This window comes from Cupressus sempervirens, chromosome 7 (genome assembly GCF_028749045.1).
Source record: "Cupressus sempervirens isolate cs-2001-9-10 chromosome 7, ASM2874904v1, whole genome shotgun sequence".
Lineage (NCBI taxonomy): Eukaryota > Viridiplantae > Streptophyta > Pinopsida > Cupressales > Cupressaceae > Cupressus > Cupressus sempervirens.
In genome coordinates, this window is record NC_143124.1 from 527896552 (window position 1) to 527968640 (window position 72089).

Below are 72089 nucleotides of genomic sequence, written 5' to 3' on the forward strand. Positions count from 1 at the left end.
CATCCTTGGGACATGCCTTGTTAAGATCATGAAAATCAGTGCATATCCGGATGCCCCCAGAGTGTTTTCTTACTGGTACTAGATTAGATATCCACTCTGCATAATCAATGGGTCTTATGAAGCCGGCATCCAATAGTTTCTTCAATTCAGCTTTGACAAGGAGAGCAACTTGAGGATGCATTTTCCTCAACTTTTGCTTTACTGGTTTCATTCCTAGTTTTAGTGGTAAGTGATGAAGGACTAGTTCAAGATCTAATCCGGGCATATTTGCATAAGACTAGGCAAAGTTGATCTTCCTCTCTAGAAAAAATCTAATAAATTCATCCTTCTCTTCTGGTGATAATGAGGCCGCAAAGTGTATGATTTTGAGGTTGTTAGGAGTTCCCAGATTAATCTCTTCTGTCATCTCCACAAGTAATTCTAATTTTTCTTTTAATGGGGGTGTGTCCAATCTTCCATCCTCGGGTGCCTCAGAGAGGTTTTCACCCTCAGATACATCCTTTATTTTTACTTTTTCATGGTCTAATGGCGCCTTTCGGTTTTCACCAAGAGACCTACTTGTGTCTTTTTTGGTTATTTTCTCAATTTTGCGACTGGAAGATGGAGTTGACTCCCCAAAATAGGCCATGATGTTTAGATTAATGGAAAATCCAGACTTGTGATCACCTTCTGGTACATCTTCACGGAGCTCAAAGAATTATGCGATGGCATCGTCATTTTCAAACTGATCAAACATTGGTGGTCCTTGTTGGTCCCAATCAATAAGTTTAGGGAAAACTAAGGAAATGCCATCATTGGTGTTGAATAAGCTTTGGTCCAAGGCATATATATGGATATTTGCTTCAGTGATATCATCAGGATCATGTTTAGAAGCAGGAGGGCTTGGATCCCAGAATGTTTCAATCCAAGGTGAAGAATTGGTTTGAGTGACAGGTGGATTAAAATATTTATCTTCCATGGGCAAGCTATATGGGTCTGCAAACATATGATCAAGACCAAGGGAGGTATCAAGATTGTCAACGTTAGATACAGATTGGGTGGGTTTGGGTTGGTTATTCTCAGATGCCTTGTCATCGTTTGAAGCATTCACCTCCTCAGATGAGGATGACTCGGTATTAGGAAGACCCAAAACAAATGGTTTGAATCCAAGTCCCAAGCTATGAGGTTGTCCTGATGCAGTGATGGGTTGAACAATGCCTTGTTTTTGGATTCCTAGGCCATTACATCCATCATATCCCTTTTTCTGCATGATGGTGAATCCAAGTCCATACCTGTTGGGGGATATAGGAGTAATTTCTTGTTCTGCTTTAGCCTTTTCGATCCATGTAGAGGTATTTTCATAGATGTGTTCTTCATGTAGCCCGCCTCCACTAGTGAATGCCATAGAAGGTCTATTTTGAAGTGCAAACTTCAGCTTGTTTTGTATAAGCTGAGGTTTACCATATGACTTGGGGGATAAAGGAAGTTTCCCAATGTGAAAGGCATGAGACATGGAGTACTCACCACAACCTTGGTCTTGTATTTTAAGCTTTCCCTTGGATGTGGGTGTGAGTGTGGAAGGATCAACATACTTAGAGGACTCTAGTGGATTTACTGCATGGTTTGTTGGGACCTGGTATGCAGTGGTTCCTCTAAGATTGGCACAAAACTGGAAGGGATCTGGATTACCAGGGATGGTTACCTCTACATTATTATAGGAGAACTTTAGGCATTGGTGATATGTAGAAGGAACTGCTTTCATAGCATGGATCCATGGGCGGCCTAATATCATATTGCAATTCATTTCTATATCTAGGACTTGGAATAAAGTGTTCTCAGTAGCTGGACCAACTCTGATAGGTAAGATGATAACCCCTGTAGAGAAATGCTCACCATCATCATAGGCTTTGATTGTGATCCTTCGAGAGGGATCCACATCATTTTCAGAATACCCCAAACCTTTGACTACTTTAAGTGTACATATATTCAGCCCCACTCCTCCATCTATCAAGACACGTCTGACTTTAACATTGTGGACAAAGACTTCAAGGTGGAGGGGATCATTGTGGTTACATTTTTCCTTAGGAATATCTCTGGGTGAAAATGTGATATGTTGTGATGCAGATAGGTTCCCAACCATGGCTTGGAACTGGGCAACATCCATGTTATCTGGGACTATTGACTCTTTAAGGGCTTGCTCCAAGATCTTTTGGTGTTGGGGGGATGCACGCAAGAGGTCCAAAATGGATATTTGTGTAGGGGTTTTGTCGAGTTGTTCAACAAGGCTATAATCAGCTGAAGTAGGAGCAATAGGTCTAGATGGGGGTATAGGTCTAGTAGAAGTAGTAGGTCCAGCTAGGGCTCCAGGTAGGGTAATCTTGCTACGGCATGTAGTGACAGCACAACGAGGGTCTTCAACCTTCAATTTGAATGTGGATATGTGAAAGTCAGACTCATCAAAACAATTAATGGTGTAGTCATAGCCGGTTCATGTGTAATTCACATTACCTTGCGAGTTTGAGTTTGAACTTGAGGGTTTCTCTTTGTCATGATTACCCAAAGGATATTTGAAAATAGTGTGATCAGAGTTGGATGCTAACAGTGATGGATCAACTATGATGACACCATCATCAATAAGGTCTTGTATTGAATGTTTCAGTTGGAAGCATGATGAAGTCTTGTGTCCTTTGGTGCGATGGTAATCACAATACTTTTTGTCATCCCACCAATCGGCTTTAGTCAATGGTTCATCTTTGATTGGGGGTAATTGCAAGAAGTTATTACTCAGTAACTGTTGTAATGCAGTCTCAAGTGGTATTCCCAATGGTGTGAATTTCCTGTCTTTTGTTCTAAGATATCTTCGAGGTTTATCTTGTGTGGGAGTCTCAGTTTTCTGTTGTGGAGCTGATGTTTGATTAGATTTTTGTGAATTTGTATGGTTTACACCTTTCAAAGTCAATTGAGGTTGTGTTGTGCTAATCGTGTGAGCATCCACAATGCCATCATTAGTCACATTCTTGTTTTAGGAGAAAAATTTTGCCTTGTCATTAGACGAGTTGGTGTTTGTGTTTTCTTTGTTTATCTTGAGGATTCCCTTCTGGATAAGAGCATCTTCAATACTAGCCCCTTTTTTCATTAGTTTAGAAATGGTGCTTGGACTCTTGATTTTGAGTTCATACATTAAGTCCCAGACTAAGTTTTCAATGCACAATTTTACTTGTTGTTCTTCAAGAATGTCTAGTGAGCATTGACTAACTAAGCTTCTCCAACGCAGTAAGAATGTGATGAATGATTCTCCTATCTTCTGTTTAGTTGAGCACAAATCAGAAAGTGTCACCTCATTTGTAATGTTAAAGGAAAGTTGGGAGATAAACTTGTCTTCTAGCTCTGACCAAGATTTGATATTACCAGGAAGTTTGGAGTACCATTCAAGTGCAGGCCCACCTAGAGAACGAGGGAACAATCTCATAAGGTAAGTGGGCTCATCACTGATTTCAGTACATGAAGCATAAAATTCTTGGATGTGATCAATAGGGCTTCCTTTTCCTCGGTATTTTTCAAACCTTGGAGCCTCAAAGTGTCTTGGGAATGGAGGCATATATAGACTTTTATCGAATGGGTTAGGACGTAGGTCCCTTTCTGTATATAGAGCCTGTTTCTTTTAGACTCCCAATGCCTCGACTTGTTTGGAAAGTTGTTTGAATTGTTGTAATAGTTCTTCATTGGGTTTTCGCATGATGGTCTTTCCTTCAAATCTTTTGTGTCTATGAGTAGATCATTTTCTGTGGCGAGAACTATGTCTACTTGGTTCTGACATTTCTGTGTCTGATGAGTCTGATGAATTGTCACTAGGTGGTGGAGGTATGTTGGCACCTCGAAGACAGAAAGGTCCTTGTTGTTGGGGAACTTGTTGTGGTATTTGATGTGGCACTTGTTGTGGAATTGACTACAATTGTTGTACCATGTGTTTTTGTTGTGCCGTGTGTTGTGGTTGTTGTTGGGATACCTCTGTTGGTTGTATGTGAGACCATGTGCGTGCTTGTTGTTGTAGAGGTTTTTGTGCCACATGTTGTTGTTTTAACATATGTTTTTGGTATGTGATTTGTTGCTCAAGGAATCTTTGGTATTCCAATTGTTGATTGAGTTGCTCTTGTTGTTTAGCAAACATCATTTGTTGTTGTTGGAATTGCTGCTGAAATTGTTGTTGATAAATTGTGTGTAGTTCAAGTGGGTTCACATGGGACTGCGTATTAGGAATGTTGGATGTTTGCCCCTCTTGAGGTTGTTGTCATTGTGGTTGATGTTGTTGTTGATATGTGGGATGTGTGTCAAGTGGATGTAGACTTGATTGTGCCTTGGAAGTGTTGAGTCCTTGTACCATTGTAGGTTGTTGTTGTCGTGGGGGTTGACTAAGTCCTTGAGAATTGAACGTCATGTTTGTATTGTTGTTTTGGTACCTTTGTGTTTTAGATGTTCCTACTTGCGACATCATATTGACTTGACTATGAGATACATTTCTATTGGGAATGGGTGTAATGTCAATAAGACTTTTCCTTTGTGTGTCCATAGGGATGGTTGCGCTTGATGTTTCACATGTTGTACTTATGAGAGGTTCTATAGTGTTTGATGTCGTAGCACTTGGTAAAGTTAGGAGCAAAGGTGTACTTTGTTGATTTGCCTCCAAAGAAGGTATGTTTGGCATTCCTAGAGCACAAGTCCCTTTAGGTGCATCTTGTTGTTGCATCATGTGACTAAAATCAAGTCTTAATGTCCTTTTCGGGTGTTTAGGAATTGGTGGTATTTCATCAAACAAGGGATTAACATTGATGTGTTCAAATGTACTTTGGAGGATTTCGATAGTTGACTCTTGATGGGACCTTATAGGTGCCATTATTTTGTTTGAAAACTCCAAAGGTTTTTTTCCCTTGTCTAAGTCCAAATTTATCATGGGTTGTATGTTTTCAATAGTTGTGCTGGTTTGATGTTTGGACTTAGGACCTTCCAAGTTTGGGTTAAATTTGACAATTTCTTGGGCTACCAAACGTTTGAAGTTCTTGCAAAAACTTTTGTCTTGACATGCCCTAGCCATTTCTTCATCAGTGATGCCATAATTAGTGTCAGAGTCATCACTTAGGTGTACAGTACCTTGTTGTATGTTTGATGTGTTAGGTTGGCTGAATTCAAAGGAATGTGATTGTTCATCTTCAGGTGAGGTTGGTACACTTCCTCCTCCTGGTGGCATTGGCACGAATATAGGTTCAAATTCAGGACTCCATTGAACCATCCCATGTTTGGGGGAAGTGTTTGGAGGAAATCTCATGGTAGGTTTATTGTTTAAGGTTTGTTGTGCCATAGCTTGATTATGAGGATCTTGCAGAAACATGTTCAAGGGGTCTGCTAGTAATGGTTGTGATGCCTCGATTTGGTCTTCGTCAAAGGTTTGTTGGATTTTCTTGCTCTTTCTTTGTCTTGGATGAGGTTTTGGTCATGCTTGTGCCTCATAAAACAAAGGTTGATAGATTTCCTCGGGTCTCTGAGCTAATTGTGTCCTAGTAAGTGTTAGCATGATACCTAAGAGTGCAAATGCAATGGAATTTTTGAGTGTTTTGGGTGATTTAGAGTGGTGGGTATGAAAGATATGAGTGTTTTTTGGGATTTTTAAGTGTTTAGGAATGTTATGCAATGTGAGAAAATGCTAGATGAATTATGTTTTTGATGTGCAAAGTGCAAATGTCCTAGGGATGTTATGCAAAATACAAATGCAAGGTGATGACTCTAAGGTATGCAAAATGACGATTAGGGTTATGTTTTGGACTTGGTAATGATACTAAAGGTAGGTGTATGAAAGGTAGACTATGCAAAGGATGGTGTTTTAGGGTTCATAATGATGTTTGGGACATGCAAAATGAGGGTAAATGCTCAAGAAGGCAATTTGGTTGATGGACAATTTGATAGGGTTTGGTAGTGAAAATGATGCTAAGGATTTTGATCAATGCAATATGAAGGGGATATACCACTAGGGTAAGTCAAAATGACATTTGGGGATGCTAGGGATGTGATTATGCTATGACAAGGGTATATGGAAAGTTTTGAACTTAGGTAAAACCTTTTATAAAGTATTTTGTCTAGGAGTTTAACCTTGTGATAAAGGACTTTGGATCTTGACCAAAAATTGATAAAAGACGAAAAGATCAAATTGATAAAAGATGAAAAGGTCAAATATATCAAGAAATAAATAGATTTTGACCATATAAAATGATAAGAAAAGATAAAAAGACTAGTCAAGATCCATTATCCGTCAACACTAGGAGATACTCTAAGACTCATACTTTGTTCTAGAATTTTGACTAAATTCAAAGGTTTTTGGGGGTTCAAAATGACGTTTAGAGGACTCAAAATGGTGGTGATGCTGAGAGGATATGTGATATGGACAATTCCTATGATGAAAAAGGGGATTTTGGGTGCAAGATGCGGTTTTGGGTTAAGTGCAGAATGGCGAGGTCTAGAGGCTCCTAGATGCAGTTTTGGGGTCCTAAAGTGCAGTTCGAAGGCCCAAAATGGTCATGCAGGTACCCAAGTGTGCCCTAACAGTGCCAAGTGCACCCTAACAGTACCAACTATGGCATTGACACACTTGGAGCCAGTTTGGGCACAATTGGTAGTTTCTGGGCGCAGTTGGTAAGCTAGGAAGAACGTTTGCTGATTCTGGAGGGTATAGTTACCAAACTGACATGCCAGGAAGCTAAGATGTTGGGGTTGATGTTAGGATGGGTTGGGAGATGCAAAATAGAGGTTATGATCTATATAATGATGTCCTAAGTGAAGGTACTAAAGACTAGGTGATGCAGAATGCAAAGCTAGGCAAGCTGGTGCAAGGGGAGCTAACCAGGTACCTAAGGACACTGTTAAGGCCCCAAAATGTTATCTAGAACCCAAAATTGGATCTCAGGACCACCAAGTGCACCCAAATAGTGCAAACTATGTCAATGACACAGTTGGGGCCCAATTGGTCACAGTTGGTAGTTTCTGGGTGCAGTTGGTAAACTGGGCTGAAACTGAGGCAATTCTGGAAGCTATGGTTTCAGGATTGATGTCACAGAGAGGTACATAGTAGAGGACAGTGTTAGGACCACTAGGAATGCTCAAAATGATGGTTAGGACACTCATAATGATGGATAAAGTGGTCAAAATGATGAATAGGTATGCAAGGATGCAAGGTGGTGAATGCAAAGTGCTGATTTTGAGATGAGAATGCAAAAAACTAAGGAAAGTGAACTGAACCTAAATGGATGCAATACTAAATGAAAACTAAAAGGTGCAATATGAAGTCTATATGATGCATGAATGAAGCCTAGACTAGGGTGAATGTAAGTGAAGTCTATGCAAGTGTGAGATTTACGTTTTGCCAAGCACATTTAGGAGCACAAGTCAACATGTTTTCCAAGATTTGAGTGTGTTGAACCAAAGCTTGCAAAGTTTGATAAAGGTTGAAATGTTTTGGCAATGTGTGATGTTTTGACAAGTTCGAATGATATCCAAGGTGTAAATTTAAAATTTTTGCTTTTATCTTGATTATGTTTTACGCACACGCAAGACACATTAAGACAAGAATAGCTGTTGTAAAAAGTTAACAAACACACTACAACCTAGGCTTTTAGGACTATATCCACTGAATTCCTACTTGACCCGAAGTTCAGCCGCGCTTATCTAGAGTAGAAAACCTAGGATCTTGGCACCACAGGCTCCCCCTTACAACACACTCACTTCTCAGGGCTACCAAGATCTGCTTCCCAAGGGGCATGACTTCCCAAGGGACTGTTGCCTCTACTAAGGACCACGAGAATGTAGGATGTCTTTACGGGCATAGGTGACCCCTTGAGCCAGTGGATAGAAAGGATTTTGGTCACTAAAACATGGTTTTTAGTAAGGGCATTCTGTTCGGCAAGTTAATGATAAACTTCCGCAGAAGGTCTCCCAGCCCCGAGAACTGGGGTTTGACGCACCACAAGGGTACTGGAGGAGAGCTATCACGCAGCAATACCGCTGATACATCTTTCATTATAATAAAATTTTATATAGCAGCTAGAACATTGACCTGGCTTTGGGTCGTTACCGCTCTGAGGTCATCCCCTGGCATACCCAATATCGAGTATCTTGATCCAAGCCAGGCCTCCTATAGAAGTTACATGGATTTCTCTTACACCCAAGATCCACGAATGGCGAGAGGAGAGGATACGTCCAATGCAACTCCTAGGTATTTAACACCGTAGACACGCCAGGCAGAAAAGAAAAAGGTTCTTTTTAAGCACCAAACGAAATGTTATCTAATCTAGGAAATCCATACACATAGTTTTGAAAGACACACAAAGTCTTCGACAACGTCCTGCAAAGCACACATTAGTAGTTTCTTATGATCACGTCTTCACCCAACGATTGCCACATGCTGCAAATAGACCATCAGTAACACAAAATCACTTAATCTATGTGCTAGAGAGTGATAGGAACTTGAAATGCAGATTTTGATTGGTGCATGTGCTTACTATGAACCCAGGTGTGCTCTGATAGTGTAGATTGCTCCTCGGAAGGCTAAAATGGCTTTGAACACCCCCAAGTGCACCTAGACAGTTCCAACTATGTCAATGACACAATTGGGGCCTAGTTGGGTGCAGTTGGTAGTTTTAAAGCACAGTTGGGAAGTCAAGTGCAAAGTGTGGGGAAATGGTGCCTAGACAAGACCCAAAAATTGAAATTTTCAAAGTTAGACTCCCAAGTGCGCCCAAACAGTGTAGACTGTGTCAATGACGCAGTTGGGGCCCATTTGGGCATAGTTGGTAAGTTAGAAACAGCAAAAAGAGGTTTTGGTGGCTTTTGGGCTCCTAAAACTGCTCCTAGGGGTCCCAAGTGCGCCCTGACAGAGCAGAGTGCGCCCTAGGGCAACAAGCTAACAAAATGCATGAAATGAGAGCATATAAGCATTTTAATGGACCCCCTAATTAATCTAGGTGTGAAAAGGAAGAGAAGATAGTCGTTATACCCTTCCAAGTGATCTCCTTCCTTGCACCTACAAGCACAAAACAAGAAAACCCAAGTTAGATATGCATGTTCACATCGGGTTCACCAAATGTAGGACCAGAAAATGGGTTAAATGCATAACATACTATGAGAAAATCACAAAACTCAATCAACATATGTTAGTACCCACTAGTCTACCATGAAAGCCAAACTAATAAAGAAAGCAATAGAAACCCACTTTTTCGTTTGTAGCTCCCATGTCCTTCTTTCTTCTCCAAATGATTGTAGCTCCAATTTGCCTATAGTGCACACAAGATTGAAGAAAAGAGCCTATGATAGGGATAAAGCCATGAGAATACTTGAAGTGTGATTTAGTGTGAGAGAAAGAATGCAAAATGCAAAGAAGTAGAGACTCAAAGACTCAAAGACTCAAAGATTTGGATTTTCAAAACTTAAGCATTCAGATCCAAGGACCCAAAATGAGAGAAAGAGTGTCCAGTTTATAATTGACCTGGAGGATGAGAGCATTGGATTTTTAACTCATAGATATGCGATGTGGCAAGATATTCCTTTGAGAATCCATGACGCATATGACAAAATATGCCAATTGTGAGATTCTATGACACATGCAAGTCAAACTTGGCTAAATGTGGAAGAGAATCTATGACGCGTCATAAGACACCTCAACCCACTTAAAGCCAAGAATGTATGACAAAGAAGCCAAATAGAGACATGCGTAAGAGAATAAGAATATTTGATTATGAGAAGTCTTAACCAAGTGTCGAAGGAGAATCCACAAGGTGGCATATCCAACTGTCATGATGATATAATATTTTATGAAATATTCGAATTAAAAATCCTCTTATTCCACAAAATAAGAATTAGTAGAAAATGGAATTAATGATGGAAAATGGAACTTAGGAAATTGTACATTGCCATGGTTTGTAGATAATGAATCAATTAATTAATAAAATTAATTAATTGAGGATGATAATTAGGAAGAATAATTAGAAAGAATAGGATTAAATTATGGGTTATTTAATCCTATAGAGAAAATTAGTAAATGATTGGCCAAATTGATTAAATGAATGTGACTGTATCCTTTGATGAAAATGTGACAATGATAGATATGGAATAAGATGATGAAAAGTAGATCAAAGCCATGGTCAAATTGATTGATAGATTGAAATTGATAACATGCCAAGGACACATGACATGAATTGGTTGATATGTAACATTTAACGAACATCGTAAATGCTACAGAATTGAAATTGATTGATAAGGTTTGATCATAATAACATTGACGGACATTGTCAATGTTATTAAAATGGTTGATGATGCCATGATCTGACATTGAAAGCCTCAAAAATGTCAAAGATTGGATGACATGAATGATAGTTCGACCTAGCACTGAGAGCCACGACAGTACTAAGGTCAAATTGATAAGATTGATAGGTTGATAGATCTCCAAGGCACTGAAAGCCACAACAATACCTAGGAGTCAGACAAATGATGATTGATTTGGGATGTTTGATATATTTTGGGTTGATTAGGACTAATTTCAAATGATTTCGAGTTGATTTGGGGTGATTCCGAGTTGATTTGATACGATTCCAAGTTGATATGAAATTGATGTGAAAGGGGATACAAATGACGAAATATGGTCAATCTGGCCAAAAGATCAAAGTTAGTAGAATGAGAAAATGGGACAAATTAGTATGAAGAAGTGATGAATTCATAGATGTGAACCATTTTTGAGTGTCTACAAACTGCAAACTAGAACTTTGAGTTTATGCAATTTTCTTTCCACTAATTGTTATCTTTTCATAACTTTCAATTTTCTTTAAGTGAGTCTGATGTTACCATTTTCTGAATACATTTTGATATCAAAATCTCTTTGAAGCTTTGATTTTTCATTTCCTGAGGAGGATGGAAATTATTCCTTTGGTCTTTGTCAATTTTGTAATGCAGCATACAATAGATGAACTTTGTGTAATCTGTTGTTCTCTACTTTTCTTTCTTTTCAATTATTAAATTTACGCATCTACTCTGTGTTTAGGAATAGATTCTTGTAATCCTTTCGTGCTTTCTAGTTAAAAGAATCCATAATTAATTCATTGTATATCTTACACGGGGAGTTGTACACAATAAAATTCAAAGGAAAATTATCAATACAATGATAACCTATCCAACTGTTGGTGATGATTCATCTTCTCACTTGGGCACTCGGGGTTATTTTTGCATGTATTTTCTTAGAGGACAATTTGTTCACTAACAGATTTTTGGTGACTCTACTAGGGATTGAAATGAAGATCATTTCCTAGCATTTGTTTACTCGATTTTGTGATTATCTCTGTATGCAGGAAATTGGCGACTCTACTATAAGCTTTCAAAATTTTTGGTTAAAGAGTCTAGTATTTTCATTTTTAGAATTTGAGGTACCTCCCAAAGAATGGGGGTTGATAGCTCTGTTGAAGAAGAATATCCACTAGCCTTCATTATATATAAAGAAATCTTAAAAGATTGGATTCCAACAACATATGAAGATACCTCTGAAATATTTATCTTTGTCCCATCATTCAAAGATAGTCCTATCAGAGAGGTTACCAAAGAAGTTGCAACGTAAGTAAGCTGGCTGAAATCTTTTTACGATGCCATCCTCATAAAGAAGAAACCCCAAGGGCAAGATCCAGAAAAAGAAGGACATGCATGTTGAAAAGAAGAAACAGCTAAAGTAGAAGACAAGCAAGAGAAAGATCTTGGTAAAGAAGGAATGGGAAGCTGACAAGATGATGAAGATCTAGATGCTTTTCAACGACATGTGATTCCCATCTCCACATCACCTCTAGTAAGTCTTGAAGTTGAGGTAAAGACTTTAGATTTCCCATTATTACTTTCATCTGATAAAATTTTTGAGTGTATTCAGAAAGAGGATGATGCATCTTTTTATTTGGCTTCTATGACTATGGAGACTAGTATCAAGTCTTTGCCTATGATTTCATGCCATGAAGATAGTTCATCTTTTGATGCCCAAGAAGTGAGTAAAAGGTCTGCTTTCCCTCTTATGTGCTAAAATGAAAATGTGGACAACATTGCAGTGGTAGGGAATCAATTAGAGGATGTAAATGATGAAAGTATGCAGGGAAGCAGGAGTATATTATGCTCACCGGTAGATATCATGGAAGATTTCAGCAAGGAACTATGTTCAAAGAATGACAATCCATTAAAATATTTCCTCATAAATGACTCTCAGCTATTCAAGGAGATTGAAGAAATGATGGTTAGTGCTTTCCAAGAGACTACAAAGATACATGATGAAAACCATACTAGCATGGCTAAGGTAAAACATAGTTCCAGCTTAGTACCTTTGATTTTTGCAACTAATGATGTAGATGTCTACTTTGCTAATCCTAAAGTTGGTCATAATATGCTGATTGATAAGTCAGGAACTAAGCTTCATGCATTCTATGAGAAGTATAGGATAGAAGTTCCTATGCAAGTATCATACACTCACTCTGATAGTTTTGAAGTATTTATGTTTGATGATGGAAATGAGTTGATTAAAAGTAATCCTATGTTGGACGAGGCATCTCTTTTCTTACAAGTTGACTGTGATATCAAATGCCATACACAAATGGTGAGCCTTTATGATAGCATTTCTAGATATTGTGCATCTTTTCTTAAAAAGGTTTCTTCTTTTCAAAAAGTTTAGTCTGAAGTGAAACCTAGTCGGATGCATGTTGAGTATCATTTCTCGAATGAAGCAGAATGCTATGATGAGATGTGGTTGTTTGGGATAGAATGTTGGATTGCCAAAATTTCGCATATTATGAGCTTGAGTTTCAGCATTAAAAAAGTTGCCATTAGGCAGTGGTTTGGAGCTACTCTGGTAAGGCATGGTTTTTTGTTGCGGAAAGGCTCCTATTTCTCCCAGCCAGTAAATGGTTTTGCGTGATTCTTTTATTTATTCTAGTTCTCATGGTAGGTTCTCCTCCTACCTTTGTAAATATTGTAAATATGTTTTGTTGTGCATAGTGGTAGTTTGAATAATGTGCAAGCTTTGGGCTTACTGGTAGTTTAGGAGTTTTTGGTTAGTTGGGTTTTCCCTGCTCCCCTCCTCCCTCTATACAAGTAGCTACCGATTTTCTTACTGACTCTATCTACCCAATGGATAAGGCACTTGTCTTTTGCTAGAGATTGTTGGAGCTCTCTGATTTTGCATTAAAATCAGTCTCTCAATTAGAGCCCCTATTAGTACCCAATATGGACATAGTTTTAAAACTTGTAATATGTGTTTTCAAACCACTTTGGACCTTAGTTCAAATTAGTTCAAAATGGTTCAGTGGTTCAGATGATCCATCCTATAGATTCAATACAAGCAAAGTTTAGACTCATGGTTCAAAGTACAGAATGGTCGACTTAGAAAAGTTCACAATTCATGATCAGTTTTCATCAGTTCAGTAGTTTCAAAGGTTCAATGAGTTTGATGTTTCAAAGGTTCAACAGTTCAAAGTTCAAGTGCAGATTCTTAAACCACTTCGAACTGAAGTTCAAAGTAGTTCAAACTAGTTCAAAACAATCCAATTTGTTCATGCAGGTTTAATGATTTGTTCTAAAAGGTTCACATGTATGATTCAATGTCTTGGTTTCAACAATTCATTTCCTAGATTAGAATTGCAGTTTGTTATCCCACAAAATTGGTGGCTCCGTGATACAAAGTTCATATTAAGGTCAAGTTCAGAGGTTCAACATTTAGTTCACTGGTTCAGTATGTTCAAAGCACAAGTTCAATCAAAGAGCACTTGAAACAACTATTGGCATCATACATTTAAAATGTATATTGATATTACATCTAATGTACTCAATGAAGGTTCTAAATGCTTTTCTATTGCATGTTAAACAATGAGAACACAACATTAATGAGGCAACAATCAACCATATGCCAATGGGAAAACATGCATGCAAATGAATAGATTGTACCACTCAGAGCTCATGGTTGTAGAATATGAATGCATCTATTTGGAGCCAAGGAATATATATTTAACATAAATGGTCTAACATTTCTATATGTTATCAGATGGGTTGTGTTTTGAATAAAAAAATAGATCAAGATTTGTTGAAATCGGATGCTTGTTGTTCCAGAAAAATAGTCTCAATGCGGGGGGCATAACTCCCAACTCCACCGTTGTATCTTTCTGAAATTGAAATATATTGGTCATAACCAAGATATCTAAATTCTCGCCAAAGTGATCTTAATAATCCAATTTTTTTGTGAGATATAGGTGACTGTGTGCAAGTCTATCAGAATTATCTAGAACAGCCACAAATGTAGATGACAGAAAAATAGTCATATTTCGGGGGCCATATTTCTCAATTCAACTATTCGATCTGGTTCAATTTCAGATATTTCTTAGAAAACTTGATTATCTAAATCTTCTCCAAAGATTTTTATGAGACTCATTGTGGATCAAAAGTTATGGGTTTCTGTTTGCACCTCTATCGGATCAGCAATAACAGTCACAAATGTAGCTGACAAAAAAACGTGTCTCGATCCGAGGGCCATAACTCCCAACTCCACCGTTGGATCTTTGTGAAATTGAGATATGTTGGAGTAATCCTAATTTTCTAAGTTGTCACCAAAGTGATCTTTAAAATGTTTTTGGGTTCATGAGATACATGTGTTTGTTTGCACCTCTATCATATTAGCACTCTGTCACCAGCAAATGCCACCTATTAGCATATTTTAGAGGTCATGTCACCAGGTAAATATTCATTATGCCACATATCATATAATAAAGATAATTTTTAAAGAATATAAAGATCATGAGGATGAGACTAGAAGTCACCAGAGAGAGCCAGTTCCAAGAAACAGTTATTATTATAACTAACCAGCCAACTCGACCAAAAGGAAGATAAATAGGCAGCAACAAGTGAAAAAAGGGATTCAATTTTCCTTTCCATAAGGAGATTTTATACTACTGTAGGGAGAGGATCCTAGTTTTCCATAGAGAGATTTTCCAGTTCTCCGAGGAGAAGAATGCAAACTTTGGAGCTGTAGAAGAACAGAGCTTTACTTTGCTAGACTTTGTGTTAGTGATTAAAGGGAAATTTGATTTTGAAATCTAATGTATGGGAGGGAGTTTTCATTTTCTTCTAGATAGTAAATCTAATGCATCATGTAATAAGATCTGTATAGTCTTTTACATCTTAAAGAAGGGAGATTTGAAAGATAACTACAAACTAGAACTTTGAGTTTAGGCAGTTTTCTTTCCACTGATTGTTATCTTTTCATAACTTTTAGTTTTCTTTAAGTGCGCCTGATGTTGCCATTTTCTGAATACATTTTGATATCAAAATCTCTTTGAAGCTTTGATTTTTCATTTCCTGAGGAGGATGGAAATTATTCTTTTGATCTTTGTCCTTTTTGTAATGCAGCATACAACAGATGAACTTTGTGTAATTTGTTGTTCTCTGCTTTTCTTTCTTTTTGGTTATTAAGTTTACGAATCTACATTTTGTTTACGGATAGATGTTTGTAATCCTTTCGTGCTTTCTAGTTAAAAGCATCCATAATTAATTCATTGTATATCTTACACGGGGAGTTGTACCCGATAAAATTTAGAGGAAGGTTATCAATCTAATGATAACCTATCCAACTATTGGTGTTGATTCGTCTTCTCACTTGAGCACTCAGGGTTATTTTTGCATGTATTTTCTTGCAGGACAATCTGTTCTGTTCACTAACAAATAGTTAAAAATATATAATATTCAAAAAATCTAAATCTTCTAGAATATTTTTTTTACTAATTTATAATTAAAAATATAAATTAAAATAAATCTTATAACAAATGATTTTAACTATTTATCAATTTTTTAAATAAAAAAATCTATAATTAAAAAAACTAATTGATTTAATAAAATAGTCTATATTAAAAGAAATGAAAATCTGCCAAAGCCAAATCATACACTATACAATAAAAACTCAAAATCAAAAGCAAAATCATATACAATACAAAAAAACTCAAAATCAATATCTAAACTGTCACATAACTCCCTTCCACAACTATTAACTTTTATACAATCCCTATCAAGTCTCATTATTGCACCCATGTATATGTAGTTCTGTATGTGGACGGTCTTTTAATTCGTGAAATAATGGCCAGCCCAATCTGCTTTACAATGACAGGTATGTTTTGCTGGGAGAATAAATTTCAATGTGCCAACTCAATGAAGCAAGGGAAACAATATTTAATAACCAACAAATATAATTATTGTGCTGGATCCTCCCGCTGCAGAACCCACATACCACATTACATTCAAATACAGAATAAACAATCATTCCAAATTTATTGATATTGATATTTAATCTGCCCATCCACTTTTAGCTGATACTGAGATTTGAACTGCTCATCGACTTTTCGCCGACCATTGACGTTGCAACCTCACCTAAACGGGCATTGTAAATTGAAATTTAACTATCTGTGGATTTGATTTCAGTCTGAATCGCAACTAACCGACTGGTAATCAAAGCCCTGTATGATCGAGCAACGAATCAGCACTGATTCGGAGTAAAGCCAACGAGAGAATTCTCGGAATCAATGGAGACCCGAAAGTGCTGCTGCTGGATATTCCCCATGATCGACAAGCCACCCGCCGTGGGAGCAAAAGCAAGGCAAAAAGTGCCCTTGGAATCCATAGGAATCAGGTAATTCCCGGCGGGCAGAATCAGAGAGGCTCCGTTCAAAAAATGGAAACCCAGAGTCGGAACGCTGACGGATCGACGGCCGGACAAATCATAGCAAGTGTCGAAAATGGCAATTTCCGACGCCCTGGGAAGATTCGAGGTGCCTGCAACAAAAGCATCCCGTACGGCTTCATACGCCCCTTTCTGCAGCCGCGTGACGGACGTGCCGGAATCCACTATCACGCCGCCCTCGCCCGTCTTGTCGAATTCGAATACCGACTGCGGCAGAGAAACCAGCAACCCGCCGACGCTGATGGCCGTCAAGGAGATGTAGTAAAAGGTCTCCATTTGTGGGTTTCGAAGAAGCTCTGTGAATACGGACCCCTCGGCCGGGGTCGAAACCGGGCCGAAATCCAGCGTTCCGGATGAACCAGACGCCCGGTCGACAAGGCAGTATGAGAAAACCTTGGCGTAATTTCCCAGCTGCGTCGGAAAAGAGAGCCGCCCGGCTCCCAAACCGAGCAACCCGCCGGCTCCGACGAACAGCCCTTCGTTGTCGTGGCCGCAGCCGATGCCCACGTTCTGAACCGTCGTGGTACCGAATGTGAGCGTCTCCGTCGCAAAGCTCCCGACGGAATACGATCCGTCTCCGTATGCGACCTGATAAACGCACCCGCGGCTGTTGCAGTCGGCCACGTCGAGCTCGTTGCAGACCGCCGAGCCGCATGAGATGGATGTGAAGGAGGCCGAGTTGGACGGGTCGAACAATGGGTCGGCCTGGTCGTAGCAATCGTTGCAGGGCTGGCACTGCACCCACACTACGTCGCTGCCCGTGTCCAACACGAAGTATTGTTCTGTTGCCGGCGTTCCCACTCCTATTCGGGTGAAGTACTCCCCGCTGCCCTCCGCCATGCCCGATTTCACCTCGCCGCTGAAACCCTCGGTCTCGTATTTTTCGCCCTCCGTTGTTTCTTTGCCCTTGTTCAATTTTTGGCGTACCCGTTTGTTGAGAGCCTTCACCCGCATGGATTCCCTCTTTAGCCTCTGGCTTAGCCTCTGCTCGTAGGTCTGGTTTCCCGCCATGAGAGCGTCTCTGTGTAAAATTTGTAGCTTCCATGGATGTCTTGGCTTATTATGATTGTGATTTTGCTTCTCCCATTGTTCGTTGGTGTGTGCTGGCGGCGATCTGATTTCGTTCAGCTGAGCTGCAACATTTAGGGAATTATAAGCAGCTTTTCTCTCTGCTGAAAGAGATGGAGTAATGGAAAGGAGGAAACAGGACAAGCAGAGTATAAGCAAATGTTTATATGGGGCAGACAGCTGAGAAGCTTCCATGGCGAGGGGAAAGAAATTGGGCGCCTACAAGATGCAAAAGATGTCCACCACCTTATTGATCAAGGGTAGAAATTTTGTAGTTACTTTCAAGTGCTGCTCATTCAAAACGAGCTCAGACGGGAGTGTCAGTTGAAAGGCTTCTATGGCGTAGAAAATGGTGAGGGAGAAGGAATTGAGCACCTACAAGATAGTAAACAAGCCCACCACCTTATTGATTAAGGGGAGAAAGATTCAGCATACTTTTTTTTGCAGCTCAGACAGGGGTTTCTAAAATCAAAAGGCTGCAGTTGAAAGGCTTCTCTGGTGTAGAATATGGTGAGGGGGGAGAAATCAGGAACCTAAAATACACAAAATATGCACACCACCTTATTGCTTAAAGGGAGAATGTTCATAGGTGATTCCCTTGAGATCATTAAAGATCAGCTCAGACAGGGGTGTCAATTATCAAAAGGCTTCAGCTGAAAGGCTTCCACGGTGTAGAAAATAGCGAGGGAATTGAAATCAGGCACCTACGGGATCCAAAACATGCCCACCACCTTATTGATTAAAGAAGACAGTTTATAGGTTACTTTGTTGCTGCTCATTAAAAATCAACTAAGACGGGTGTCTATAATCAAAAGGCTGCAATCATTTCTACACTTTGTAGGGAAATGATAATGGGATTAGCGTATCAAGTACAAATAACACAGTTCTTGGTACTACAACAGACCCACCACTTTACTGGTCAAGCAAGGAAAATTTGTGGATTTTTTCTTGCATACAGCCACCTTATTGGCTTAAATAAACAAACTTTGTAGATACTTTCTTGCAGACCATTAAAAATTCTCCTCGAACATGGACCTACATAGCTGGAAGGCTTCACGGCTATTGATGGCAAATAGTGAGGAGGAAAACGTAGGCACCTACAAGATACAAATCATGCCTACCAGCTTAATTAGGAATAGGTACTTTCTTTTAGCTGATTAAAAGCCATCTCAGACAGGGGTGTCTATAATCAGAGAGCTGCAATTATAAGAGGGGATAAGTGGAGCAATTACAAATAACACAATTCTTGGGACTTAAACAGATCTATTTGTGGACACTTTTTTGCATAACTATCACCTTATTGGCTAACCCAAGAAAATTTGGAAATGCTTTGTTGCAGCTCATTACAAAATGTCCTCAGACAGTGAACTATATAGCTCTGAAAGGCTTCCATGGGTTCATACACATGAATTGATGGAAAATGGGGAATAAATTACTCACCTACAAGTACAAATCATGGCCACCGCCTTATTGATTAGGAAAAGAAAGTTTGTAGGTACTATCTAGCAGCTCATTAAAATCCAGCTCAGACAGGGGTGTGTCTAATCAAAAGCCTGCATTTACTTCTACACCTATACTGGTGCAAAGTGATGATTGCATAAGTGAGACAATTACAAGTAGCACAGTTCTAAATGGCTAGGGAAATATACTCAGGGATGCAGATATCCTGTATACAAAATATACTGTTGACTAAATTTCAAAAAATCGAAAATACAATACGAAATTTGACATTTGTTTGAACCAGATAACCAAGATAGTCTATTTGAACCAGCTATTGAGGGAAGCAACAAACATCACAGAAACACATTTGCCTTGCCTATACTTCCTAGTTCCTGAGGCCATGACACAATTCTTTTCAGTAAAATCAGCTGAGTTCTCAATTTATATCCCTCTTCATCCACTTTTGGGTATTGTTGTATTTCCATTTCTTTATTCTCCACTATTCTTTTTAAGTGCATTTCTTTATCTTAGTGCCCTTGAATATTGTTGAAGGTGTCTGTCAATATCATGGCTAATTCTTTCCATTTGCTGGCTTCCAATACCCACTAAACACAGTTTCGACTCGCACTAAGCACCTTTAGCAAGTAGTACAGGAACAGCACCATGAATTGTAAAGACTAGTTCTACTGTTCTACTGAAATTGACCAGACGATCTCAATTGACCAGGCCATGTCCTAGTACATATTCGAATAGGAAAAGTTCTATTTAGTGCCGCAATTGTTTATTTTTTAAACCAAATGAGAATTTAACCGCACACTCTGCTCTGCGTAGTCCTTAGAGGCTGGTCATATCTATTTAAGTTAAATATTATCGAGTATTTGTTTTTATGTCTTAAATTTTTTATTTATTTATGCTTTACAATGTACTTTTATCTTGAATGTAAAATAGAATGATTTTAATGACTTTAATATTAATAAATTGTGGTTACAATGTAAAAAATCTTTTAGCTAATTTTTATATTAAACATATTAAATGCGAAAAAATATATTGAAAATTTATAGTACAAGGGATGCAAACCATGATAAACAAATGCTGAAATTTTCATAAAAATCTGTAGTGTTTTCCACATTTTCAAAAAAAAAAAAAATTGTATGGAGGATAGTTGCATACATTACATTTGAAATAAACAAATCAACATGAATAGAATATAAAGAAGAAGAAAATGTTAACTATCAGATTTTCCACCTTTATAAAAACATAACATGTATTTATAGTTAGCATATTTCTCTTCTTATGTCATATTCAAGTTGATTTTTTTATAACAAATGTAATGGCTACTCTACAAGTGTCATATTTCTACATAAATTTTGACAGCTACATGGGACTTTGACTTCCTTCCTATCCACTTCCCACCCCCCTTAAATGTCATCCTACATTAAACAATAGGTAATCCATGTAAGTGGGCATAACTTTGAAATTTCACCCCCATAGGCATCATTCTTCAATTGATAATGCTTCTAAATGATCAAAAGATAAGACAACTCGAGGTCCCTAAAATTGAAGGGGATAAATCATATCTAAGACTAAATTGGATGAAAAATAGTGATACAACTACCAAGCTTTGTTACATAAACATACAAAAGAGAAAATATTCATTATCAAGTGGAAGGTGTTAAAGTGTGAGGTTGATAGTTGTCATTCATGTCAACATCTTTCTCTCAACCTCGTGTGTTGATAACAGTGTACTAGTAGCTTGGTGTTATAAGATTGGTGCATTGGTTGGTTGCATATTGAGTATCTTTCATTGATGGCCTATGTATCAGGTGATGTATGTTACAATTGGTTGAGCATTGATTGTTCAACCATTTTGTGTCTTGGCGATGGTATGCATCATTCTAGTGGATCGTGGTTTTGGGTCAATCCTTTGTGATGTGTGTGGTTGTTCGATTTTGGTCGAGCAACTTTTTCCTAGTATTTTATCATAACCGTTGGTATTAGAGATTGAATTGTGGCATGTTGTTGTGCTCAAGGATTGTTGCATTACTCGAGAAGGTGTGACCTATCTCAAAACTATTTTAGCCAATAGATTTGTTGCATGCATCCAATGTAAATAAAGTATCATTTTTAGAGGGATGGGTACAAGTCTGTGAACTCAAGTTTGTGTACATGATTTGTGTGATCTTGTTGTTTATATGCGAGCTATATATGATGCAAGTGTGAACTTACTCGAGTAGTTGGTTTGAAGAGGTGCAGACAGTAGAGAATAGTAATTGCAAAGGCTCAAAAAGTATATCATGTGGTAGTTCTTCCTTCATTTATCATGTACTAGTTATAAGTTGGTTGATAGCAAGCCTTTCTGTTTCTGGAGTGTGGACTTTCTTGTAGTGAAGGCTACTAACAATACTCTTTCATATTGTAGTGAACATTTTAGGTAGCTAGCCTTGTTGTATAAAATCACCTTAACCAATGTCACCTTAATCGGTATTTTTAATTTCATGAAAATTAGCTTCTTCCTGCATTTTCCCAATTTTGATTTTTTGTAAATCATAGTGTTGATTTTGTTGGTGTTTTTGTGCTTCCATTCTTATCTTTACATTTGTGATTTATAGTACTATAATCAACAAATATTTTGTGGTAATTGTTGGTTGTTAAGTATTAAACGAAAGATCAATTTTCTTTATAAGTGTGTTTATTCACCCCCCTCTCAGTTATTTGGCTTGTTCAATAGAAGGATGAAAAATTAATTACCGAACCAACAAAAACCATGGATATCCTCTATGCACATTTTCAACAACTATTGTTTCACTTATCAAAGATACATCCCCTCTTTGGAATCATGGCTTCAATTGTGGATGAGTGCATTCATAAAAAATGAAAAGGAAAATAGTGAGTACCTTAAAAGTAATTGAATAATGGAAGACATTTCAATGAGGACTTTACTACCATAATTAATGGAAATTCATAAGATCCTTCATTTAGTGAATCATGAAAATATTACCCAAGGGAAAGAAAAATGATTATGTTATCGGATGGAAAAATATTAGTTTGATATATCCTACAAAATTCTATATAAAGACAATGCCTCAAGCACACAAATTTATTCTGCATGTATCTTGTTTGACCTAAAAAAAAAGATATCTTAAAAGTAGATTCATTCCTGACAAGTCTTAGATGTTGATTTGATCTTGATATGGATGCTCAAGTGAATAGGAATTCAATCCAAACAACTAACAGTTCACATTCTTAATTATTTCCATAACAAGATTGTATAACTTTAATGTAAAGTATTAAGTTTCTACATGTCATATGCACACAATAAATAAACACATGAAAAATAGAGAAAAAACATTAATATATATTTTGGTGACTCTGTCTTTATCTACTGCTAAAGTGGTATCTCATGTGGCTAGTCATGAGGACTTGAACAATGGTGAGGTGGATAAAAATGATATGAGTGGGTCTATAACTAACAATATTGGAGAATGTATGGGGAACAATAAGAAGGAAAAGAAACATGATATCAAGGAAACCATCTAGATACTTACCATGCAAATATTGTTGATTAACAAACTTGGTTGGATATTAAACTTAAGGAGATGAATGAAAAAAGGAATGACTTCCATGGCTACAAAAACAATCAGGAAAATAAATATGAACAATTAAATTATACCAATGAAGTTGGTAAAAATAGAAGAGGAAACAAATGATCTAGTAAAAGTGACTAAAAGGATTATGAGAAGATCAATTATGTGGGTTGTCACTATTCAATCAAATTTAACAAACTAAAGAAGCCATAGAATAAAGATGCTGAAAAGTGAATTCCCACTTGATGAAGAAGAACAAAAGAAAATAGTTACTTCTTCCCACTACTAATTGGGATGTAACTCTTGTTACCTTGATTAAGACATAAATCTTCTTTGTTGTGTCTCATTCATTTTTTTCTATCTCTTGGTATATATTTTTTTGTTTTTTTTTTTTGTTTTTTGTGTCCTATATGTTATCCTTTGGACTTTATAAGATGTTGTCTCTATGATTTTTTTTTTCTAATCGTTACTTAATTGCGAGGGTTTTGTAGGAGCTCAATATTGTCCCAAAATCCAAGACCACCTATAAAACATTAAAAAAACCTTCCACAAGAGATCAATATAAAATTAAGGAGATTTCTTGATATTATTTAGATCCGTGAGATATGTTACAAAGTGTATATAAGTCTTTTGTGTGTTGGAAAGGTGAGTAATGGGATTAAAAAAATGTTGACATATGTCTTAGTCCTATGTTATGAGACAATCACTTGAAACCAATATAAAAATGACCTAGGATACAATAAGTAAATGAGATATGTGGCCCTATTAAAACTTTGGAAATTCTAGAAATAACACCTAAGATCTAAGTTAACCATTGAATCTATTGACCCTACCGGTCTCATTATCATTACAGAGGGTAGTTGGTGTTGTAAATACTTTACACACCAAAGTGTTGTCATTTATTCATAACCAGTCAAGAGGAGTATACCATCTTGTATACAGATAGAAACCTACCCCAGTCTGCATTGGAGAGGAAAATGAGACGAAGACTGTTACAGACATCATGAAGAGTCATCACTTTGGCATGATAGAAGAGGACATAGAAAATATTCAAATGGGATTAGCATTCTGATAGAACAGTGAAAAAAAAAGGACAAAGGAGTTGAAGCTAGAGATAGAATAGACTGGAAGAGCTACCAGTCTAGATACTATGATGTAGGTGTCATAGGTTGTTCGTGAACCACTCAGTGGTTGAATGAAAATTTTTGAATTCATTGGAGTGAGAGGGATTATTTTATAGGGTTTCAACAAACATAAATAAAAGACTTCATACATCTATAAAAGTTGGTGTACGTGAAAATTTAGCATGTGCATGGAGATGCCTAGGAATGTGTGAAGAAAAACTTGAAGCATAATATGATGTGTTGAATCAATTTGAAGATAGAAGAGAATGAAGAACAATAGTTGTTGAACATAAGAACAAGATGAAAGGATAAATCAACCTAAAAGCAGCGTTGTGCACTACAGAAAGGGACAAGTGGATAAAGATTAGAGTAGTGATATAGAATCTATCACAACATTCATCCAAGAGGCAAGAGGAGATTAAGTTATCTTCTAAAGTTGTACACTAGAGATCTATCAGATAATGTGTGCTACATATTCTAGTTCATATTTGATTACTCTCTAACCATTATAATCATTTTGTAAGCTCTTAACCGAGCATGCTTCAATATCAAGCATATGATAAATCCTCTAACAAGGTGCCTCTCAGAAAGAGAACTTAAAATCCTTTAACAAGGTAGCCTTGACAAGATAATTGCAATCCTAACATGTTGCAAACATTCTTTATTGGATGTGTTCCCATAAGGAAAAAGTTGTAGCTCTTAACCAAGCAACATTTTATCTTTAGTAAAATGCTAGTGGGTATATTATCCCCACAATGGTTTTCATCCTCTCATTGAGGGTTTCCACATATAAATCCATTGATGAATGTTTTTGTGTGATTTTACATGCTTCTACTTTACTACATTTATAGTTGTATTCGTGTTTAAGTGCTTGTTGTTCAGTGTATTTGAAATGGTTAAGAAGATAATTGATTTTAAAGTCGATACTAATTCACCCCCCTCTCAGTACCAGTTGGGACAAAAAATTGGCATTAGAGCTCAGACCTTGATAGCCATAAGCTTGATAGCTTGAAAGAAGATCAAGTGGAAGCCATGAAGTAGAAAAAGTAGTATAAGGAATCTCTCGATACTTTGATAACCTGAAAGACAAGCTAAGAGAATCATTGGCCAAGAGAAAGGAACTCATGAAGAAACTCAGTGAAAGCCATGAGATTGTTGAGAAAATGGGAGAGAAAAATGACATAGATGGTTCAAAAGAAACAACCTTTGACCTCATGAATGACAACGAGAAGTTAAACAAGTCTGTCATAAAGTTGAAGAAGCAACTCGAAGAAGCATCACATAAGCTAATTCGAGCACAAAAAGAGAAAAATGACACACCACAAACACTAAGAGAAGCATTGGAAGCCAAGAGAATGACCAAAGAGGATACCAGACAAAAGGATGAGAATATTAAAAATATTACTAAGGAACTTAGAAGCACCAATTAAAATAAATGAGAAGCTAAAAATGTTCAATGATAGGTCTGAGAATATAGACAAGAAACTCAAAGCTCATAGGAAGATCAAGAGTTGAACCAACCTTGGCTATGAGGGTGACAACAAGACTAAAAGAGGTGAACCATCTGGAAGTAAGAACCAAACTGAGAAAATACAAGGGAAAATTTTTTTTAAAGGTAAGAAGCCTAAGAAACCATCTTGTCATCTTTTGTGGTAAAGTAGGTCGCACTTCAAATTTATGTTGGCATATAAAGGTTGCACCCACAACATAGAATACCCTCTATGGATATTGCAACACATGCTGTCAATATGATCACTCTTCTCAAGAGTGTAGATCTCATTCACATGAGAAAAGATCTGATTGGTATTGTTACTTTTGTAACACTGAGATCTACAAATCAAGAGAATGATCAATCCAAAAGTCTCAAAGAACCTCTAGTTATGGCTGGAAGAACAAGTTTAGCATACCTATATGTTCAACATTATTGACATTACAGTCATGTTTGTTATTAGTGACATACACTTGTTCAGATTGTAACTATCTACAAAGCATATTGTATAGTTAATAGTGTTAACGAAGCATTTTAAATTTAGACTCTACCAAGTTCTATAGCTGCTATTGAGTCCAAGAAACAATATTTAGTTTGCGCTAAGTAGTTTCTACTATAATGGTGATCGATAGTGTAAACCAAGCTTCATAAGGTTTACCAAGTTCCTCAGTGCAAACAAAGTTGTGCAGTGCTTTCTGAGCTCATAATGATAGCATTTACCGAGCTATGTAATCAAAATCAAGTGACTCAGTTTATATACCAAGTTTCACAGTATTCACTGAGTCACCAGTGCAGACTAAGTTCAAGACTACTTAGAAGTGATTAGTATAGACCAAGCTTCTGCATCTAGTGTGTGCATGAAAATGTCGAGCATTGACAGTGGATGTCAAATATTAGAACCTCACTGAGCTAGTCTTCAGAACCTGAGTTCCTACAGTTGGGCCGACTTTGTGTATTTTGTGTAAACTTGTATTGTAGCCAAATTTATTGATTTGTAAATTGGATTGGTATATATGTAATGTATTGTATCACATCCAATGAGATAGTATGAAGTAATGTAACAAGCAAAGAAAAGAAAAAGAGCGAAATACAAGGCTACAATAGTATAAGGAGCAACAAAGATTTATCTATCACAACATGGTGATCGTTACACTCAAGGAATCCCATTCAACAAACCAAGTTGCAAATAAGAGATCAACTATTGTTTCATCCTAATAGGTGGATTAGTTAAATCCTTTCACAAGGGACCTAACAGTCTTTTATAAATCTATTTATCAGGTACATACTTCATTGTATTTTTGTAAATCCTTTTGCAAGGTGGACCTAGTAGTCCTTATTGCTCCTAATAGGGTAGATCATTAGAAGTGATCATTGTAAGCCTTAACAGGCCAACTTTATACTGCAGTACTAAAGCTTGCGGGTATCATCCCCACCCCAATTTTACTTTCTATTTGGAAGGTTTCTGGGTCACCAAATTGTGTGTGAAAAGTCTTATGAATGCTTTTATGTTTTCAATTTCTCATGCATGCAATTAGATCATAATACTCATGAAGGATTAATTATTAATTAAGGATTAAGTTTTATTGTTTATTGATTTACCCCTCCCCTCTCAGTAACTTAGCATATCCTATATATTTTCAACAATTAGTATCAAAGCTTTCTATTTCTCAGAGAAAATTTGACAACTTGAGCAAAGATCAGAGGCTATGGAGGTATTTAGACTTGATAAGGCTATTGACAGCGAGAAGCTAGATTTGGAATTGGCTACTGGACAACTCAAGAATGAAAAGGAACAACTCTCTCAATCTCTCAAAAGAAGAAAAGATCTTGCAATCCAGATGAATGACCAACTCTAGATTGAAGAAAGAATTGAAGACATCCACTCAAGCAATTCAGATGAAGCTGATGAATAAATCAAAGAACTATTGGAAAAGAATGGTATTCTTCAAGAACAAGTAAGAAAATTGAGAAGAGAGCAAGAAATTCAATCAGTTAGATTATGTGAAGTCGTGGAAGATAAAAATAAGATAAAAGAAGAGATAGAAGGTAAGAACAATAAAATTCAACACCTATCCCTTTAGCAAGTAGACTTCATTTATTAGCTCACCAATGCAAATGAAGAAATGATGAATCTAAGATCAAAGAATGAAAGATTACAGAATGATCTAAACACTGAAAAGAAAACTAATGAAAGGATGATGAAATCTCAAACAGACATGAATAAATTGAAAAAGTCATTATAGACAAAAAGGAAAAACAAGAATTGGATATACAGAAGAAGGTGAATCATCCAAGCAAGGAGCTCAAAAGAATCAAAGACCTACTTGCAGTCATTACGGTAAGATAGTTCATACATCAAACAAATGTTGGAACAATGGGAAAACTAAATTCAATGGAAAATGTTACAATTGTGATCAGCATGGACATAGAGCTAATGAATGCAAAGTCAAACCTAAATTTGAAGGCAAATGTCACAAATGTAAGAAGCATGGGCACAAATCTTCTAAATGTAAAACTAAGATATTGAACCCAATAGAACATATTGTAAAAGCTATATTTGGTTGGGACTATAACACTTGGTGCAAATGTCATTACTATGGAGAATTTGGACACATTGGAATGAATTGTGTAAAACATCACATGAGGACAAGAGGCACTACTAGAAGATGTTTTATTTGTAGAAAACTTGGTCATCTTGCCAAGAACTGTATGAATACTGGAAGCATAGAAGATGAAAAGAAGGCAAAAGCTGATAACATCAAAAAGTAGATGAGACAACAATGGATTCCAAAATCTACTCAGAATGCAAGTCTGAGTAATAATGAAAATGCCACTCAAGATTTGAGTGACTCCAGCATTTCCACTTGATATCTCAAAGGAGAACTAGAACTTGGATTCTAAAGAAGATATCTCACATCAGTTCTAGTCAATAGAACAAAAGATCCATATTAGCATATAGCCATTTAACATCTCCCTTCAAAGATAATAAAATATCTCCTTTTCCTACTATTTCACATGCTTTATTATCACCCAAGTATACTTCACCAAATTTACCTTCTTGATAATTTAAGAAGTATTCCATACACAAAGTGGTATGAAATGATGCGACAGAATCCAAAACCCATGAGGCTGAAGTAGTCCCAATTGTAGATAAAATCAGCACACTATCATCTTTTTCATAGATCGTGTTGGCTTGACTTTCCTGCACTCATTCTTGTGCTCTCTTGTAACCTCTACAATCCTTTTTTACGTGACCACTTCTGCCACAAAACCAGCAGTCTCCTCCTGTCATGCCCAAAATTCAGGGCAAAAACACACTAGCAATTTTTATTTTATTTTTATAGTGATAATATGATTAAATGTAGTGCATACATATTTGAATAAAATTACTTACTACCTCATACTCAGGTATAATTACAAAATTTAGTACAAATAAAATTCAAATTTTCTTAACATATTTTGAAACTTAAATTACATAAATTAATAAATATAAATCACCATGTTATATAATTAACCTCAATCAAAAGAATAGGATTTTGAAATTATAAGAATGTCGCAGTAAGGTGAAACATCATTACATCTGATTTCAAGAAAACATATGCATAAACTGAAATACCAGAAATATAATAAGTAGGAATATTACTCAATTTTTTTTAAAACAAATGCGGTTCAGTCATTTCTTATTCATTTTATTGAACCACCTGATTCAAGGGCTCCGTCGGGAAAGAACTGAGAAGAAAACCCGGCATCGTTGCCATTACAACAAACATTTTAAAACACAATTTACATAGGATTTCAATCCCAAAATTTGAACATCAAATTTAAATTTCCTTCATGGCCATTAACAAGGGACCCATATTTTTTGTAATACATCGCTTAGGTCATGGAGGGAATGAAAATTGATTAGGTGACAAACAAACATAACAAGAAACTAAAATAGACATTCATATCCATACTAGGTTTTCACAACAGGATTCAACATTGAATCAAAACTAGGGAAAGGTGGATTTTTCCAACAGGAGATCTCAGACAAAACACCAAACCAAGTGTCCAATCAGGGCTATAACTCAAGAACTTCCATTCTTCCATACTTTTATGCCAAAACTCATACATGGTTTGTGCCAACAGGTAGGGGCCCATAACACCCTACCCTCTCTCCCTCTTCTCATCTTGAGAAGAGACTCTACACTGTTGGAGTCCAACTGAAGACCTTTCCAAAATTGGCCACTTCTGCCCTATCCGAGGGTGAGTAATGCCAAAACACCCATACAAGAAAACTTCAAAATTCAAGCAAAAATATGAAGGAAAAGCATTCAAGAAAGCATGTTTTCAATCCTTCCCAAACATACCCAACATATATACAAGCATATCAATTAACAACACAATAACATTAGCATGAAGCAAGTATGAACAACATGAACAAAGAAGATGAAGAACACTATGGTAAAATGAACAATTTGAGAAGAGTTTTCTCTCTAAAAGTAGAGATTGGGTAACCACCAAAACTACTCAAAAAAATGCCTCTAAATAAGATCCAAACTCAACCACCTCAAAAGGAAATAACTTCCCCCACTTGCCTAAAAATCTAGAAGTTTCTAACTCAACCAAACCTAAGGTTAACCTCTAAGTGGAGTTGAGGTTATTCAACCCATGGTAACAACTTTCAATTTTCGCACTAAGGCAAAAATAGACTTTTTGAGTAACCTCAAAAGTCAACAAAAGGGGCTAGGGGGGTGGAAAATGCCCCCAACCCATACCCATAAGCTTGGGTATTAAGATTTCATGATTTAAGGCCTTAGGAATTTGATTTGGGACCAAACAAATGCTAAGAATTTTTAAGACTATCTAACAACTCCGAAAAGAAAATTAAGCACTAATCTGGATTAGGGGTAACTAAACTCGATTAAAAAAAAGATTAGTGAAAAGGGAAAAAACTTAGTCCGACTAAGGTCTACAGGTAACTCAGATCACCCTAACAAGCATGTTGGAATGCACATACAATTTACGAGTGTCAAGTGACACTATAAAAATATTGTTACAAATGGTAACATTTACTAAATTACAGAAAGATAAATTCATACATCTCACAATACAATTAACATACGAACAACAAGGTTTCCACGAATGGCACATAGGGATCAGTTCCATTCCTTTGTCAGGTTTCTCGACTAAAATATCCTGCACACTCATTGCACACATCAGTAGCCCCATAAAATCACATGCACATATGTATATACATATCAAGGAATCACATAAATTAAAACATACATCTTTCAATAAATTAGGGGATCTCTCATCCCACTCATATTCTTAATCATTAAAATTTCATAATCAAAGTGTTAATTTTGCATTCACTTACTTCAATACACATGTTCATAAAGCATTAAATGATGAAACCAAATATTTGAAAGTAAACATCACACAACATGAAATAACATAACATAATATGTTTAGTGTATCTGATAGTGTCTTGATATATCGAGTCATAAGTATCAAAATAATAAGGTATCAACTACTATTAATTTCATTGGGACATTCATAACATAAAACATTACTTCACACCTATTCAAATCTCCTACAACAAATTTAATAGAGAAATTCATATTTAATAAGTATGTGTGAGGAGGAACCTTACACCTCCTTTCCTTTCCCTTGACTTTGAGCACCTAGCTGATTTTGATCTTCTATGATGATTGTTCCTTCCTCTAGTTTGGCTTCTTCCTCTATTTTCGGTGCTAACCACTATCAAGGCTTCACCAGATGAGGATTCCTTGTTGCTTCTATGCATATCCTCACTAAGTAGAGTTGCCATAACTTCATCATAGACCAGCTTGCTCTTTGGGGAGGTAGAAGTACTAACTGTTGTAATAATGGGATCCCAACTATCAGGTAGTGAACACAACAAGATGATAGCTTTAGATTCATCATCTTGTTTCATGCCAACCGAGGTTGCTTGACATAGCAAAGTGTTCAAATCATTTATATGATTTGACATCACAGTCCCATCTTTCATTTTCAGCTTGTAGAGCTTCTTCCTAATAAATATTTTATTTGTCGATGAGCTAATTTCGTACATATTTTGAAATTTATCCCAAACTTCCTTGGTCGAAGATTCATTGTGAACATTGAATAAAACATTCTATGATAAGAAGAAGTAAGAAAACTAAGAGAGCAAGAAATTCAATCAGTTAGATTATGTGAAGTCATGGAAGAGAAAAATAAGATAAAAGAAGAGATAGAAGGTAAGAACAATGAAATTCCACACCTATCCCTTCAACAAGTAGACTTCATTTATTAGCTCACCAATGCAAATGAAGAAATCATGAATCTAAGATCAAAGAATGAAAGATTGCAGAATGATCTAAACACTAAAAAGAAAACCAATGAAAGGATGATGAAATCTCAAGTAGACATAAATCAATTGAATAATCAAAGTCATTATAGAAAAAAAGGAAAAACAAGAATTGGATATACACAAGAAGGTGACTCGTCCAAGCAAGGAGCTCAAAAGAATCAAAGACCTACTTGCAGTCATTATGGTAAGATAGGTCATACATCAAACAAATGTTGGAACAATAGGAAAACTAAATTCAATGGAAAATGCTACAATTGCAATTAGCATGGACAACAATGGATTCCAAAATCTACTGAGAATGCAAGTCTAAGCAATAATGAAAATGTCACTCAAGATTTGAGTGACTCCAGCATTTTGACTTGATATCTCAAAGGAGAACTAGAACTTGGATTCTAAAGAAGATATCTCACATCAGTTCTAGTCAATAAAACAAAAGATCCATATCAACATACAAGATGCAAAGGGATCACTGAGTATTCAAATGATGACAGTCATTACTAAGTAAAGTTAGGTTATAGGCCTTATCGAGTGAGGTAGGGTTATAAGACCCTACTAAGCAAGGTTAGGAGCTATTATATCTATTGTCTGGTTACTGAGTCATGGATGACTCTGCTGAGTATTCAATGCAAGAAAAGTGGATGACAATCTATTGTTTGAGTGAACAATCATACCAGGCATTTATGGTGATCAAAAGGAAAAAATTATCAAAAGGATAGAACCAAATTCATTTCTCGCTGTGAATCTTTGAGAGCTATCTGTACAAAATGAATATTAGAGTAATCAAGTGATTCGAGCAAGTTATGGAAGATTTTTGTGTTATCTTGAATCCTACCAAGCAAAGATGGCATCCACTAGCAGTAAATCCAAGAAGGGCTCAGATATGTTAGTTCAAGGCATGGAATGGAAGGCACCAAACTTTAAGCTGAGTCCTGTCATTGCAAAAACCCTAGATCCGAGCAGAGCTCAATCCCAAATTCAACTAAAGGTACTATCAATCAATGATATTCATTCACATTTTAAGTGTGCTCTTCAAGATATTGGAACTTTAGAAATGGATGAATCATTGAGAGAATTATTTTTGAATGGTGTTTTGAAACCAGAACATCAACATCTTGAAGTGAAGGGTTTGACTCACATTTTGTATATGCCACAAGATTTTTAAATCAAATGGATAAGATATATCCTCAACCATGTGCACAATGGTCAGTTATGGTTAGAATAACCTATTTTGATAACCAAGATGATCCATATGATCATTGGTCTTCCTATGTTGGCAAAAAAAAAAATCAACCAAAATCCTAAGTTGTGTCGAGCTTGAGAAGAAAACCCTTGCCAAGTGGGATGGAAGGGGAATGAAGATTAGTTGTGTCACAGACATGGAATTGAAGTTTATGATACATGTCATCATGCACAAAATATATAGTTTGAGTAGAAAAAATAGTGTGTCATGTGAATTAGTGGATCTCGCATACAAGGTATTCAAAAGCAACATATCACTTGACATTGTCGAGTTACTGTTGAACTAGTTCAACAAGAACATGGATAGTATAAGAACTTCCAAGAACAATCCTTGTAAGTTCAGTTCACTTTTGACTTGTCTATTTTTCTATGTGCAAAATGTTTTCCCATCTAAAGGTATAGTAGTATGGAGGAAGGATGTACCTATTCTTTATCAAATTAATGAATATATAGCTGAAATGGGAGAAAACTATGTGAGTATTATGGACAATTACTTTGACGCATTCAAGGATGAGATGAATAACAGATTTCGGATTCCAAAGAAACTAGTTGATGATTACAAAGATGATGTTTGTTTCATGGTTGATAGTGACAAAGTATATATATGGGAAGTTAGACCAAGAAAAGTATGGGTTAAACCTCTAAGTTATGAGGTAAACATAGATGAAACCAAGGACATTATTGAGGCACTGATTAATGAGCCTATTGACCCTAAAGTTGGATACTTTGGCACCTACAATGAAGCAAAGGCTAGAATTGAATTGGAAATCAAAATCCCTTAGGCAGTCAACAAAGGCAAGAAGAGAATTGCTAAACTGAAAACCAACACCACTCTTTCATTGATTGAAGGAAAAGGAGATGATATTGAGGAGGATGAAGAAGAAGATGAAGATGAATAGAAATTAGAGGATGAAGATCCATTAAAGAAGAAAGGAAAAGTTATTATAACCAAGCCTACCAAACCATCTACTATTGTGTTTACAAGGAGATCATCTAGGAAGAAACTGGACAAAGAAGGAGGAGATGTAATCATTAAAAAGCCTCCACCACCTTCTAGGAAAGATTAAAAGATATTGAGTCTAGATCAAACATATTAAACTTCAAACCACTAAATTATGAGATCAGAAAAGATTTATCTATCACAACAAGGTGATCATTACACTCAATGAATCTCATTCAACAAACCAAGTTGTAGAATAGAGATCAGCTACTATTTCATCCTGACAGGTGGATCAGTTAAATCCTTTCACAAGGTAGACCTAATGGTCTTTTGTAAATTCTTTATCGAGTGCATACTTCATTGTATGTTTGTAAATCCTTTTGCAAGGTGGACCTAGCAGTCCTTATTGCTCCTAACAAGGTAGAGCATCATAAGTGATCATTGTAAGCCTTAACAGGCCAACTCTATACTAGAGTACTAAAGCTTATGGGTATCATCTCCACCCTAGTTTTACTTTATATTTGGATGGTTTCTAGGTCACCAAATTGTGTGTCAAAATTTTTATGAATGCTTCTATGTTTTCAATTTCTCATGCATGCAATTAGATCATAATACTCATGAAGGATTAATTGCTAATCAAGGATTAAGTTTTGTTGGTTACTGATTCACCCCTCCCCTCTCAGTAACTTAGCCTATCATATATATTTCCAACACAACCTATGATAAAAAAAAAAGGCATAGGGAATATTAGTGCAAGAAAACAACCAGTCAAAGAAAGTACTCAAGACCATGGAGAGGAACAAGCTTGACCTATTATTGTTGTGGCAAGATAGGTCATCTTGCTAGAGAATGTGGATCAAGAAGAGGAACCCAACTACAAAATTTGGACAATAGAGGAAAGAGTGAGATTGTGGAAAAAGAGGAAGTCAAAAGAGACTTCAACAAAGTATGGGTTGAGAAGGTTGACAAGAGTGAAGTATCCAAGCTCGAAGAAGTTGGAAGCTCTGGTTGAGGGTGATGCTTCTAAGGAAAACTAGGCTAACCCAAGCTTAGAAGAGGTTGTGTGCAAAAAAAAATCATACATTGGTCCACTATTCATAATTAGTAGAAGAATTCTCTATCAAAGCATGAGAAACCTATGAGAAGACAAAAGTGTGTTAGGATTACAACCATTGTTGCATAGGTCATTGGCATTAATTGTGAAATTATTGGTAGGTAAGTTTTTTTATTTATCCTTAGGAATTAATGTCAACATAATGATAATTTTTTGAAGGGTATAAATAGGTTAACAAGGTGAGATTAACCACTTTGCAAACTCAAATTCTTTAGCTGACCAAGAATTTGCCAAAAAAAAAAAAAAGTTGAGCAATTGTGCAACATTCCACCTACAAAAAAATCCCTAACTTGAAGGTGCACAATCAGAAGTAAGAAATGGAAAATCAAAAAAGGACAAAAGTTATCATGACAAAAAAAATTCACAAGTTTGATTTGATTAGAAACAAGGAATTTGATGAGACAAAGTATGTGGTTACCTCGCTAAGGGACAACATAGAGAACTAGACAACAACACTATCCATATGATCTATAGATGACATACAAACCTTAAGATGAGGTTTATTTACATGGAAATTGCATACTGAGTTTAATTTTCTAGCAAGCCAAACAACATTCCCTATGAAGCAGTACTCAAAGCATACCAAATCATTTACAACAATGCCCCACTTCACCTAAGTGTATGGTTATATGAAAAGGTGATGATGAACCTAGAAATGATCAAGCAAAACCACAACATACATCCATTCAATTATGGAACCATGCTAGTATGTATATTCTTTTATTTCAAGAAAGAATCCCCTAGACAAGGTTGAGTTAATTGGTTAAGAAACATTGCCCATTTCTAAATAAATATGGAAAAATGGATATGATGCTAGGTGGAAATAAAGATGATCAATTCAAAAGGTACTTTAATAGATTCAAGGAGTAATACAAAGAAGGGAAAGGATACCCTTTACTCTTGTAAAGGAGTATAAGAATGAACTATATTTTTTAGCTTGGACAAATACCGACATGATACAGATTGTGAATACCATAAGACACTGACTTACGTCATTTCAGTATGAGTTGATAAAGCAAGAGGCTAGAACCTATATCAAACTACTATTGTCAATGCCTATAGACACCAAGATGCAAATACATGACACTAGTACAATGAGGAGAATTATCATCACTAAAATTGAGAAGGAAAAGGATGAAACCAAAAAGGAAGCAAGAAGGGAAAGAAAAATAAAAGATGAAGTAAAACCTCTAACCAGTTCAAGCAAAAAGAAGAAGGTTACTGGTGAGGAGACACCTAGCACAGGAGGTGAGACGATGAAGAGACAATTATTGACTTGGGAAGAGAGACATCCTTGCCTAAACTAGAGATGGGAAAAGAAGACATGACCAAGAAAAAGAGGAGTGATGGTAAAGCAAACAATAAATAATTACCTATTCAAAGAAGACCAAATCCATCTAGAGGTGAATCAATGTCAAGGAAGACAAAACCTATAAAAAGAGGTAGTAATCCAACCCCATCCACTTTCAATGAGGATATTGCAAATACTATTGTTCATAATGGAAATTATAACATGATAAAGTATAGATACTCATGAATGAATGAGAAGGATGAGAATATTGTTATAAGCATTGCATTACTTTGTATGAGATCTTATAACAAATCATCTAAAATGGTGAAAATGAGTTACCAAAGAAGAGTGTCTATCATTTGGAGAAGATGGTATGAGGGAATTGCTATACTCAAATAAATCCTAGATGATGCACTAACCAACATCAAACCATAATATATTGCATTAGAGAAGAAGATGTATGTGGTTGCATACTTTGAAGAGTTTGGAACTCAAGAATATTTTTCACTCATAACTACAGGAGGAGAAAATGAAGTATTTGAGTTTGTAGTCAAAAGATGGAAATCTTTAGTAGAAGAAATATGCTCAAAAGAAAAGTGGGCAAACCAAAGCTCAAACTTTGGTAGATCCAAAAGGAAATGGTGTTCAAATACAAGAAAAGAAGAAAAATAAGCCCATTTGATCCAATAGAGAATCTAAGCTAGAGGGATATGTTAAAGAAATTCTAGAGATCCTTGTTGATTTCAACCCACATACATTACCTACGAGAGTAGAGTATATTGTTTCTCACATTGGAGTTGCTCCAAAAAGTTAGAGAGTTCCAGGAATGATCAATCTACAAGCCACTCCAAAAATATTGGAACAAGATGAGACTCCAAAGAAATGCAAGCCACCATAGGTAGCTGAAATTTAAAAAAATCATACACAACACAATAGAAAGAACTAAAGGATGAAAGTACTACTCAACCAAGTTCAAAAGTAGAAGATAAATAAGAAAAGAAAACTCCCACAATAGAAGCTATAGTAGAAGTAGGAAAGGATGCAACAAATTTGTTGACATCACAAGGAGACAATGTTGGTAAAGAAAAAAAGATTCCAGAAAAGAACATGTCTAAAGATGTACAACATGAACCAGTGAAGGAAAACAAGCAATGTAAAGCTGACCAACTAGTCAAGCAAGCTACTCTAGAGAAGTCTAAAATGTCTATCAGAGACACTCAAAGAATTCAAGAATCAAAAAATCCCAAACCTATAAAGAGTAAATTACAACTAGAAATAAATGAACTAGAAAAAAGAAGGGAGTTAAAAAGGAAAAGGAGAAGACTACCATCCTTCTTCATCATTTTCAAGGTCTGAAGATGAAGGAACATTATTTGAGAAACATGCTCAAGAAGTGAAAGACCCTAAGAAAATTTAGGAAGAACTAGATAGAAATGTAGGAGGAGTAAAAGAGATGAGAAATGAAGAGCTTGATCATTGGTCGGTTAGCTTAGTATCTTAATAACAAAGGATTGAACATCCTTTCATAGTTATTCCATGGTCAGACATCATCATGTGTTTTACTTAAAATAGTAGACTAACTTCATTTAATTTTTCAACCCAGGAGTGTAAAATTGAGAGGATGACTGCAAAGTGTATGCTCTAATTCTCCTTCAAGTCATCATTACTAAAGAGAAGGAAATGTTGAAGGAAACCTATACTAGAAATTGAAACAACAAATTAACCCAAAGCTTTAAAATAATGTTGCAATAGTAAACCTACATATTCATCTATGTTGTAGGAACAATTCATTTATTCTATTATCAATGGTTGTAGGAGCAACAAAATTCTATCTTGCAAGGAAACAAACAAGGAAATGAAACCTATTCTAATGGAACAATTCACTCACCAAGTGGGCCTCTTTGGATGATTGAGTAGAAAAGACAATCAAGATAAAGGAAATAAACTTGAACTATTCATTCTATTAATTCATGGTGAAAGAATTACACTTAAAGATAATATCACACTCTGCTGCTATGAAAATCAACTTCCTATTCTTCTCAAAAATTGTGCTTAAAGCTATAGAAGTCATTATTTAAAGGAAACTACAACTACTCCCTAACTCTAAAATCACTCCATTAATGAGGATCAACTACAGACTCATAAAGTTTGAAACAAAATCAATATTAATCAAGATTAAATCCTCTATGAATGTAGCAAGTTGTGGAAGCTACATCATGCATTGTTCCAATATAAAGCATATAATGACTTGCTCCACTTGTGATGGTTCAGCAATCTGGTTGGCTCTGACTTTTAACGTTGATGTGTTGACCCTTGAATATCCATGACAAGTACCTTAAAAACATTTAATGTGCACACAACTTCCACATACATATATTTATTTCATCATCAATATTAGAAAAGGTGTAAGTTCAAATTACCACTCTTGCAAATCCTATGGGGAAACATTTATCAACATGTAATATTACTTCATTATACCATTTTTATCCATAGATTCAAGTAATTATAGCATATTTGAACTATCCATAATTCTACTTAGTGTCTTAACATATATATAATATATACATAAAAATGTAAGTTCATCTACTTAAAACCATAAAGTCATGACTATTTCTACAAGATAGCTGCTTAAAAACAAGATAAAAAGATCTTAAAACAATGGCCTTTTAGAGGCTCATCATTCCCCCCAACTAAGCTATTTTTGGTCCTCAGCAACCAAGTTAGTTTTTGATTTTGGCCTAAACTCTCCAATCACTAGTTGTCCTCTCGCCTAGCTCATTCTTAACATAGTCAAAGTACCCATAATTTTCCTTGAGTCTTCTCCATCGCCAAATTTTTGTTGTCATATCATGATCCACTACATTTTCATTTATTACTAGTATTGGCTATAGGAGAATAGGGGGCTAACACTTTAATGGAAGCCAATATTTGCACCAATTCCTTCCCAAATCAATATACGATGGAATTATAATAGTAGTAAGGGTTAAATTTTGTGGAGAGTGGGGTCCTCTTATCTTTAGGTCATGTGGCATCCATTTCCACCTTTTTCTTGAAGTAACAATAGTTGTCTCAACAGCTCAAGAGGAGTTGTTCCCAATCTGCAAAGGCTTGTTCTTCAACTAAGTATACTTTACTAGCTCCAGCAAGGATTCCTAGAATATAAATCCAATCTAGCAATGTCTATCTAGACTAATGAACTTCTAGTCTCATAAGAAGAGGAATTGTCATTTCATTGTTCCTGTAAGGGATAGCTTGATGTTCCCTACTTATCTCATTCTACATCCAAGACATCATTGCTCTTAACTACACATCCCCTATATACAAGACTAAGTTCCACTCTGTGTCATTAGGCACTACCAAACTATGGAGATATAATTCGCACAATAAATTCTTCAAAGGCATTGGAAAAAATTGGAATGCATCATAAAACTCATGTGGAGTTGAAATGGAGGGATTAAGTCCTTCCACAATTCTAGTCAATTGGAAATTCAAAAGCTGCTCTTTGAGGAACAATGCATACACCAGTGATGGTGATCTACAATCCATCAATTCAAGAATCAATCCTATAATTTGTTCAATCCACCTTTTTAAAACTTCATTCTAGTCTGACCTCTATTTCAACTGATAGCTCTATTCATTAATAACATGTTTTAATTTTTCTTTTTCTAGCTTCCATTGAGATCTTTCCCATAACAACTATTGAAACAAATTAATTCAAGTAAACAAAGGTGTAGATAGATTGGCTGGTGGCAATGGTTCCTAATTCAAATTGTCTATCCATTCAGAGTTCAAATGAATTTTTTTGACACTTTGTAGTGTGGAGCACTCTCCTTCACTTATGACAATTGTCATCACCACATTCCCTTCCTTACTGGATTCAACTACTATTGTGGTCAGTGTATCTAGTCCATCTTGATTGAGCTTTTCCATTACTTCCTCAAAAATTTCTTGCTTGAATTCTGGGTAGTCCTTAGAAGGAAGGTCTTCTGGATTCTCATCAATATCCTACATAACAAGGATTTCTTCAAATTCCCCAGATGCTTTAGGCTCATCAAACTCCTTGTCACTATCAACAAGCACATAGTTAACAATAAGGTCAACTTCAGGTTGTTGATTCTGGTTACTGCACCCATTATCAATGACTATGTTTTGTTGCAAGTTTCCCTCCAAAGAGGACTCCTTCTCAACCTTAGAAGATTCTAGGTTAATCATTGGAATAAAGGCTTCAATAATCTTACTTCCTTCATAAAGCCTCGCACTTCGCCTCATAGGAGGTCTAGATAGGCATGGAGGATTCTTTTGTTTCCTCTTGTTTGCAAATATTTCAATAGTAGGTGCTTCAGGAGGTTTTTATGAAGCTTCCTCTTCTTGTAAGTGTAGGGTTTCATTAGCATTACTTTCTTCATGAGGTTGTCATTCTAATTTCTCTTCTTTGGGTCCCATAACTTTACCTTTTCCTTCCCTAACAATAAACCTAATCTTAACAAATGATGGGGTCTTGGGGGCACTAACAAATTCTCTATTTTTTCTTTTCTTTTTGCTAGAGATGGAAGCATCAGCTTTATAGATTCTCTTCTTACTTGGTCTAGTGCTGGAGGGAGAGGCTTCAAGAACATTTTTAGTCCTGGGAATAACCTTACAAAAACTAGTAGATGTCTTTTCCCTTTGTCCAACCTCTTGGCCTCTAGGGCTGACCAACCTAGGCTCTAGCTCTTTTAAGTACAAAACCTCTCCCATGTCCCAATTGATTGTTTGTTCAATTCTCTTTCCACAACTAATTTTATCAAGCAATTATGGGAGACAAATTGATCCTTTCCTGATTGCACTAAAGAAGCTTGCTTCTTAAAAATGTTAAACAGGAAATTGGGAAGATTTACCTGTCGATAATCATGTCGTAGATGAGCCAAAATCTTGAAATGTAGGGCATACAAGTATTTGTAATGACCTTCACAAGTAAAGTATTAAATGATGAATGTTACTGGCTGGATAAAATTTAAAGGCAATGATAATTTGGAGGTACCTTGCTTCTTGTCAATGTCTAACAGAGGGTCAAAATGCACACTAAATTGTGCCCTAGCCATTCATAGGTCAAATTCTTTTGCCCAATTTTCTCCTTCTTGGGGTAACCTGGTGACTTCAACTACCACATCTTCTATAAATTTAATTCGGATGCCCTTAACTATTGCAAAGCCATCCTGTAGGGTGCTCATAAATTGAAGAGAAACCTCCTCATCAAATCCCTTAAGACTGAGGCAATAATCTAACCATCCCCTTCTCTGGAACATTTTACAACTAGCTGCATCACCCAACAAAACTTTGTGATCAATTGGCTCATACCTTTGGAGATCTCCACCCATTGTTACTCACAATAGTATTTTAATAAAATGATGGCATTTTCTGGAGTTCAACAATGGAAAGTTAATAAAATTTACAATATTATGGTACCAAATAGAAAAAATGGTGTACTTTCTCTTCATGCTTCATAAAGATTTTTAAGGCACACGATCTCATGATATTCTTCCTTACATCTAGTCTCATAATTTTTCACTCGTGTATAGATTTGTCACCCTGAACAAGTTGCTAATTATCATTAAAATTTAAGCTCAAATTTAATGTCCTTAACTCCCTTAATGTCACAATCATAGAAGGACAAGTTATCAATATGTGAAGACAGTCATATCATAAGGCACTTTTAAAGTTTACATGTGATTTGAAATTTTGAAAAAAATGAATATCTCCCCCCCCCCCCCCCCCCGCCAAACTAAGTATAGGCATGGGTCCCACTAGGCTAGGATATATGCAAGAGTAATAAATTTAGCAACACAAATTTATAATAAAGAGGGAGCAAAATAAAATATATGCAAGAGTATGTGGCACATACCTAGTAGGTGCTCAAGAAAGTGTGCTGAAAAATATCATTAGAAATGATGGAGTGATGGGATGGGGTGGAAGGATGGAAAAGAGGGAGGGTGAGATAAAATGTAAGGTAGAGAAAGTACTTTCAATAAGAAAGTGTTTATTATTAAAATCTTGAATGGAATCAAGAGTTGGCAGCACTCAAGGTAGAAGACTCAGACTGCTTGGCTATAGGAACGATTATATCTTCCCTATGCTAAAACTATTGTAAGAACTCTCATGACTTACTAGTTTGTTGTAGATCTTGAGGCGATGCCCATTGACAAGTAACTTGACACAAACATGATCAATAGTAGACAACTAGACCGCTCCATTTGGAAATACAACAACAATTTCATATGGTCCTAACCAGCAAGTTTGAAACTTTCCTGGATTGTGCTGATACTTGGAATCATAAAGAAGGACCCAATCTCCTATAACAAAAATGTTATCTTTGATAAAATTATCATGCCATTGTTTTTGTTAATGTTGGATGAGTTTAGTGTTGTTCAATGGAGATTTATGGCATTCATCAAGACCATTTAAACTTAGGATATGGTCTTGTTGTACAATAGTGAGTTCCATACCAAGCTCCAAAGTGGTCCTCAATGTTTTATATTCAATCTCTATAGACATTATAGTTGACCTACCATAGACGAGCTCAAAAGGAGTAAAACCTATGGTAGATTTCCAAGTGGTTCTATAAGCCCAAAGAGCTTCAAGAAGGCATGTGGCCCAATCCTTTCTATGGAATGCTACTATTTTGATGAGAATGGCTTCTAGCTCCCTATTGGTAACTTGTACTTGGCCATTAGCTTGTGGGTGGTAAGGGGATGATTAACCATGTTGAATAGTATATTCTTCCATAAGAGCATCTATCAAATTAGATGTAAACTAAGCTCCTTGATCAAATGTCAACTCCTTGGGGACTCCAAACCGTGTAAAGATGGATTCATACAAGAACTTTGCAACATTGTTATCCCTTTGTGTTTCATGGGTTTGGCCTCTACCCACTTAGTTACATAATCAGTGCAAACTAAGATATAGGATTTATGATGTGAAGATGGTTGAATAAAGCCTACAAAGTCAATCCCTCATTTACCAGAGGGTGCAACAACTACTTGAGGCTACAGGGGCATTTCACCTAATTTAGTGGGTCTTCCTATACATTAACACTTATCACATTTCTTGGTGTATCTAGTCGCATCCTTGTGTAAACTTGGCCAATAGTAACCAATTATTAATATGATACAATAGTGGATAGTGGAAGCCTTCAAATAACAAGAAAATGGTGATTTTACAATTCTCTCAACACCCAAGGTGAAGGGTCCAAGTGCCAAATACCTATCATAGGTATAGAAAAGGGGCTAAAAGAAGGTTATCACAACCCTATAAGATAAGGTAACCTAAACACTAGGCTTGCCAAGGTTCTAAGAACCCAAACACCAAATGCACTATAGGATTCCCTTAATAAAAAGAGGGATCAAACCCCAAAAAGTGGAAACAAAGACCAAGGGTGGCCTACAATCACTATTCTAACCTATTTAGGTCTTACTCACAATGATTCAATGGTTCTTTTCATCTTCAACAACTCATAACATCAAGTTGCTTCACAAACCAAGGGTTTGGCTTGTAGCCCTTCCTAGAATGGAAATGGAACATAAGTTTGAATATCTCCAAATGAGATGATAGTTTGGTTAGGGATTCAGATACTCTTTTGAGTTTTATGAAACAATGTGAGAGCACTAAAGGATGAGAATGAATAGAGGTTGTTGTTGTTGTAACATTAGACTAGGCTGATAAGCTTGATTATGGCTCCATTTACACTACAAGTACTCTTTCTACTATGGAAAAACTCAAACCAGGTATGGAGACATGTGTGGGCATGCAAAATATTCTAAAATCTAAGGTCTCAAACTTTGGTGAATCCCCAATCAAAATCTAAGGATTGTCCTAAATGTTGTATGGTGTATACATTAAGATGCACACCTGGGGTATGGTTGAAAATATAGCCCTCTGCATTTGATAGCAAAAAAAAATGCAAATTATCAAAGTACATTTCTAATACTTGTATTCCACCAAGGGGCATCAATTTCCTATGGTGTAATGTGGCAAAACAACCCAACTATAGGTGAATGCTGATTTTAAGGTTGAATTCTAGGTAGCGAGAGAGAAAATTTGATATCTTCCAAACTATGATAGATCAAAGCATGAGACTCATTGAAAATGAATTAGATTCAATGCTTCAACTATTGGGATCATTAACACATGCCCTCACATCCATAAAACTTTGTAAAATGGCCTAGAACACTATTTTTTTGTAGAGAAACATTATTATTTTTATTGATTTAAATTGCCAAATTACATTATCTTCCTACCACCCACCTATGAGGGCTTTGTAGGGCATTCCCAATGGTTACAAGACCAGTTCAAACTGTTCTATCCATTGGAAGCATTAATTACATGTTTTTGACAACTTTTGCAAAATTTGTAAAAATGTAAATCTAATGACCAAACATGGTCCGAACTTTAAGCAAGTGATCCGACATGGATATAAATATTAAAAACATGGAAAAACCTAGAATCCTATGATTTTTAGGCTTATTGATCATTTTTTACCTTACTTACCCAGGGGCTCACAATTATGCCTAATCCTGGAACTAGGCCTACAACTGGATCAATGTGCCAAACTAACCTAAGTAGAATGTTTAGGACTCTTGGGTTCCTTATTTGATAAGTCTAGAGTAGGTACTCCTACACCATAGTCCCCTTAAGTTTTAAAACTCAATTCCCTACTTAAGGGTAGCAAATCCATTGAAGTTCCATGTTGCTTGATTTGGTCTTCTATTAGCCAAGTAGCATCTATGTTGGGTAGGCCCTTCCATTTAACTAAGTATTGCATGCACTTCTTATTTCTAGTTTTTTTTAGTAGATTTGTGCCCAAGATTTCTCCTAAATCCACTAGTTTTCTTGGTGGAAGATTGGTAACATAATCTTCATCATTGATCTCTTCATCTTGCTAATTTGATGAACCTATTGCAGCCTTATATGGTGTGAGGTATGCCACATTAAATGTGGAGAAATATGCAAAGTTGAAGGAAGGGAGATCTCATAGGCATTGTCACCTATCTTGTTAAGTATGCAATAGAGGCCTACTTTCTTCATCTGTAGTTTGGAATATCTTCCCTTAGGTAGTCTCTTCTTCCTTAGAAAGGCCCAAACTCTGTCTCCCACTTTGAAGTGGACCTTTCACCTTCTCTTGTCAGCATTTTCTTTGTATTTCATACTAGATTTTTGCAAAGTTTCCTTCACTTGTTGTTGTACCTTTGCGAAGAGTTCTACCAATTCTTGGCCTTCAGCACTGATTTTAAAATTAGAGGGAAGTTCCATTAGATCCAATGGTCCCTTGGGGGGTAAACCATATACTGCTTGGAATGGAGTTTTACATGTTGATCTATTAATAGAGTCATTGAAGGAAAACTCTGCTCGGGGCAAGATTGTAACCCAACTTTGTGAGTATTGCTTGGTTATGAATCTTAGGAGATTTCCTAGGGACTTGTTCACTACCTCAATATGCCCATCTATTTGTGGGTGATAGGTAGAACTATAAGTGAGATTTGTACCCAACTTCTTGAAGAGTGTCCTACAAAAGTGCCCTTGAAATTTTACATCTCTATATGGTACAATTTTCTGAGACAAGCCATGAATTCTAACTACTTCTTTAAAGAAGAGATTAGCTATATGAGATGCATTGTTTATGCTCTTGCATGGCACAAAGTGGGCCATCTTGTTGAATTTGTCCACTATGACAAATACATTATCACATCCTTGCTTGGTTTTGGGTAGTCCCATGACAAAATCCATTGATATGGATTCCCAAGGTCTTGAAGGGATTGGTAAGGGTTGGTAGAGCCTTTGATTTTTTGTCATCCCTTTAGCTTTTTGGAAAATAGTACAGTATTCAATGAAATTTTTAACTTCATTGTTCAACTTGGGCCAAAAATAACTTCTTTTCACCATGCATGATGTTTTGTCAATGCCAAAGTGACCTCCTAGGCCACCACAATGTTTTTCTCTAATTATATTTGTTCTCATTGAACACTTTGGTATGCATAGTTGTGCTCCCTTGAATAGAAGCCCATTTTGAATCAGATATGCAAAAAAATTAGTATGATATATGCCCTCCATCTTTGTGCAAGTCTGATATATTTATGCAAAATTAGGGTCATTTGAGTACAAGTTCTTGAGAGACTCAATTCCAACACTTTTTAGTTTAACTTCTTTAATAAGACCAATCCTCCTACTTAGAGCATCAACAACCTTATTTGCTACACCCATTTTATGCTTAATATTGAAGGTATAGGCCTATAATTGTTATACCCATTTAAGGTGTCTGACTAAAAGTTTTTCTTGTGAATTTAGGAAGCTTAATGCATGATTGTCCATGTAGACAACAAATTCTTTTGGAATCAAATAGTGCCTCCATTTCTTGAGGGCTTGGACCATGGCATAGAGCACTAGGTCAGATGTAGAGTACTTTCTTTTAGCCTCATTCAATGTTTTTGAAAAGAAAGCAATTGGTTTGCCATCTTCGCTTAGGATCACACCTATAGCCAAATTTCTTGCATCTATCTCCACAGTAAAGACTTTATTAAAATTAGGGAGGACCAAGATAGGATATTGAGAGACCCTATTCTTCAAGTATTGGAATGCATCACTGGCTTCCTTTTTCCATGAGAACTTAGTCTTCTTTCCATGCTTTATTGTTTCAAGCATTGGTGCACACACATGACTAATTTTTTTTATAAACTTCCTATAGAAAGTTGAAAGCCAATGAAAGCTTCTTACATCACCTTGATTCTTTGGTGGAGGCCAATTAATGATTGCATCTACCTTCTTAAGATCTATCTTGAGGGTACCTTGTGAGATCACAAAACCTAGGAACACAAGTTCCTTCTTCATAAACATGCATTTTTCCAAGTTGATTACCAACTTGTGTTGATGGAGTTTTCTTAGTACCTATTCCACATGATCAAGATGGTCTTCCTTTCTATGGCTAAATATTAGTATATCATCAAGGTAAATTACACAAATTTGCCAATAAAATCAGTAAATATCTCATTCATAAGCCTCATAGAAGTGTTAGGGTCATTTCTTAAACCAAAAGGCATTACTAACCATTCAAAAAAACCTTACGTTTTCTTGAATGTTATTTTCCATTCATCTCCTAGCTTGATTCTAATTTGATGGTAACCCGACTTTAAGTCTATCTTGGTGAAGTAGCAAGCACCTCCTAGTTGATCCAATAGGTCCTCGATCCTTGGCATGGTGAATTTGTACCTTATTGTGATTTCATTTAGGGCCCCATTTTTAGTACATAACCTCCATTTTCCATCCTTTTTAGGGGCCAAAAATGAAGGTATGACACAAGGACTAAGACTCTTTTGGATGAGCCCTCTTTCCAATAATTTAATGACCTATTTTGTAATCTCTGCATTTTGCAATGGTTTCATTTTATATGGTGCTTTATTAGGAAAGGATGAGCTTAGTATGAGGTCTATATGATGACTAATGTCCTTAATGGAAGGGAGGCTAGTGGGCAAGACACTAGCAGTGACATCTTTGTACTTTTGTTGTAGTTTAACAACTTCATTTGGTATGGGCTCTTTTTTATTAGATCTAATGTTATCTTTGGGATTTGAGATTAAGATAAATGGCTCCATATCATATTTTTTCAATGTTTTTAACATCTCTTTTTCTCCTACGATAATCACAGTGGGCTTTTTTTTAGATTTGTTATCAGGCAGGGGCTTCATAATGAAGTTCTTCCCATCTTTAGTGATGGAGTAGGTGTTCTTCCTACTATGTTGTATGGCATCAACATCAAATTTCTAGGGCCTACCTAGAAGGATGTGTGAGGCATCTATTTAAACCACATCACAAAGGACCTTGTCCTTGAAATTAGAAATAGAAAACTCTACCAAAGCTTGTTTTGTGTCTAGAGTTTGTTGGCCTTTGGTTAACCATGAAACATGATAGGGGTAAGGGTGTGGTTCTCAAGAAGATTTAACTTTTGAACCTTTTCACAAGAAACAAGATTTCTAGTTCAACCAGAATCTATAAGAACATTGCATACCTTTCCATGACATTTGATCTTTGTCCTGAAGAGATTCTTCCTTTGTGGAGGTTCTTGGGTTTGTGGTACTTGAAGGAAGACTTGCCTCATCATCAAGCATGCTCCTTCTTTGAGTTCCAATTCTCTAGCATTGGCATTGTCTTCTTGCTTATCTTCTTGGAAAAATGTTGCTCTCCTCTCACCTTGGTTGTTGTTGTTCCTCTTCTCAGGGCATCTTCCTACATGATGTCTCATTTGATTGCAATTGAAACATTTCAATGGTCCATTACCTCTTCCTAAATTTTTCCTTCCTCTATTAAAAGGTCTTCTTCCTCTATACTTTCCTCTTGAATTAGAGTTTATCTCCTTGGTCAAGGGTCTTGCTATTGCTGCCACTACTTTGTCCCTCATCCCAAGAGTTTATCTTGCCTCTAAAATTATTTCCACTATCATTGCTCTTCCCTTTACCAAAGTCTTGCTTTCTCTTCCATTTTTCCTCTACCTTGAGTGTCATTTGATAGCACTTATTGACTATGGTAGGGCAATGTAGGATTAGTTCCTCTTGAATGGGCACCTTCAAGCCATTCATGTATCTTGCCAATTTCTCTTCCTCATCTTCTACCATATTGGTCTTGATACATAATTTTAGAAACTCCTTAGTGTATGAGCCTACATCCATATCTTTTTGTTTCAAGCTTTTCTTCCTCCTATGGATTCACACTCCATAATCCTTAGGTATATATGTCTCTTTGATAAAAAGCTATCATCCTATTCCATGAATTGATCATGCTCTTTCCATTCTTCACCCTCTCTATTTGGATAAAGTTACACCAAGTTAGGGCTGTCCCCTTCAACTTAGATCTTTCCATCTTTACCCTTTGTTTTTTAGGGATGTCCTCACATTCAAAGAATGTGGTCAAAGCCTCTATCCAATCCAAGGCTAATTCTACATTCATCTTGCCATTGAAAATTGGCAAATCTATCTTCTCCTCCATGGTTCTCCTTCCCATAGATTTCAAGGCATCTATGAGAGGCCTTTGGTATACAAGGATGCATTTTTTAGAGTCATCCTCCTCTTTATCACTCCCTTCTTCATCTTCAAACCCATTTTGTTTGTCTTTGTCATCAAGCTTCTTCTCAATTTTTTGAAGCCTCTGAGTTAAGGCCTTATTTGAAGCCTTTTGTTCTCTCACCATCTTTGCTAACTCACTATTTGTGACCCTTGCAAGGATATCCTCATTCTTAGGTTTAGACATGGGTCTAATACCACTTGATGCAGCAGTGGATAGTAGAAGCCTTCAAATAGCAAGAAAATGGTGATATTTCAAATCCCTCAACACCCAAGGTGAAGGGTCCAAGTGCCAAATACCTATCACAAGTATAGAAAAGGGGCTAAAAGAAGGTTATCACAACCCTAAAAGACAAGGCAACCTAATCACTACTAGGCTTACCAAGGTTCTAAGCACCCAAACACCAAATGCACTATAGAATTCCCTTAACAAAAAGAGGGATCAAACCCCAAAAAGTTGAAACAAAGACCAAGGGTGGCCTAAAATCACCATTTTGGCCTATTTAATTCTTACTTACGATGATTTAATGTTTATTTCCATCTTCAACAACTCATAATATCAAGTTTCTTAACAAACCAAGGGTTTGGCTTCTAGCCCTCCCTAGAATGGAAATGGAAAATAAGTTAGAATATCTCCAAATGATATTATAGTTTGGTTAGGGATTTAGATACCCTTTTTGTTTTTATCAAACATGCCAAAGCACCAAAGGATGGGAATGAATAGAGGTTGTTGATGTTGCAACATTAGATCGAGTTGATAAGCCTAATTAGGGCTCCATTTACACTACAAGTACTCTTTCTACTATGGAAAAACTCAAACCAAGTATGGAGACATGTGTGGGCATGTAAAATATTCTAAAATCCAAGGTTTCAAACTTTGGTGAATCCCAATCAAAATCTAAGAAGGATTGTCCTAAATGTTGTATGGTGTACACATTGAGATGCACACCTAGGGTATGGTGGAAAATCCATCCCTTTGCATTTGGTAAAAAACAAACTATAAAATGTCAAAGTAAATTTCTAATGCTTGTATTCCATCAAGGGGCATCAATTTCCCATGGTGGAATGTGGCAAAACAACCTAGCCCTAGGTGAATGTTGATTTTAAGGTTGAATTCTAGGCAATAAGAGAGAAAATTTGATATCTTCCAAACTATGATAGATCAAAGCATGAGACTTGTTGCAAAATGAATTCTATTCAATTCTAAAACTCTTGGAATCACTAACACATGCCCTCATGTCTTTAAAACTCTATACAATGGCCTAGAACGTGATTTTTTATAGAGATTTTTTTAATAAAAAAATTGATTTGAATTGCCAAATTACATTATCTTCCTACCAGTTGCCTATGAGGGCTTTGTAGGGAATTCCCAATGATTATAAGACTATTTTAAAAAATTCTAGCTGTTGGGAGCATTAATTACATGTTTTTGACAACTTTTAAGAAAGTTGCTCAAAAGTTGCTGACAACTTTTAGAGCAACTTTTGCAAAATTTGCAAAAATGCAAATCTAATGACCAAACTTGGTCCAAATTTTAAGCAAGTTATCCAACATGGATCTAAATATTAAAAACATGGAAAAACCTAGGATCCTATGATTGTTAGGCTTATTGACCATTTTTTACCTTAATTACCTAGACGCTCATAATTATGCCTAATCCTAGAACTAGGCCTACAACTGGATCAATGTGCCAAACTAACCTAAGTAGAATTTTTAGGACTCTTAGGTCCCTTATTTAATGAATCTAGAGTAGGTTCTCCTTCAACACAATATTTTAAAGGTTATCATTTTGGCTGCAAAATGACCTCTACAAGGCTCATCATGGCATGCTCTCAAGATATCATATATTTCATCTTCTCTTATGTACCAACACATTACTTGATTAGGACCAATACAAAACATAAATTTAGCAATCCAAGAATAATCAAAGCTCTTTTCAGAGAGTAACTTTCTTTCTTTGGTGGAGAAGTGAGCTAGCATCTTTCTTGTGGTTAGATAATTTGTAATATCTACATACCATTGGTTTTGTGCTGACAACAAGAAAAGATGTTCATCTAGAAAACTATTTTCAATGTCTATAGGATCATCAGGGTTATGCAACCAAGAGAGAAAATTAGATACCACATTGGCCTTGTCGAGTTTATCTATTATGGTGATGTCAAATTCTTGCATAAGTAACAACTAATGAGCTAATCTTCCTAATATTGTAGGCTTATTCATCAGATACTTTATAGCAGAGTGATCAGTATGAAAAAATATTTGACATCTAGTAATGTAGTGTCTGAATTTATTTAGTGCATAAATAACTGCAAGTAACTCTTTTTCAGTAACTATGTAGTTAAACTCTGCACCCTGCAGATTTTTACCGATGAAATAAATAACATGTTCAATTGAGTCTACATTTTGACCTAGCATTACACCTATAGCATAGTTTGAAGCATCTGTATAGATGTGGAAAGGTAGTCTCCAATTAGGTCCTCTTAAAACTAGTGTTGTGGTGAGAACTTCTTTAAGCTAGAGGAAAGATGTAGCACACAAAGAGTTCCAACCAAATTTAGAATCATTTTTTAACAAGTTATAAAGGGGTGCTACAAGTTGACTAAAATTCTTGATGAATCTTTTATAATATCTAGCATGTCCTAGGAAACTTTGGATATCCTTTGGCTTCTTTGGCTTCTCTGGTGTAGGCAAGGTACTAATGACTTCAATCTTGGTAGGATCTACTTGGATGCCTTTGGTTGAAATGAAATGACCTAGTACTACTCCTTCCATCATCATAAAACACTTTTCATTATTTAGGGAAAGGTTATAATCTTGGCATCTCTTGAGTATTGTCTCTAAGTTGGAATTTGCCTCCTCAAAATTAGTCCCATAGATAGTAAAATCATCCATGTAGATTTCCATATAATCAGTAGATATATTTGAAAAGATACTTACGACAGCTTGTTGGAATGTGGTTGGGGCATTACACAGGCCAAAGGGTAAGACTAAATAGGAAAAATTACCCCATGGATATGTGAAAGTTTTTTTTTTCTTGATCCTCTAGAGATATTTGTATTTGGTTATAACCACTAAAACTATCTAGAAAAGAGAAATATTTCTTGCCGGCTAGGTTGTCAAGAACGTGGTCTATAAATGATAAGGGAAAGTGGTCTTTCTTAGTGGTTGAATTAAGCTCCCTATAACCTACACAAACTTTCCATTTTCCTCCCTTCTTTGGCACAATAACTAGGGGTGAAACCCATTGGCTATCAAAGATGGGATAAATAAAACCAACAATTAATAATTTTTGTAGTCCATTCTTAACTATATCTTTCAAAATAGGGTTAACTCTCCTTTGAGGTTGTTGAACAGGTTTAAAATTAGGACTGATATAAATATTGTGAGTGCAAAGCATGTAGTCTAGTCCTTTCATGTCCATGCAGTCCTAAGAAAATGCTTTTTGATTCTCCTGTAGTAACTATAATATAATTTTATGATGGGAAGGTGATAAGGCATTGTTTACATTAAGCTCCTTTTCTAGACCAACTTTCACCTTAATAATCTTATCTCTCATGAGTAACTTGGCAACAAGAGAAGAATTCATCTCATGAGGTAATAAGGAGTGAAGGAATTGAGAAGCTTCTGAATGTTGGAGTGTATTCAAAGGTGGTAATATAACTTCTAGGACACATTCTGCTTGAGGACACATTTGAGGTTCTACTCCATATTCATTCATGATAATGGATGAAATGATTTCATCTTCTTCTCAAGAGTTTACAAATGTTTCTCGATTTATCATCATTAGCTGATGGATGGAATTTACCTTTGGATCTTCATCACCCAAGTTTAGCCAAATTACTTGGTCATCTAACAATAGATGTTGAGCATGGGAGTCTAAGCTCAGGCTCTTATTATGGATACCATCGGACATTGTCATCTTTCCAGATTATCAAGCTATATATGCATCTACAATGGCCAATCGTGGTCTCCCAAAAATTAAAGGATATCAACCCATGTTATCCTTTGGGAAAGGACAACAAAATCTATGGTATACTCCCAATAATTTAAGGTGACTATGACATCTTCTATCATCCCATCTGGTTTAATAGTAGAATTATCAGCAAGCTAAAGTATGGTTGGTATTTCTCTAAGACCAATGATATGCAAGTGATACAATACCTCCTTTATCATGACATTTATAGATGCTCCTAAGTCAACTAAATTATTTTAAACTTGCATTCCATGAATGGTGATAGTAACCACAAGACTCTAAGGGTCAGAATATTTAGGTACGATTAATTTTTCCAACATTAAATTAGACAATTTCCCTAAGACATAAGTAGTTTTTGGACCCTTATTCTTTCTTCCCAATTGTTTGATACATGTTTCCTTGATAGCTTTAGTATAGATAGGGACTTCCTTAATAGCATCAAGTAATGTTTTTTGTACTATCATTTGCTTGAGTTGGTTGAGAAAATCAATTACCATGTGATTTTCTATAGGTTGGCCTTGTTCCATCAACCTATGAGGGAATGGAGGTTCTTTGGCTACAAGAGAGGTCTTTTGATTTGAAAAATCTACCTATTTAGTTGGGGAATCCTCAACTTTAGTTATTATAGGCTTTTGGGGTGAAGGAAGAGTACTCCCTAACCTAAAGTGGATAACATTCCAGAAAATAACATAGCTATGTTGTTGTGTTGGTTGTTTGGTATTGTTGGGATTAGGATTAGGCGAAACTAGTAGTTGAGTCTTCTTGGGAGGAACATTAGTGGCTATAGGAGGAGGCATTAGAGTCTACTACTAAGGTGGTGGCATTAGAGCTTGCTAGCTAGGTTGGGTATTCCAATTTTGGTTTTTTTGCCAACCTTGCTAAGGTTGTTGCCAATTACTATTTCCACTAAAATCAATATTTTACCACTAATTGTTACTATTATAAATTTGAAGGGGATCTTGTGGCATACCTTGTCTTTGAGCCCATGGTATTCATTGAGAAACATAGAGCACCTCTCCATTTTCATCAATGGATTTGAATTCAGTAGGCATTGGTTGTGTCTCCAAGCTTGCAATAGACTTGCATCTATAATGCCTTTTCTTTTTCCTACAGTGTGTACAAAATTCATCTCACATGGCATCAGCTTTGTCCTTCTTCCTTCTAGCATGTATGGTATCTAGCTAAGTGGCTACATCATTAATGATGTCTTGCTTGAAATCTGGCAGTAAATTAGATAGTTCCATCTTTGATACTCTTGAACTGCCATCAAATTTATGTGGTAGGTCTCTAAGTCCCCTCCCTTTCTTCATAGTGGCCTTGGAATAATTCAAGCATATACTATATATATTAGTCCAATTTTTCTGTGTGATATCTCCTCTTACCATTACATCTAGAGCTTCAATACTTCCATCATTCAATCCTCTCAAAAAAAGGTGTTTTTTTAAATCTTCATTTAGTTGATGTTGTGTATTACGGTGTAGGTTGAACATGAATTTTGAAACATAGTCTTCCAAGGTTTCATCATCCTTTTGGGACATTTTTAAAATGTCATCCCCTTTCAAATCTTGACCTCTTCAATATTCTTTATACTTTGTGAGAAACAAGTTTCTCATTGTAGGTCAATCTACTATAGTGTTGGCACCCAACCCCATGAACCATCTCAAAGTAGCTTCCTTTAAGGTGGATGGTAAAAACTTTAGCTTATGAGCATTAGCTGTATATTCATAACTTTTGCAAAGGATATCAAACTCAAAGATGAAGGTTTCAAGGTCTTTAGTGATTAGGCCATAGAACTTGGGAAGTGCAGTAGAAGGTATATTCTTCAAGTTTTGATTACCTTGTTGAGGAGGAATAGGAAAGGGAAATGTAGACTAAAGTTGAGGCTAATCCATTCTTGGAGGAGGACCTAGTCATGGTGGTTGATAGATAAAAAGGGCAGGTAGATTATCTTGGTATTCAAGTTTACCAAAGAGATCATTCAAATGTAAGGATTCATCAAAGGATGAGGGTACTCGTTCTTGAGAAATAGTGAATGTATTTTCAAAAGGTTCTTCTTCTTCGTTCTCACTATGAGGTTATTTAGGCTCAGGATTAAAAATGTCTTCCTAAATATTATGGGGAAGAAACCTTCTGAGGTCTCTTCCTCTATGCATGCAAAATAATGTAGAATTTAAACTAACATAATGACTTTAGGGTTGAACTAGATTGACACCTCCCTAAAAATGATGCCAAAAATGGTTGGTCAACTTAATACCTTAATAACAAAGGATTGGACATCCTTTCACAATGATTTCATGGTCAGACAACATCATGTATTTTACTTGAAATAGTAGACTGACTTCATTTAATTTGCAGGAACCTAAGCTTGAGAGGATGACTACAAAGTGTATGCTCTAATTCTCCTTCAAGTCATCATTACTAAAGCTAATTAAATGTTGAAGGAAACCTACGCTAGAAACTGAAACAAAAACTTAACCCAAAGCTTTAAAATAATGCTACAACAGTAAACCTATCTATTCATCTATGTTGCAAGAACAATTCATTGATTATATTATCAATGGTTGTAGGAGCAAAATAATTCTATCTTGCAAGGAAATAAACAAGGAAATGAAACCTATTCTAATGGAATAGTTCACTCACCAAGTGGGCTCCCTTGGATGATTGAACAGAAAAGACAATCAAGATAGGAAATAAACTTGAATTGCTAATTTTATTCATTCATGGTGAAATAACTACACTTAAAGATAGTATCACACTTTGCTTCTATGAAAATAAACTTCCTATTCTTCTCAAAAACTATGCTCAAAGCTATAGTTGTAGTTATTTAAAGGAAACTACAACTATTCCCTAACTCTATGATCACTCCATTAATGAGGATCAATTACAAACTCATAAAGTTTGAAATAGAATCAACATTAATCAAGATTAAATCCTCCAGGAATGTAGCGAGTTGTGGAAGCTACATTTGTGTGTTGTTCCAACAAAAGGAAATAATGACTTGCTCTACTTGCGATGGTTCAACAATCTGGTTGGCTCCAACTTGCGTTGACCCTTGAATATCCATGGCAAGTACCCAAAAAATATTTAATGCGCACACAAATTCCACATACATATATTTATTTTTTCATCAATATTAGAAAAGGTGTAAGTCCAAATTACCACTCTTGCAAATCCTATGGCTAAAGGAGGAGAACTACCCAAGACATGGCATAAATGGGGAAACATTTATCAGCATGTAATATTTACTTCATTATACTATTTTTGTCCATAGATTCAAGAAATTATAACATATTTGAACTATCCATATTTCATATATATAACATATACATAAAAACATAAGTTCATTTTCTTAAAACCATAAAGTCATGACTATTTCTACAAGATAACTACTTAAAAACAAGATAGAAAGATCTTAAAATAATGGCCTTTTAGAGGCCCATCAATCACCATAATTAATTATTTTGAAATATCAAAGCAATTAGTCAATCTCACCTAAAGCAAGCACAAACATGAACTTTAATAAAGGCACAAGAGGTGATCAAAGGCCTAATTATGGATGATAAGTATGATACTGATGCAAATCTCATAGATCAACCTGAGAAACCACTCAAGAATGTAGACATCAAGGATTCAACCATTAACATAGGCAAGAGGAAACAAAAAGAAAATCTCAAATAACTCATTAATCACCATACAAAGGAAGTTGCAAGAGAAAAGGGTGTTGCAGTAGACTTCTTGAAGAATGTTTCATCTATTCTAATAAGTATGTAAAAAAATTTAAAATTATATGAAAGATTTGAATGACACTCTGAAAAGGACTCATGAAGCATTATAGGTCACCCAAGTATCATTTGACATCATAACGAGTTTAGCAGTAGAGTACACAAGTCGGATCTAAGAGAAGCTCCATTTGATCAACCAAATCACAATCAAGAAACACAAGAGAACCTCTACACTCTTTTAGCTACAATGCTTTCTATCCCATTGATAGGAATCATCCAAGGACATATAAAATAAAAGAAATGGAGAGTTAACTACCAGAGATCACAAGCCTTGCACTAGCACTTAGGAACCTACACCATTCATAGCAGACACACTTGGATGTTATAGAGACAAGATAACCTAACCTATAATGACCCTTTATCAAAGATGGAAAAAAGGGGGATATAAAGTATAGAGTAAGGGGGAGACAATAACTGAAGGGAGAGATGAGGAAATTAAGTAAGGGGGCCCAAACATACAATAAAAATGGAAGACAAAGAATCAACAGAGACAAAGAGGATTGAACAGAAAAAGGTAGAGAAAGAGTAGGAAATGAAGATATGAAAGAACAAAGAAAGAGCACTAAGTATAGCCGAATGAACACAGGGGGGCACAAAGAAAATTCTTAAGAAAAATAGCTAATTCCATTTATCAGTGAAGATTCTACCAATAGTAACCCCAAATATTTGAAGCATAAAGGAGATCAAGTCAAGAAGGATCTTATATTTTGCTATCAATTCCATTGGGGTGGGTGAATCAAATATGTATTTAAAACAACTCTCAATATCTTATTAATTCCAAAACATCTAAAAAATAGATGCAATAACCATAAACAATAACACCATATATGTTAACTAGGGAATATCTAAAACTATAATTGGAACAATTGTTATGTTGACATTGATGTCAAACCTTATTGATGAGACAATTTTCTATCTGATCTAAGTATCATATTTATATGATTAATGAAGAGGATTTGAGAAGTTGGTCAAAGAAAAAGAACCTAGAGGAAAGGTTGAGTTATGAAGAAGAAACTACACTTTGAAAAGATAAAGTGATTGTTTAAATCAAGTTACAAGTGGAGAAGACAGTTGTACTAAAGCCTTGAAGAAGTGATCAAATATTAACCAAATTCATAGGTTTGATTGAGAAACAAAACAGAAGATTAAGGAACTTGAAGTTTGTGTTGAGTAATGCTAGTGTCGACCAAGTGCTAGTATAAGCTGAGCAGAAATAGTGTTGACTAAGCATCAGGATTGACCTAGCATCAGTATATGTGCCAAATAGAAAATTTGGTAGCAACTGAGTAACCCAGTGATGACTGAGTGTTAGAACACATTATTGGTCAAGGGACAACATTTTGACAGTTTATGAGAAACCATAATTTCCAGCAGATTGAATTGATTTCTTAGAATACGAAAAGCATCTTGAAGATAAGGATGGATGACTTCGAACATTTAAGTCAAGGGAAACTATGTTTGTGTGTTTCTATACAAGGATTCAAAGAAAATTTTGGAGAAGCTTCTAGAATATAAAGGAAGAGAAAAAATGTTGGAAGGATTCAATGAATTTGACCTAGCCCTAATATCTACGGTGGTGTTTAAGCTACAAAATATCAAAATTACCTATTTAAGGAGGTACACAGGCTAACCTTAATAAGTTTTTAAAGGTTGGAGTAGTTGTTGATGCTACTGACTAGCGAACATAAGTAGAAGGCTAAGAAGAGTTGAGAAGAGGAAAAGTGTGATTGCTTGAAGGGTTGCTAAGAGAATTAGAGAGTGAGATGACAATGAAGGCCTATTAGTGGATTAGCTTGTGATCCAAATTGGAATTTGTATTTGCAAAGTGAGTTGTATTTGCTAGATCAAAACCTATTGTTACTTTCTAACCATTTTATCCATTTTAAAATACTTTTATCAAGGTTGAAATAATAGTCATATGTAAATCCTTTAATCAAGGTGGAATTCTAATAGAATGTTCTAAAGTCCTCTAACTAGACCACTCCTAACAAGGTGATTAAATCCTTTAACAAGGTCACATGTAATAGTGTATTTTATAACCATTAATAGGGTTGGCTCCTAATAGAGCTCACTTTAGAAGAGTGAAATATTGGTGACATGTTACAAGCAAATTTTTTCCAAATTGGGTTTCCATGTTAAATCCTACTACCAAACTTGTGTGGATGTTATTTGTGATTATTTACTATTAATGAGTACATTTTGCAAGTTTGTTATGTTTAGGACACTGGACTGCTAGTTTATGTTACTAAAAGTTTACTATAGAGGCCAAGCTATTGAATGTTAAGATCTAAAGTTGTTTAAGTGTTTTTTTGTTCGATTGGTACACTTGGACCTTGGATAATTGATTCACCCACCCTCATAGTTATTCTAAACATCCTAACAAGTAAACCCTTGATTAGAGGGAAAACCTCATTGGGAATGATGCTGACAAGATGATGTACTAATATAAAAAAATTCCTTGTGAAAGGATGGACTCTAGTAGGAGCCAATAAAATACAATTAGTACATATGAGTCCATTTTAAGAGACTTTGAATCCTCATTAGAAGATTTTAACTCTATTAGGAGTTGTACCAACCATATTAGGAGTTGAATGGAGGACAAATGAGACCATTGTTCAAATAGCCTCAGACTATCTTCACCAAACAATATTTAGGATGATCTATCCAAGTTTTAATTCTGACTAAATAATAACTTCTTTGTTAATACAACTCCTTTAAATCTTACACTACATCCTCAACATCAATCTCTTCTATAATCAAATACAATTTGCATCTAATTTCACATAACCAAACATTACAATGCATATGACTGTATATGATCTCACTAATGATTACAACCAAGGAAATGACCTTTCCTTTATACCAAGTCCTTAAAAAAGTATTGATTCATCCTTGAGGCTTTTTAAATTTAAAATAAATAATATAGGATATCATTAAGATATTACAATGCATGTTACATTACAATTAAACTCTTTCCATAATGATTTTACCAATAGTTAGCTCATAGGAAAACACACATTGAACAGACTTCATAAGTTAGCTCAAACTGAATATCTAATTTTTCCATCTATAACATAGAATCTTGAACATGTCTCTAAAAATCCTCTAAATTTGGTGGATACAATTCCATCTCAATCAAAAGATATGGCCAATTTACCAGTACCTACTTTCCACAAACTCTCGCTAAAAGATATCTTCAAAAAACATCACATAACTCTATCATAAATGCATATATCTTTATGTGCAATTAATTATAGCATGCATACACATGTTTGAATATATTTCTAATAGTGCACATCCCAACTCATTGAGCATTGACCGCAACAAATGCATCTACCTCTAAAACTTTGGAAATATTCACAGAATAAGTTGTATGTTGACATCAATGACAAACACTATCATGAATGCAACACATAAGCACTAAATCATGTCTCCAACAATGCTAACATGTACCCCCATAGGAATACCATTAGCATCCATGCTAACAATCTCCCCCTTTGGCATTAATGGCAACAAAGATGAAAAACATCTAAGTACCATGAATAACAAATATATATTTTTCTCTTTTTCCTTTTCTTCCCCAATCATGTTTTCCATGAATGTAAACATATATCTCAATATCAAATACATGCATAACCAATATGCACAAGGAAGGTGTTAATCCCCCCCATACATGAAGTATTCTCATCAATGTATTACTCTCCCTTATAAGGAATATTCTCTCTTTCCCTCGTCAAGAGTGTATCAAAATAATGTTTTTCATGCACTAATATGTCCTCCATTGACATAAATGACAAAGGTATCATGTCAATTCTCTAAGATCGATCATTTCCAAAATTATTTGTTCAAGCTCAAGTGTCCAAAGACACTATTTAAATACTAGAGCCAAGTGTCCCTAATGACTCAACTCAAACATAGATACTCCTCCATAGGAGAAGCATCAAGCATCTTGTCTAGATACATGAAATAGTGTTCTGCTACATACTAGACTGATGTGATCTATGCATCAACTACTTTGAAGTAGGTCGGGGCATAACCCCTAGTATACCTCTCAAATACTCAAATCCTTAGCCAAAGGTTTTGTAAATATGTCTTCCATTTACTCCTTTTTGCTAACATATTCCAATCTAATCTCTTTCTCTGCAACCTTCTCTCATAAAAAGTGATGCTTAATAGATATTTTCTTTATCTTTGAATGTAAAAATAGATTCTTTGACATACTCATTGTACTTGCATTATCACAATATATGATAATAGGACCAATAAACTCAATTATAATGTCTTTCAACATCTTCTTCATCCAAATAATCTGATTGCAATTATTTGCTACTGCTACATACTCTTCTTCTATTGTACTCTATGAAATGCAATCTTGTTTCTTTCTTGGTCAAGAAACTAATCTTCCTCCCAAGAAGAATTCTCCACCACTAGTGCTCTTTCAATTATCTACACTTCTTTCCTAGCTAGCATTAGTGTATGTCACAATGTAAAACCATGTGATCTATCATAACATAGGCCATAGTTAGAAGTTTCTTTCAAATATCTAAAAATTCTTTTTATAGTTGCAAGGTGTGTCTCTTTAGGATCTACTTGAATCTCACCATTATTCCAATTGTGTTTTCTATATCAAGTCTTGTATGTGTCAAATGCTGCAATCCAACAATCATAGATCTATAGCTTATTTGTTTTGTGCAAGGGAAATCATCTTTAATAGATAACTTAAATCTAGTTACCATTGGTGTTCCAATAGGTTTACAATTCTGCAATCTGAATCTATTCAATAAATCTCTAAGATACTTAGCTTTTGATATGAAAATTCCATCTTTATTCTGTAAAATCAGCAATCCTAAGAAGTATTTCATTTCTCCAATCATACTCATCTCAAATTCCTTCTTCATTTCTTTTGAAAATGAAGAAGGAATTGTGAGGTGGCTAACATGGATACTGTTTTGTGTTCCCTTGTGTTGGGAGAGGTGGACTAGGTTGAGATCCTTGTCAAATCCAGTGTTGTCCCTTTGTGAACTTTGTTCGTGTCTCTTTTGTTGGTTCTTCTACATCAGATTTTCATATTCTTGAATCACAAGTGGCATTCTCACTAGTTGAGGAAGGGTGGATCTCTGTAACTAGAAAACACTATAAGAAAAACTATCATCAATTTGATATGAGTCTTTTTTCCCAAAAGAAGGGAGGTAAATGAAACTTCTAGTGTTTCCCTTATTTTATTTGCTTACCCCCTTTAAAATCTTATTGTATGGGGTTTTAGGTCCCCTCAAAAACCTATTTTACCATAAAAAATAATAATATCCAATAATTCAAATATGAATGATTAATCTAAGTATCAAAATTAAACCATTTTCCAAGTAAATTACATAGAAAAAATCATATACAAACAATATGAGAAAATTGACTAGAAACCAAAATCAAACCACACATGCAAAGACAACTCACAAGTTTCAAAATGGTAGATAGTCATATACAAGTCCTCCTTTTCAGGACAAGTAATTGGGTTGTGTATGGAATTGGATCTTAAAATTATCTCCTCATTCTTATCACCGAGTTCTTGTGATAGGTACACTCATCCCGACAATTCAGAGAAGTCAATGCCTAATACCTACAGCCATAAAAGACAAGCATTAAAATATGCATATGCATATCTAAACTAAATATGCAATAGAAAGAAATGTTACATCATGTAGATTCCAACTAGCATGTGACAAAAACTTTCTCCCTTAGCCATATCAAGCACATCAAACAAAAATACAAAACAAACATGCACACCATACATATGCAAGTATGCGGTAAGTACCATAAATAATCAAAAGTACAAATAACATCATGTTCCAATAAAAATAACACTTATTCATGAATACACAATAATCATCATTCAAAGAAATTTTGTAAGACATCATCATGAAAGCAATTGCATTTATTATTTAAAAGTCATTAAAGTATCACTGTTACAAAAGTAATCAATCAAAATATAAAATCAAGTCATGAAATAATGGCATATAGTTGTAAATCAAGTATTTTTGAAACTAACACATGCATGGCTTAGGCCTAAAAGATTTTGACAATCAGAACATAAAAGTAATCTACAGGATAATATCTACATGTCTCTAGTAGATGTGATCTAGAAGTGTTATCTAGATTCATTTAAGGCAATTTATCCAAATAGTGATCTTGTAGTGGTATCTTTCTTTTATCAACATTCCTTGATCATATTTCAAAGCTATGAACTAATATTTGAAAGGAGAGCATGTAGGCATTGTTATTTATCACATCATAGATCTTTCAAAGTCAATGTTCATCAAATAGGAATTTTGAAGTGATATACTGATCATTGTGATTGGTAATTAGATCTGTAGCTATTTGTAGCCAATGAGAGAAAGTCTTGTAGTGTGCATCATTTAGAGGTAGCATGTGTATGACTTGTTGGAACTAGATAAGGCTACAACTGGAATTGCATAGTGTATTATATCTATAGGGGTGACTTTTATCTATTGAAACTAGCTTATTAAACATGTTACATTAAGGCTAATTAAATGTAGCCAACTTGGAGATGTATTAATACTATTCTAGGATGACATACGAATGCAATTGTAATTATAGTTGTAATTCATAGTTATATGATTCTATAATTTGTCTTAGAACATTAAAAAACTATGTAAATGCACATGAATGTCATTATTCAACATTTTTTGACAATTGAAGATAAGTTAGATGGAAGAAATGTGTGTTGCATTCTAATCATAGTAAGAGTTTATTAGAAGATCACTTGTTATATGGGATAGTTTTTGTTTTTTTTGGGTAGGTAATTGACCAAAGCCTAGATTATTTATTATTCATTTATTATTATTATTAAGATTAGTTTATTGTTATGTGTTAATCTCTAGTAAATTTGAACACAAGACCTCCCCAATGAGAGGCTCACAATTTATTGTTGTGTTATAGGCTCTTGCCTCGTTATGTGGGATAGTTATCTTAAGGTAGACCAAATCATTTGTAAGTATAGTGTCAATGTTCAAAGTATTTATTTCATGTCTTTTTTTATGTTGATATCCAAGTCACAAAACTACTAAGTTGGTGCTCACATTTTAGAAAAGGGGATTTGTGTCCCTAGTAGGTTAGTACCTACAAATACAATAGGATATTGGGACCTTTGATTGGTCAGTTCTTACTTCATGATTGTATGTCAATTCATTATTTTGTGAGGCTATATTTGGGTAGTATATCTAGGCATCCATTATAATTATGGGCTTTTCCATCTTTGGTGTCCATGTATACTTAGTGTTCATGTATGTGAATGTATATTTTCATGTATTTTATAACTTCTACATATGAAATTTTTTGCTAGAACCATATTTTTTTTTTAAAGAATTAAATTAGAGAAGTTATATTTGGTAATTAATGTTCAACTAAGTTGTAAATTGTTATCTACTAATGCATCCCCTCTTAGTATATTGTGTGTTCTTCAATTGGTATTATAGATAATTATTCGAGAAAGATTAAGATATTTAGGTAGCTTCCATACCCTAGAAGGTTTATCTTTGAACCATTCTCCTTTTTTTTTTAATGTATATGCTTATTAGATTGGAAGGATATAATCTTATTTAATGGTGCTCCAATCAGAGTTTTGGAAATTAGTTTTAGATCCAGATATATAATTCCAAACAATATCCCTAGGGATCTTTATCCATACATGTATATTACGTACATGATTTGGATCTTCAATGTGATGGAGAGACACATTTTGAAATTTGTGGTCAAAATTTCATACTCTTAAAGTGGATCCATTTTTTATTGATCTACTATAAGTTGTCCCTTGTTTGACTTCTTATTGTGATAATCAATATAAAACTCACCAAAGAACATGTCATATTTTTAAATTCTAACAATAAGGGATACTCCATAAAATAACTATTTTAATGGGTCAATTTGGGCTATATGAAAAGTGGTAACATCAAGCATAAAATTTTCATTTTTGGAAAGAGAATAATTAATGCAAGAAAATATTTCTTCATGGATCAGTATTAAGTTTAAACCTCAATATTTTACTTCCAAGGTAATAGATGATATCAGGATATTGACTCTTCTTTAGTCATGACACCAAGCTAAGAGGGAACATAAGGCACATTATTCAATTGAGATGTAGAGAAATATAGGCCTTTCTAGAGTGGTAACCATTAAGATTGGAGGACTGGACATGAATTATTTGATTTATTAAAACATTTTTGAATGATTGGATGGGAGCATTTCAGATTAGATGTGAAAAAAGGATAGCATATTCCTACTAGTCAAGTAATACTATCTGATAGACTAAATTTTTCCATGTAATATAATTGTATAGGGTCCCTAGGATGTGGTATCTATGTTGTTGTGTTTACCTTATTTGGATCTACTTACATTGCCACAAATTAAAATATTAAACCCCGAGAGCTTTTTCGGATATGACTCCAAAGATATATTTTGTATGATTTAATTGAACTCTAAACTCTATAAGCCTTTAAATGGTGTGACACAAGATATGTGATAATTTAGATTAAGTTTTGTTTGTTATACAATATCATTGATATATGTATTTATGAAAAATACAACAAATAATGAAATTTTATAGTCATGGACCTTTGATATGTGGCACCTCCATTTTGTGGTTTGATTTGCATGAATTTCTAAAAAATGCCCCTTGTGGTGATGAAGGACATAATTATGTTGTTCCTCTATTTTTATTTGATTATTTTATATCCTAAAAATGTACCCATAAGGGACATCATATGGATAGCTACTAGATCTACCATCAGGTCAATATTTAGATGTAGAAAATCATCTTTAGGGGAACATTTACAGATATCCGTAAATTGTGTCTATGCCCAAACCTCTTAAGTTTTATATCCATTGAGGACTACATAAGATATTTAAATTAGATAATCAATAGGGCAAATGAACCCAACATCAAGAAAATTCTAGAGTTCTTCCTTTAATATGAGGGTTACCTTAGGATAAATTTTTTAATCCTTGATGAATTGGTTTCGCATTATGTTATACAACATGGTGGTGAACAAACAAGGATGGAACCATATCATGTATACGTAAAAGCACAAATCTATGTCACCCTTTTATAAAGGAAAAGACTAACAAAAGTATAATTGTTCAACTTCAATGACAAAAGTAGTATTATTATTTACAATTTGAAAATGAAGTAAATGGATGAAGTTTAGGATTATTATTTGGAATAAAAATTGATATTTTTTCCTATTTTTTAAGGATAATTTTTAGTCACTGAAAAATGCTGAAAATTAGGGGTCTAGTTTCCACCACAAAACTATATGGAAAAAAACCTTTTTCCCTTTGATTTTAGATTACATTATAGATGACATATATAGTTAGATCAATCAAAAATAAAAATTGGCTTTTGACCTACAATTTCTCTTTTATAGCAACTCAAAATTCAACTCACCTAAAATCAATAGTTTTCATTTCCCACCACATTTTTCAAAACGAATATATTCTAACCAAAAGAAAAAAAAATTCCTTTCTCAAAATCAACATCTTCTTGAGTGTTAAAATTCTTACTTGTGGTATTTTTTAATTACAATATGCTATATTTAATTAAAACACTCTAAACTCTATATGGGAATATTCTTGACTTTGAGCTCTATTAAATGGTGTTTATATGTTATTAAAAAATATCATTAAAAAGAGTAAGAGTTATTGAAATATCAGTTTTCTAAAATAATTTTATTTCTTTTGTAATTTGACACAAACTAGTATAAAACATGCATTTAATATATATTTCCAATTGGAAAAAGTGTAAGAACATATATAACTTAGCTAAAATGAATTTATATAGATCATATGTTTGAACAAAATTGATTTTTACATAGAAATACTCAAATTTGGTCGTTCTGATAAGTCAACCTGAAAGGTGACACATCTTTGTATTTTTACCATGTATTAGTGTAAGACCAAGAAAATACATTTGGATGATATTTAATGATCGTGAAGATGTCCATTTTTATTCTAGAATCTAAAACAACTATAATATAGCTCAACTTAGGTGAACCCTTTGTACCCAAATGTATGTCTGAATAATTTTAAACAAGGATACCCATATTAGACTATAATTTTGTAAAGTCTCATATTGATCGTGTGAGGTTTTTGAGAGTTCTTAAATTTCAATTTCACCTCAACTATAATTTCTTGGCATTTTTTAGATATCATACATTTTATCATGGCATGATCTTTGATTTAATGATAATCACGATATTTATTCTCTCCTCTTTTAGTTAGGAATTGTTTATCTTTCAAGCATGTGTTGTCTATGTTTTAGCTTCCCTCTTTGATAAACATTGAAGATGTAAGTTACTTTTTGATAATGCTATGATAGCCTTCTCTAGGTCCATTTCTTGTGAGTGGCTACATAATTTTTTCCCTAAAGAAATTAACAATATTATGCAATCTATTGTAGTCATTTTGGATATAGAGTTTGTGGATAATAAAGATTGAGATATTGCTAATTTTGATGTTTCAAGTCTCTTTTTTTCCTACTAAAATTCCATTCTAAAACATTATGCTTTGACTAGGTTAATAGTGGTGATACACATTAGGCCAAAGTTTCTATTAAAAAATGAAGAAATGCTCTCAATGATAAAGTCCAGAGCCAAGGGAATGTCACGTTCGAGTTATATCATTATTGATCTCATAAATGTAGTGGGTTGAGATGCATTTATCTTGTTGTGAATACAATTTCAAAACATATGTAGATTTTAAAATTCTGGGAGCTATAATAAAGAGAGTTGCTAAGCTCTATAACACTTTAAAAATGGATGATGCTAATAAATCCTTGAGAAACCATATCAAGGTGACTCATTTATAATCTCAATTGGGTGTTTAGATTGTAGATAGTCGTGAGTTATTGATTACAAGTTTGGAGACAAATTCTAAACAAACACCAATGTGATGGAAAATGTGGTAGTTGTGATTGTAGAATTTTTTTGTAGTGGATACCTATCTCAAACTCTTCTAGTCACAATCTAGCTAAGATGTACATTGTATATAATGTCTTTTGGTGTTTATGAATGAAATATACCTTAAATTCAAGACATTGTGACATTGAAAGAAAATGTAATTTTCATGGAATTCTCTTTCCAGTGGCAATTTACATATATTTGTCTATTTCTAGTGCTAGTGATTATTTTCTTTCTAATATGAGACTTTATAATAGTTGTTGGTTACTTCTTGGGTTTGTAATTATTTTAATCTAATTACATAATTGTATGAATCTCGTATGGTTATTTAATTAAGTTTTAATACATTAGATCTAAACTTAGAATATTGATGTTCATTGAATATGTTAGCAACTATTTTTGTTTTGTAAATAATAATTTCTACTCTTTTTAAGTTATTGCATGTTAAAAGAAAATAACATAATTCCATCAATTGATCAATTAAAAATAAATTTTTTAATACTATAAAAAATTGAACTTGATGCTAATTATAACTAGCACAAACCAAATATTATTTCAAGTTTATAAATAAATGAAAAAAATACAGCAAATATCTTACACACTTTTAAAGAATGTGGTAGGACATGCATAAAAAATTACTAGAAAACTGTAACTTATACTATAGTCATATAGCATGGCCAAACTTTAAACCAAATCAAGATATAATAGATACAAGAATGAGGCGAGTGCAACAATTGGAACATTGCCTTTGTGAACACCTACCATTCTAATAATATCTTAAATAGTAATAACTGAATTAAAATACTCGAATTAAATACAAACTTCCCAATAATTGACGCACAATGAGAGTTGATGACGCAAGAGATGGGTGCATGCAAGTTTGCAATATGACAAAGTATTTAAATATCATTTGGGAAAGGCCAATACGCTTTTCTACCAAAAAGTTGATTAATTGAAAAGAAATTATTTCATAATTTTTTTTATTGAAGGTGGAATAATGCTCACACTTTTAAAAATGTCATTAGAAAAACAATAGAAAATATATAATAAAGCATGCAATATCCAACGACAAGGACTTTTCATCTTCTAATTTCGTTTAATTGAAATTATTTTATTGTAATGATTAGAAATTCCGCCTTTCTTTTTTAATAAAAATTACTATATTCTATATAACATAGACTTTTTAAAAGTTGACGAATAAATATAAAGAAAGAATAATTAGTACCATTAAATTAAACTGATTAGTGTTATAGGTCATTTGAATAATTGACTATTTTTCTTATTTCTTCACACAACCAAAATCAACATAAATATAATTTGTCATACAGGTGCCTCTAGTGGGGTGATTTATGTCCATATTCTTACTATAGGATTTAACTTGAATTAAGGTTATTTGTAATTCTTGTGTTTCTTATAATTTTGATTGAACTTTGATAAAAGTTATTTGTCATTCTAATGTCCTATGTAACCTTTTTTTGCATTTCTAAAAGCATGTCTACTATTTTTCTATCCATTAGATCTTTATTCATGTATTCTATAAATTTTTATTCTAAATTTGATATTCGATTAATATATTGCTTATAATTCATACATGAATCTATTTGTGTACATGTGTGTGTGTGTGTGTGTGTGTGTGTGTGTGTGTGTGTGTGTGTGGAATCTTTTATGTCCCATGTTAGTAATTATGTCTTTTTGTTGATGTAGAGCCCTTTGTATTAATTACTCAAAAAGGTCAAAAGACTCTACAAGCAGCTCAGTAACCCACAAGGATCACTCACTTTCCATATTAGGTTATTTTGTCCAATACAACTCAATCTATCTTCCAAGAAACAATATTGATTCTAAGCCCTCTTAGGGTCTCTTCAAATCTATTTCAACTCATCTCAATAATTATCAAGTGCCCACAACACTCACTATATCAAATCCCATTAATCATACTCCAAACTAGGATTCCTTCCTTAGTAGCCCTACTTTTACTAATTTTTGGACTCTTGACCCAGCACTTCCAAAATACTTGCCAACTGAATTGATGATTTAGATACCCATTTGGGGTTTTCACAACATATCAGAAATCCATGTAGGTTTATTTTGGAACATATGTATGGAATATAGCAAATTGACAATTTTCAAGGGCTAATAAGAAAACTTTTACAAAGAAACATATAGGAATACTTAACCCTTGATTCTCAAACCTTCAATAGTCTCTAGTTAGGTTCCAAAACAAACGATTTTGGCATTAGCTTGAAGAAAAACACCTTCCACATAGGAAAACTACAAAACCCTCACTAAATTGGCCCAAAATCTACGGCTTTCTCCAAACCCCATCAAAAATCACTTTTGACTCTTGCAAATGGACTTTTCACCATCTACTAGACATGTACAAATGATTCCAAGGATTTAAAAACCCTTCTTGTTAAGGAACTTTGGATATTGCTATAGCCATGGAACTATTCTCATGTACATTTGAACATATTATGATGAAGTTGATGAAAGATCAACCCCACAGCTCCCAAGAATCATCTGCATACGAACACCTGTCACATAAGAGAGAAGCAAAAAGCTATGGAGGTTTGAATTCCTAGATTCGTAGATGAGACATTCTTGATGAACAAAAAAGAGATTGCTGATATCAATAATGAATTAATCTCAAAATGAGAGTTTACAATGAGAGATCGTCCTTATAAAGGAGATTGAAAACCTAAAAAGGTCTAACCTAGGTTGCATCATAATAATTAAAAATAGATTTAATTATTATATGCCTAAAGTTTAGCTTAAGTAGACTAGAGTTAATCAGGAAATATCTAATTACTCTAACACCCCCCCCCCCACCCCCCCCCCCCCCCCCCCCCCCAAGATAAACTTAGGGAGTAGTTAAAAACCTAGAAACTACTACTAAAAGTAGAAATGGGTCCTAACAAACAAGGCCTGATGAGGTGCCCAAGCACAACCAAATCTTTGAAAAGAGGAGAAATAGAGAAAACCACATGGGAAAAACCTTACTCCAAAAAGAGATGGAAAAAATGTTGAAAGACTAGTGAAGGACTGAAGAAGCCTCCAAACTAGGGAATGTCCCAGAAGATAGGAACAAAAGATGATCATGAAGAACACCAAGGAAAAAAAATATTGAAAGAACTAGTGAAGGACTAAAAAAACCTCCAAACTAGGTAATGTACCAAAAGATAAGAACAAAAGATGATCATAAAGAACAACACTGAAGCACGTAGAAGCTACAAAAACTTTGTCCAAAGTAATTGTTGATATGAAGAAGCACCACTAAAATAGAACCTGACCAGGTAGACAAGACTATAATCTGCATCGAATCAGGATGCACACAAAGGCAAACAACTAAACTCGAAGGTACCGATGAAATGAAACACAAAAGCCTAAATAGTTGACTGATCGAACCAAGGAAGCATGAGAAACAATAGAAGAACCCCCCTAATGCAGACAAGGGTGAGGTGATAGGCAACTAGAAAAATGGGCCAAAAGAACTGCATGTCAAGGAAGCATGATCAAGATGCACAAAAGAGTACATATGCGTGTACTGAGGTGATCAATCTTAGACAATCATGAGGCTAACGTCACAGAAGGGACACTCGCTAGACAAAGAAAGATGGAAAACAAAAGCAAAACATCAACCCCCCATGATACTTTAATTAGAGTGGTGCATGTAAAATAAGGCACAAGATATGTTGAATCCCAAGAATACAATAATCCGCATGAGTGTCCTTAGATGGCACTACTCAAATCAAAAGACAATAAGAAGGAATAACAATTGAAATGAAGATATAGATGTAATATGGCACTTTATCTCAGTGCATTTGTAAGAATACATACAAATGATGTCTAAATAGACTAGAAGAGAGATAAGACTGATACAAATGATAGTACAAATCATGA

General features: G+C 35.0%; 1 pseudogene across 1 annotated transcript; it reads right to left on the reverse strand.

The window, feature by feature from the left end:
* Positions 1–16221: 16221 nt before the first annotated feature.
* On the reverse strand, positions 16222–18830 carry LOC149547843 (protein ASPARTIC PROTEASE IN GUARD CELL 2 pseudogene; annotated as a pseudogene). Its single transcript, XR_016353927.1, has one exon. The product of XR_016353927.1 is annotated as a protein ASPARTIC PROTEASE IN GUARD CELL 2 pseudogene (transcript).
* Between the last annotated feature and the right edge of the window lie 53259 nt (positions 18831–72089).